Source organism: Myripristis murdjan, chromosome 4 (genome assembly GCF_902150065.1).
Source record: "Myripristis murdjan chromosome 4, fMyrMur1.1, whole genome shotgun sequence".
NCBI lineage: Eukaryota > Metazoa > Chordata > Actinopteri > Holocentriformes > Holocentridae > Myripristis > Myripristis murdjan.
Window position 1 is genome coordinate 20,141,286 of NC_043983.1, and position 72,089 is coordinate 20,213,374.

The 72,089-nt window shown below is 40.4% G+C and overlaps 3 protein-coding genes across 7 annotated transcripts; 2 read left to right on the forward strand and 1 right to left on the reverse strand.

Moving 5' to 3' along the window:
* Nucleotides 1-2,988: 2,988 nt before the first annotated feature.
* On the reverse strand, nucleotides 2,989-12,117 carry LOC115358319 (kynurenine--oxoglutarate transaminase 3). Of its 5 annotated transcripts, none has more exons than XM_030050240.1 (14): nucleotides 11,963-12,116; nucleotides 10,444-10,534; nucleotides 10,004-10,065; nucleotides 9,551-9,695; nucleotides 9,077-9,226; nucleotides 8,844-8,930; nucleotides 8,570-8,695; nucleotides 8,300-8,420; nucleotides 6,694-6,770; nucleotides 6,525-6,614; nucleotides 6,198-6,384; nucleotides 5,641-5,714; nucleotides 5,388-5,474; nucleotides 2,989-5,297 (listed from the first exon to the last, which is right to left on the reverse strand). In XM_030050240.1, exons 2-14 carry the CDS (start codon nucleotides 10,531-10,533, stop codon nucleotides 5,241-5,243), a joined length of 1,353 nt encoding a protein of 450 aa, XP_029906100.1. In that variant the 5' UTR covers nucleotide 10,534; nucleotides 11,963-12,116; the 3' UTR covers nucleotides 2,989-5,240. The 5 variants fall into 5 exon arrangements, with proteins under 5 accessions (XP_029906100.1, XP_029906101.1, XP_029906099.1 ...); XM_030050241.1 differs by having other exon boundaries at nucleotides 12,011-12,081; XM_030050239.1 differs by lacking the exon at nucleotides 11,963-12,116 and adding an exon at nucleotides 10,851-10,931.
* A 4,726-nt stretch (nucleotides 12,118-16,843) lies between these two features.
* On the forward strand, nucleotides 16,844-24,929 carry lrrc8c (leucine rich repeat containing 8 VRAC subunit C). The gene is made up of 3 exons (XM_030050527.1): nucleotides 16,844-16,956; nucleotides 20,183-20,325; nucleotides 21,970-24,929. The coding sequence occupies exons 2-3, from the start codon at nucleotides 20,188-20,190 to the stop codon at nucleotides 24,232-24,234; spliced, it is 2,403 nt and encodes an 800-aa protein (XP_029906387.1). The 5' UTR covers nucleotides 16,844-16,956; nucleotides 20,183-20,187; the 3' UTR covers nucleotides 24,235-24,929.
* Nucleotides 24,930-25,603: 674 nt separating this feature from the next.
* Nucleotides 25,604-32,094, forward strand: lrrc8db (leucine rich repeat containing 8 VRAC subunit Db). The gene is made up of 2 exons (XM_030050360.1): nucleotides 25,604-25,865; nucleotides 27,677-32,094. Exon 2 carries the CDS (start codon nucleotides 27,679-27,681, stop codon nucleotides 30,208-30,210), a length of 2,532 nt encoding a protein of 843 aa, XP_029906220.1. The 5' UTR covers nucleotides 25,604-25,865; nucleotides 27,677-27,678; the 3' UTR covers nucleotides 30,211-32,094.
* Nucleotides 32,095-72,089: the final 39,995 nt, after the last annotated feature.

Sequence of the window (72,089 nt, forward strand, 5' to 3'; positions counted from 1 at the left end):
GGCTGCAGCAGCGCAACGGACAATGACACAGACGACATGGTTGATTATTGACTGTGCAATGCTGCCATTCGCCGGTAATCGCGGCATCAGGCAAGCCTAACTACAGCACATGTGTATTTGCTTAGACCATTAGACGAGGGCTTTTTTTCAGGGCATTTTCAATGGAAAAAATGTCTTATGTTCAGATGAATACGTAACTTGATAGCTATACAAAAATACTACCGTGTGTAGGCTACAATTCATGTCTGGTGTTGCCATCTAGTGGTTGAACAGGAAAACCACATTAAACAATGCAATGTAACACTGTAAAGTAGGCTATCAGACTATTATTATTATTATTGTTAGCAGTCATCACAATAGTTGCCACCCCCCACCCCCCACCCCCACCGAGAAATTTGTCAGGAGCCGCCACTGATTTTCACCCATAACAAAGGTCCTGCATGCCTCATCCTACATATTATGCTCAATTGACAGTAAATTGTGCTCATAAATACACTTATGCTGTGGTAACCTTCCTGAATCTGGCTGTAACTTTTCTTGCTCATATTCCATACGATTCGCCCACAAATGGCTTGCAACGCTTACCTGAGGTGCTAGTTTCATACATTTTCCCATTTATGGTCTTGTCCTATTAGTCCAGTCTTTTTATGAAAAAACCTAGGACAAATTGCAAGAGAAACAAACTCAACTGATTTTGTATCCTCAGTATGTCCTGAGTGAGGGGAAAAAAGTCCCAAGAAATCCCATTGGTGGAAAGTTTTGAAAATCACCAGAAAAAAGCCAATTACAAGTTCTTTGAATTATTCTGTTTACACATGCATATCACACATTATCTGATTTGATATGCGCTAATAAGGAATATAAGGAATAAATGCTAGAACAGATATTTAAACAGTGAATTAAAAGGTTACTATATATATAGTAACCTTTTAATTCACTGTTATATAGTAACCTTTTAATTCAAGGTTACTTTATATATAGTAACTTTTTCATGGTTTTTATAGTTATTGTTGCTGGACTTTGTGTATTTATCTTAAACCCCGGCTGCAAACCAAATTTCCCCTCATGGGACAAAGAAGATTTGAACTGAACTTGGAACAAGGTGGTCTGTTTGCCAAAAGAGTGCAAGTCTTTCTGTTCCAACTTTCAAAGTCGGAGAGGTTGTCAGTGACTGTGATGAGGAACACCCACCCTGAGTCCTCCTCACATCCCCAGGGCCCCGGTATCAAGTGAGCAGGAAATGTGTGCCAGCTTCAACAAAACAGAGCATCGTCTGCTGAATTAGTCTGCTGTCCACAACAGTGGCTCTCATGACTGTGTGAACTATAAAAGCAAAATTATGTCAGTCTTTAGCCGTACTTTGTTGCTCTCTGTGCCATGTCAGGGATTTTAAAACTGCCTTACATGTTCAGCTTTAAACAGATCAACCAAAACTTTTCAGATCAGTGGGACAAATTTACCAGTGCATTCATTGGCCGTTTTAAACAGAATAATGGGATTTGTGCCTATTGCTGTAACATAGGAACTTTATTCCAGTCAATAAACTTATTGACATGGGTCAACAGTTTTTCACAGGCTACAGAAAAAAAAATGCTATCAATCAAAACCCACCTATCCCACTGACAATTATTCAGACAACTAGAGAAATGCAACTGACAGGGACAGATATCCCATCTCCTATATGTTTTTATAAGGTAGTGCCTGCAGTTTACAGAGAAATTTTATTTACAAATTAGTTTTATTGCTCCAAACCTTTATCTTTGTATCATTATATAGTTTCACCTACTTTTGCACATACTGAAACTGGGTGCTCATATATTGCTGCTACTGTGGATATTCTCAAAATTGTAGTTAGAACAGGAATATTACAAAATTATAACTTTTTCTGGTTTGAACAAGAAAGCTACACTTCTGCAATAACACCATGGTATATAACAATATAATAACAATCACTAAGACAAAATGTAGCCCAGTCTTCAGAGGTAAGGTGCAACACCACAGTGACAGTATCAGACTCATGCCACAGCTGAAGGGGAGGAAGGGTGTGTGTTACTGTTTCTGACAGGAGTGTCTGATGGGCCAAGAATAAAACACTCTGAATATAACTGTGATACGGAGCACTTCACACTACAGTTCAATCAAAGTACAGGAAAAAAATAAGCTGACTAAAGTATTTCAGGCATATTTTTGAACACTAGTATACTGGCCCATGAAAGTTTTTTCTCTTGTTTCTTCCTTCCAATTATTTTTACATAAAAAAAAGAGACAAACGAGAGTGCAACATAAAAAAAGGGCCACCTATTGACTATATCTAGAATTGTGCCAAATGTAAATTACAAAGAGGGATAATACAAAGCATCTAGGTGTTTTACCTTGTATTAGACTCTGATTTTTTTGTATTGGAATAGGTCCAGGAATTTGGCAAAGAAGTTTTTCCTCCAGGAGCAAATCCTTTTCATGTTTGTAGTGAAGCCCGTCTCAGACACTCATCTACAGTTCATGAGTCTCTTGACAGTTATCATCTCAAACATCAGGGAGCATTATTCAGCTGTGGTGAAGTGCGCAGTGGACTTTAGCTGCCAACAAGAGCAAGCCCGGGGTCAGGGTTGATGTTTTGCTCACATATTGTAGGATTCTCATCAGATGTTTCAGGCCACTAATCATAACAGCAAAGCTAGAGGACTTGGGTCTGAGGGCTCTCTAAGGCTTTGCATCTGTTGCACAATGGGGAACAGAGGTTAATTTTGTGTAATTTACTATTCAGGTAATAAAGTCTTTGCATAATCTTAAATTTTATTGGCTCTGGAAGGATACCAGGAGTGCTGTATGGCAGTGGCCTGGTGTTGGCAGCCCACTGATGGTGCTTTAAGACTTAACAAGACGAAATCCACCTTCTGCTTTTGGCTGTTGCATGTGCCTATGATATTCTTTAAATTAATGCTAAAAAATCAAATATCAACAATATTTTAAATAATGAATCTGAACACAGCCTCTGCTGCATCTGTTTCCACTGCTTCCCTCTCACCATTTTTGAATTTGAGTTGTTTTAAAAATAGTTGCTCTTGATTTTTATCATTTGTTCAAATACTACGCACAATGCCCTGTCAAAACTGAGTTTACTGCCTTCTCTGAACATACATTATTTTCAGGTGCAGAAAGAACAACTTCATTACTGACAGACTTGATAGATGTCACACAACACCCCTTGATAAAGTAAACACTGCAAATAAGAAATGGTTTTATTCGGTAAATATTCTAAAATTTTATTGTTTAGAATGACATTTCAATAACATGGACTTTGTGTACACTGATTTGTATATACAGGGGATCAAGGCTTTGTAGGATAGATACACTCTCTAGGGCTATATAGAAAAATGAACTTGAACTTACACAGACCTGCATTACTTGTGTGTTTAAAGTACAGCTTGTTGTTCCAACAGCAGACACCAAAGTCCTGATTTTGGAAGTCGCTACTCAATATGTAGGATAAAACGCATTTTTATTGTTATTGGCAATAATGGAGTATAAATTTGTGATACCAAAGTGAGGGTAACCCTTCCCCAAAACATTATTATTCATTTGTACTTCTGCATTTCAAAAAGGTTCAATAAAATATCACAGTACTTTGTAGAGTAAAAATTTAAAGAATAACTTAACACTTGTCACAAAGCAGCTCAGCACCAGATCTGTCTACTCCACTGGTTTATGGTAACTCAAAGTTGGCACACTTTAACCAGAGTGGCAAGTCATTCCAATACTAACATTCATTAGTCAGAGAACCTACAAATGTTAACACCACACCCCTAATGTGAAACCCATACATTTACAATGTTTTGTATCTACTGAGTCAGTAAATAATGCAATCAATAATGCATGAATCTGAATAAGCAGACATGAAAATGAATGCAAACAGAAAATAGTGAGACTATTGATACACAGTATGAGATGACAGATGTGAAAGATCATAGCACCACAGGTAATGTTACCCAGACTTTAAAAAGTAAAAGAAAACTAGGAGCAGTGGTGCATTCCAAGAAGCGGGTTGAATGAAAAGAAGTTTGTTAACCCTGAGATGAGAGAAACTCTGGGTTTTCAGTTCCAGAGAGGTAACTTAAACTTGGGGTCAGTAACCACGGTAACTTACTCTGTGAGTCTACCTGTCCTGTCAATGGCAGGTTTTCTTTAACGAACCCTGAGTTTCTCTCTGTCTCCTCCCTCAAACAGGACCAGACAGGCTGTTTCATGTCCTCACTGATTTAGTCCAAATAAAACTGCCTGTCAAAGGTTTACTGTCTGTCAGAATCAAAATCCTGGTTGGATAATACTTTATGTTCTATTAGTTCTATTAGTCATGTCTTTGAACACTGGTTATTGCCCTTACATTCAGATATTACAAATATTGCATTTATGGCCTAATACACAGTCTGATTCCATCACTTAATCACCCGCTAAAGAAATGTAAGTCTGGTAAATGATGACTTGATGGACAATACTGAATAAAACTTCATTGTGTTCACATATTGACACTTTGCCCACTCTGAATCAGTTTTTTTTTAAATGTGCATTGTCCACATACACACACATCTACATCCACTGGATTAAAATGGAGGCTCTACCTTTTGTCTATATGTTGCTATGGTGAATCATAGTATCGAAGCTTCATTGATGATTTTTTTCCATTCAATCTGCATGAGCTTAATTCAGAGTGAACATACTCAGAGTTGACTGACTCTGATCAGTCAAATATGACTGTTTACAGTCTCAAAAGGCTTTACATGCCCATAATTTTACAACAAACACGATGACACATCCTGACTTAATCTGCATAGTGGGCGAGAAAAAAACTCCCCAAAAAAACCTAGCTGGGGTTTTCTGTAGGGTTTTTGAAGGGTCAGAGTTTGGTAAATATGCTTTCTGGAATACCACGCAGGCCCACTGGTGATCCATTACAAACAAAATATGGGGAACGAGTTTGATTGTAATGAGTTATGGTTATTAGAAAGACTTTGTTGGGTGAGGAAAGTATAAAGGTAGTACAAATACCAGAAAAAAAAGAAAGAAGAAAAAAATGCATATAGCCAGTGAACACATAATACAATTTAACTAAAAACTGTTAGTTACCTTACCCATTTCCCATTTGTGCAGCATGTTGCAGCCATAGTGAACAAATTCGTTCGGTGTTTCACAATTGCCCCAAGCCCTTCAAACTGTACCAAGACCTCTGCTGACATTGCATCACATTATATCTTATTCCACTTTTTCAGGATTTTCTCTGCTGCATCAAGAGTACTATCTTGCTGTTAAGAAAAAGACAGAGAAGTTACATACATAGAACCTGTTCTCCCAAAGTAAATATAATTGAACACTTTCACTGTGTAGCTATTTACCTTGATGAAGCACAAACGAATATATTTCTCAAACTGCTTGCTGGATGCTTCTCCACAGAATGCTGTGACTGGAATGGCTGCCAGTTTCTATACCAAATGCATGTTATGATCAGGTAACAGCAGAAAACAAAACAAAACAAACAAAAAAACATAATGGCTACAAAGTCACTATAATATATAAGCTTTAAGTGGGATCTTCTATGGAACAAAACAGTAGTATTTAAAATAACATACAGACCTAAAATTGTTTTACCTTTTCCTTGATCATCCACTTCACAAACTTGTAGTCATAGGCCTCATTGTCATTCATATGTGACAGATCCTGATCTACAATCAAAACAAAGAGGTGTTCAACTTTGTGTACTTAATTATGCACAATTAAGAAACATTATTTGGGCCACTGAAAGACTAAATAACAGTAGATTAAAAATCTCTTTCTACATAAAGTCCAATCTACATGTGTTCTGTGGATCTGATAAGGCTTATGACCATCTTCCTCAGGGTGTCCTGTGCCGGGATTTCAGGGCACAGTCAGGCTGAGGCATCTCTGTTTTTGTTTTTTGTTTTTTTTTGGGTCTGGGAACGCCTTAGGATCCTCCAGGAGGAGGTGGTAAATGTGGCATTGGAAAGGACCATCTGAGCAGACTTCAACCTGCTATAACTGTGGCCCGGTACCAGATAAGTATCAGAAAATGGATGGATGGATGGATGAAATTATCACCAGAAAATGAGGTTAATTTATAGTAAAGCACATTAGAACATCAACAACAGAAAAACAACAAATAAAGCACCACATGCAAATTTACTCACTGAGAGCTGTGACATCCACGAGCATAAAGTAGCCTCCTTCTGGGATGACAGGAGACATACCAGCCTCCTGAATAATGGTAGCCATGCGGTCTCTCTTGCCTTCCAGTTCTTCTGCGAGTGAGGAGAAGTAGCACTCTGGCTGACCCATCAGCTGATAGTCCCGCTGCAAACCTTGTGCCACAGCCTCCTGCAGTTACACACAACACACACTGACTATGACAAGTCCACAGCCTTTCCAGAAACTTAAATGAATCTAAGTGAAACAGATGTCAGTTTAGCTTCTTTTATGGATTGCCACAAGAATATGCAAGAACCATGTAGACTTGCCTGTAAAGGTGTCGGGCATGTGTACAGAGTATTCTGCATGACGGTCTGAAGGTGTTTTATCAAATGCTCAGGCCCTATAGACCAACCAAGCTAAAAGAAAAAAAACTTTAATGATTAACTATGACTTATAACAGCAACAATATCAATTTTATACCCACAGATTTCTTACCTTCCAGCCAGTGACACTATATGTTTTCCCTGCACTTCCAATAGTGATTGTTCTGTCCCACATTCCAGGCAGAGTGGCTACAGAGAAGGAAAGATGAAAAATGATAGAAAATACAAGGGCATGAAAATATCCTTGAGAACAGTGTAATACTGTTATGATTAGGCCAAACAAAATAATACCCTGGGTTCCGGTTCCTTGTCATTTAAGGGCATGAGTAGGTAGGGAATTTATTTTATTTAATTTTTTTATTTTATTTAGCATTTTAAGGATGGGTAGGGGGGATTTATTTATTTTATTTATTTGTGGGAAGGATGGGTAGGTAGGGATTTTATTTTATTTTATTATTTTTTTATTTTCGGAAACAATGCATGGGTTGCTTTTTAAATATAATTAATTCAATATTTGCATAAGTTACCACCTTTTTAAGAAGTCAAATGGTTACGTTAACGTTATCTAACGCAAGCAACCTAACATATCACATTAACGTTAACTTTAGCATGCCAACTTACCATCAATAGGTAGGTTCCATGTTTACTGCTCTCAGCCAGAGAGAATCCCACCTTTCCTGTACCAAGACTTTTAAGTATGGCGTTACTCAGTTCATCTTTTTTGTTTTGGACACTTCTTGGTGGGGGCAGATGGGTGTATTGTTGGGCTACTATGAGCTTGTCGAATGCGGACGGAGCAGCGTTATTACTAGCAGAGGGAGGTGTCTCTGGCTTGCATCGAAACGCTAGGTACCTGAAGTCGAATACACCCATCACGCCCACCGCCATAGAGCCAAGCTCCACGGTGGGGTTGGAGAGGATGTCCAATGCCATGTCCGTCCACAGATCCCCCCAGTCATGTTTGCCTGCTGCACTTGCAGATCTAGAATCTTTCACTACCTCTGCGAAGGTTTTCTCTTGTAGTCGGATTATTTTCACTGGTGGTTTGCGAGGACAAATCACACACACCGTGCAGAAGTCCATTCTTTCCAGCCAGTGCTGTCGATGGCGCGTGATTCCATGAAGTTATTTTCCGAGTTATGCGGGAACATCACAAATAAGGCGAGTGCAACACAGACCAAAATAAAAGCCCTGCTTAACTTTTGACCAATGCCAAAAAGGTCACACTCGGTCGCATAGTGCCTTTATTTTATTTATTTATTTTATTTTTACACAGAGGCCAATAAAATAACCTGTCTCAGGGGGTAAATGGGACACTCGATCGGGAACTGGAACCCAGAAAAAAATTTTGTCTGACCTTATCTGAAGGTCAGTCCAAGTGTAATGAATTTGCCCAATGTGACCATTTTCATGCCAAACAAAGTTCAGCCCAATTGGTTCCCATAGATTTTTACTCAGGTCAGGTTGGAAAACTTTTGAAATAGCATGAACACCATCAAGTGATACTGATACTCTAGATAGAAACACCACACAAATTATTCAGGCGGCTTGGCAAATCCTTGGGTTGAGACTGCAACGCAACCACTACAGCAACTAAGTGAAACAAGGGAGGAACCTCCATCATATGGATGACACTGATTGGCTAATATCATATTTTTATAGTATGCTAGTATCAGCTGAACTCTGCTTGAGAAACAAAAACATTATTGGCAACGTACCTATTTTGATATGTTGGTGGCCCTTGTAGATGAGCCACTCATACACCTCATCGCTGAAGCACAGAGTGTCATACTTTATGCAGAGATCAGCTATCATTTGCAGCTCATCTCTGTTGAATATCTGGAGAAAGATGACAATTATTAAAGCACTTACTCAAAACCTTCAGTAAAGGTAATGAGACACAAACTTTCAACCTTCAATCAAGCCAAGCCAGCAATTATTTAGATTCATGCACTTAATGAGGACTTTGATGTACACCATGTTCATACCTTCCCAATTGGGTTGTTGGGGGTGTTGATGATGATGGCTTTTGTCTTAGAGCTGAATTTGCTGGCAAGCTCATCTGGGTCAAGCATCCAGTCGGCACTTGTGATGTTTTTCTTCTTTTCAGACTTCTGCAATGTTGCAAAAAAATTATTTTGGGACATATTTTCTGTCACAGTCCATAACAACTGTTAATATGTCAGTGCTGCAAAAAAATGGACAATATATAAGGAATACCATTCACAAATAAACAAATAAATAAAATTGCATAAAACTTACAAGGCGCAGTGGTATCAGCACAGGTTTGGCCCCTGCCATTCGTACCATTGGTACATAGCAATCGAAAAAAGGTTCAATTATGATGACCTTGAGAAAGGAATTGACAGTACACATGAATAAGCTTGTTTATGTGCGTAACCAAGTCCTGAATAATGTAATGAACTCAACTATAAACACTGCAGTTACATGAACAAATGCAAATTAACACTTGTAAGTAAAGGAAATCTCCTTACTTCATCTCCCTCTTCCACCAGTGCTTGCATGGTGCTGAATAGGGAGCCATAGCCCCCGACAGTGACCAGTATTTCTTTGAAGGGATCAATCTGGTGTCCACAGACCTTCCCATAAACCTGAGAAAGGGCCTTCACCAAAGATGGATGACCCTTTTTAAATGAAAAGGATAGATAAGTTGCAATCTATGAGACACTGTACATAATTGACTTCTTCTGTAGTAAATGAACAATAATGTGATTTATTTATTGTGTTCTCTTATTGGTGGAGCCCATCCAGACTGCAGGTCAACCAAAAAGGAGCTGCAAGGATTTGTCTTCCTCAAGGACACTGAGGCAGTGCATTGCTTGGGTTGTTCTTTGGAGGGACAGTAGTTCTAACCTCTAGGCCACCCTACAGCCTATTTCATCACTGAATTATTTTAAGATGATTACGGCTATCATAAAGTTACAGATAGTACATTGTGTGAATCTTACAAAGCCTCTTGTGTACTGATTCATCCTGTCCACTGATGCAGCCTTCGCCAGTGCCTCTGTGACATAAGAAGGTGGAGGAATGTCTGGATAGCCTTGGCCCAGGTTGACAATGGTTGGGTCTGCTGCCACTGAAGTGAACGCCACCCTGAAATGAAATAAATCATTGTTTGTGGACTGCACAAAACTAATTTTCAATTAACCGTCAATAGAGTTTTTATCTTACACAGGAGCGGGCAAAATCTTATCAGAAGGACCACATCTGGTTTTGAGAAGATTACACTGTGGCCTTTATACTATACAATAATTAGGACTATAGAACAGTAAGATGATAAGAAATAAAGAAGAAAGGAAGGCAAACTACTTCATCCTCGTCACCTCCCAACTTAGCCAACAGAAAGAGAGAAAGAAAGCTTTTAAATACAGGCAAACAGTTTAATTTATCCTTACGCTTACCAGACATTCTTATCCAGGCCCTCAATTCTTTTGGAGTGTTTATGTCGTGATGCCATTGTACACTGCAAAAACAAAAACAAAGAAACATTACAACTAAGTGAACATTTTAGTAGGTGCATGGAAAGAGTGCTGATAAAAAAAAAAAAAAACTGCACCTGGGCTGCAGAATATATTGTTTCACAACAACATCACTAATGTGCACATACTCAATAGTCACATTTCGGAACATGCGATTTCACACGAGGCAAATTAACACAAACACGCCAGGCTACAACTTTTTTGCTGCTTGACAAAAAAGGAAAACACACAAGAAAACTACGAGAAAAGTCTGTCTGATAAAATCACAATTTTATCCAATTTAAGAATCACCATATGTATCATCACCAAAGTGTTAAGAAGAATGCCGGCACTGAACTCATACGTCTGTTAAGTAATCTTACCTGTGAAGTACAAAACCTTCTTGTACAGTTTTCCCGAAAGGAATGACATACAAACTTGTAGGAATTAAGGATTTGCCGTGATATGTTCATGCTGCATAGAAACAGACAGACCAGGAGCAGAATAAAAATTATTACGTTTATAATGATCAGCTATGCTAATTGGTGGTGCACTACATGTGGAACTGGTAAGAATGGTGATTGGTGGTGAAAAAGCTATCCTAATCCTAATTCTCAGCCTATGCACTCCAAAACAACAATAGCCAATTAATTGACTTAACAGTCACAGAATGTATTAGGATGACTATTTTATTAATAGGTTTCATATGAACCACTACTGCGGTACAAAAAATTAAACAACTCAAACAGCAAGTCTCTGGACTTATGTATATCTAATTTAGGGTCCTTGCCATGAAGTTTGGGAGCCCCTTGCCATGACACTGGCTGTATGTCTGATGAGGACAATCCTTTGGAGTGCTGTCCTAGCCCCTCAGCCATAGGTAGGAGCCCTTTGCCTGACACAAGCACAGAGACACCAACCTTGTACAAGACCTTGACATTTTGGAAATTTGCCAAGTAGGTCAAGTTTCATTGTGTTATGTACATCAGCCTTTGTGATAGACTCACTGCATTGCCTTCTTGTTCAAAACAGGTAGAACATTTACATGGAAATACACATTTTGATACACTTTTGATACAAACTATGTAAAGAGGGCGACTGAAATGTTAGTCTGTACATGTATTCTCAACTATTTGGTCGAAAATGCTAGTTCAGTGCAAGTGTTTTTACTGCAGCAAATTATTAAAGCAAAGTTGAATTTACAGTTTATAGCTGCATGCTATAATTTAATGACCAGTATAGTGTAGAATAGTGTAAATTATATTCAGCAAAAACTTTCTAGCTTCTGGAAATACTTCTGCCACACTGACTGAACACTCAGCTATGTGGTGTGAAAATGCATTAGCTCTCTCTCAATATATATATATAGATAGATAGATATAGATATTATGTGAGTATAATTTTTTTTTATTATTATTCACATTTCTACTCGAGGTTTAAATTAAATCCCATTAGCACTGCACCCCGGACACAAATGTCACATCAATGACTGTGGTGTTAACAGCTTACAACGGTAGATGGCGGTAGTGAGCTATCATTAGAGTCTGGTGGACAGTTAAACTACAACCATGAGACATTTTGGGGACATGAACAGTCACTGAATTTACCCTGTACGTATTGGAAAACCACAGAGTGCCGGTTAGCTACATTTTGACATCTTGTTATTCACCCTCGGAAGATTTGACAGCACCACGAGGAGTCAGCAAACCCAGTTCATGCTCTTTCCCACGAAACACATTAGCATTTTCTAGCTAGCTATCGTTAGCCAGTAGCAACATGTCAACTGTGGCCGGTTATGGTGTTTCGACGTCGCCACATTCATTGCGGTGGCTGCCTGTTTAGCTTTCATTTGCCATGGACAACAATGATAACAGCCGCCACCGACTCATTACGACCACGTACCATGCAGTGACAGAGGTTAAGGCACCCGGGTCTGCACACTGAATTTACTTCTTGCGGGATGGAGAGACGGCGACGAAAGGCAGGAGGAGGAGACAACGGCGACGGGGGAATGCGATGCTGCCTTTGGGTGCTGTCGGAAATGTTGCTATTACAGATGACTGACCCAACTGGAATTTTCTGGGTCTTTACTTGGGTGACCGAGACGTGCTTGTTTTTAGGGAAAATGAAGCAAAGGCATTGAATTGAACAGAAAGATATATGATGTCAAGAAAAAGCTCAAAATGTAAAATAACCCCCCCAGCTGTTTCATACAAAATTTGTCAGTTTTTTTTTTATGAGCATTTGCACGTTATCATTTTAGCACCACTGTGTCACAATATCCTAAAACAACCATCATAATCTTCTTTATAAATAGCCTAATGAGTCACAGATTTGTTTTGATAAATCAATTTGAACTTAAAGCATGTGGCTGCTGTCTTCTTTTTGTTATGCTGCCGCAGCACACATAAGCAACAACCACGCCGAAACTAGGCCATTTTCGCTCCACAGCCCTTGACTGAGGCTTTCAAACTGGGCACGAGAAAATTACGAGGAGCCCATGAAGGCACCGTTGACCCCAGCTGTATCATTTGGATCAAATGAGTTTTATCCCCACCTCCAGCCCTGGCCAACCAGCATGGGCATGGGCTGGGGCACGCTGTTTCTGCCCCTGCTGCATGATGTTGTTTGCCACAGTAAATCGTAGCTTAATAAAATGGCAAACATTAGGAAGTAACCGGCCCCATACGTTTTTCCCGTCTATGAAATGTGTATAAGGCAATAAACAACACTGGCACATGCCGTGTAATAATCACTGCCGGTGACACCACATTGGCTCATATGCTGACCAAATTATTGCTATGAAATGGCATTTCTCACATTTCTTTGGCTATGAGAAAGAGCATTTGTAAGGAGACTGTAGACAGTATCTGTGTCAATTGTAAGTTTTGATTACATTTCACACATTTGAGTTTTTCATACTTGTAAATTTTTAAATATATTTGTTATAAGGGAGTGACCTATTTATTGACATCAAATGACCCAAAAGACATTCAATTTGCAATAGAGGTAACATATATAAAAAAAAATTTAAATAAAAATATAAATCCCCCAAAACTCTGGCAAGTAAAGCTGCAAAGTTGTCCCATGCTGTATTTAAGAGAGCAGAGCCCACTGGAGGGCAATATTGGTTTTGGTTCTTGAATGACTAAAGGCATGAATGAAAGTGAACAGGTATTATTTTGCGCTCAACATCTGTTAATGAGATTGATTTAGTCTGTCAAGCTCTGTTGGAAGGCTTGTACCAAAGGGAATACAGTAAATGGTTACTGAGACATTAATTTCTCTGCCAGGTCTGTGGCCATTGCATGGATATAATAGGTCTACTGAATCAGCAAAAACAAAACATTTACAAAACTAGGTCAAGGAGCAGATTTTTTTTTTTTTTTTTTTAGCTGTACTTATGTCTCTTTCCATTAAATATCTGCGTGATTCACTGCATGGAGAACACACACACACTGACCAAACATTAGACTATGGTAAATTATCACCTTTGATGGGTCATCCTTGTTTCTAAGGTTCATACTGCAATATTTTGGACATCTATCGACTTATCTAGGTAAAATATAAGGTAAATATAAAGATAAGAGACTATCTAGAGTTTTGAAAAGTATGGACTAAGTGAACTTAGAAAGAGGTCAAAAGCAATAACCTGCTGGACTTGTGTGTGTCTCTGTGTGTGTTTTGTTTTGTCATTTCAGTGGCTATCTTTCTGGCTGTCAAATTTCAGTGCTGCCTCTCTAGCAGTGAAATTTTCCAGGTTAGTTAACATTATATTTATCTATATACAGCTAAACTGGCAAGTGCAATACTCTTTATACATTATATAAACTGCAAATATTAAGCAAATAAAATATATTATTTTGTACATGCATTGTCATTAGATAAGTGAGCTATATTTGGCCAGTGGCATACTTCCCCTCTTTGTTGTAAGCATCCTTGTTTCCTTCACTGTAGTGGTATTGTTATTGAAAAGCAAAGCACACGCAGCTGTATGAGATTTTCCCTCCTCTGACTTCCATCTAACTGAAATGTATTGGCTTTATATCTGACAAAACAACACTTATGCACAATTACGGCTCCTCAGATAGTTGTAAAGCTGTAACAAGCAACCTCAAATTCATTATCACCTTCCTTTTTGTAAAAAGTCAGCTTCTCTGGTGATGGTGCAAAGTTGAGGGGCTGTAGTCTGGTGTTAGTACAATCTGCCATTTCCTCCTAACAATAATAAAAACTTTATTTGGACAGATCAGTGATCTTTGAGGCTGTTTGTGGTTTAGGCTGTTTGAGGAGTTTGTTCCTGCTGATCACTGTGAGCATGGAAACACATCAGATGGAGCAGGAGAGGACCAGCTGTATGAAAACAACTGCTCTTAAAAAAAAAAAAAAAAAAAAAAAAAGTTTACACAGGACTTCACAAGCAAGATAAACCAAAGACACAGAAACAAGGTTACCAAGGAAAAGAGAGAAAAACAACAGAATCCAAACAGAATAAATAATCAAAATGTAAACACATAAAAGGTTAAAAAATTTTTTTAAGGCAGTAGAATCTGATCATTGATAAATAATCAAGCCAGACCCACTCAACAGATGACTGTGAAAATTAATTAAAAAGAAATGTAGATACAGTTTAGTATTAATCTATAATTTTGAAAAAAGCTACAGCTCACTAGAAAGAATATTTAATTTCCACAAACTGATGAAGCCGTGAATTTCAGGCCAAGCCATGAATTTGTATTGTTGTAAGTGAAATCCTGCCAGCGGATAAGTAAATGATTTTATCCAATGTGATGATTGTGATGGTGCTCATAACTGTGGACCCTTTTAGAAACTTTGCAGATGCATCACAAGATTGTTTCTGTCTCATGTCAAACATTTTCAAATAATTCCTCTGGTCACATGGTTTCATGTCTAACTGAACGGTGCTGAGTTGAAATACCTCTACATGCTGATCCACAAACTGGATGTACAAAAATATGTATATGCATGCTCTATCATATGAACAACACCTCCGGTTGCCATGTTCTTACCTTAAGCTGCAGACTACTTCCAGACTATTTCTTCCCTTATACTATCAACTCCTTAGCAATCTTGATATTCTCAAACTGAGACTGACTTCTAATGTAATTCCTTAAAAGAAGCTCACAGCTTGGAAATGTGAAGTCTCCTGTCAGTGAGGGCTGTGTGGCAATCTAGAAGACAAATTTTACACATTAACCAGACCTCAGACTGGTGGATCTTCAGTTTGTTTAACTGGAGTGAAGTTTATTTATATGTACGTATATTTTGTCAGGATATTACCAGCTTTAATTAGGGCATATTCTGTTCAGAATATGAAAGCAAAGCATTCAAGCACAAACCAAAGCGATTTCAACCTGCCTGTTCTCCCTACAGAAACATTACCTAGACAATAAAGACATAAAATGCAGGAAACAAACTCAACACCATTGAAATTACATTAGTCATGCTTTGAGGTTGAAAAACAAAAGCACTGTAGTACTGAAAACACTGAAGTTTGAAGAACTTCATTTAGTGACACATTTGCTGGATACCCAGACAGCTTTTGCACAGTGTGCTATGATCCGGACCTTGGTCACATCTTCTATCACCAGTGAAATTAAAACCATGACGAGGCTCCAGATCTTGAAAGCGGCCCGCACTGCTTGTAAGATCTTTATTTCTTTTCCTCCCTTATAGTTGCTGGCACCAGTCCCAAAGGAGCTAACTATGCTTGTAATTAAAAAGAGAACATTTGAAATCTTGCCAGCAGTTTGGTCAATATATAGGGGCTGCAGGCAGAAGGCTGCGGAGTGAACTGAGTGGTGAGACTGACTCTCAAGCAGCAGGATCATGGCTGAAGACACTGTGTCAGCAAACATCTGCTCTGCTGAACTGTCCCTGAGCAGGACACTGATCCCTGCCAGCCACAGTGGTGACGCCATGGTATCATTTCCTTATGGAAGGCACACACAAAAGACAATTTCCCTCAGTCAGTCAGCAGCATTGTACATTCATTTTGCAATACATTTCATCCCACGTAAGAGTCTCTTGACTTAACTTTGAGCAGCTGTTAGAGAAAATGTTTAAAATGAAAGAAATTCCTGTCTCCTAAGTCATAACAGTTTGCTACTGGTGCCGCACACTGTGTCAACCAGTCTGAAAATCCTCCTGTCTAATGGAGCACTGGTTCCCCCCAAAACTTAAAGAGGGATATTTCAGAGGGAAGAGGATGACACGGGCAAATTGGACGGCGAGGGAGCCAGCAACTACTTGAGTTTTACCCCAAATTATTTATAACACTGCAGAGGATAGAAACTGCAGCCTTCCTTATGGTATAAAAAGTATGGTACAAACAAACCACCATAAAGGTGACTGATCATTAGCATTACCAAAAAAAAAAAAAAAAAAAAAAAGCAACACCAAAAGGCCCATAGGACAATTTGATGATGGTGATGATGATTCTAATTCTAATTATTATATTAAAACAATAACTAAAAACAACAACAACAATAATGCATTTAATATGAATCTATACTCACTTTATTTGTGCTGTCAGATCTCGTTTTTTTAATTGTTTATTTATTTCTTTGTTTGTTTACCCGCTCACTCACTCAGTCACTCACTTTTGCTCAGTATGGGTAAGTACGGGTATGTAAGACCCCTCATTAACAACTTTCTATCATCACTAACAGGAAAAAAAAAAAAAGTTTCTGTGGTCCAGAGCTGAAGTCCACGCCCTTCTGGCGTACATGCCAGCATTAGTCCGATCAAGGATCCAGGAAGGCTGACGGACATAACGGAAAACAAGGGAGCGCACAAAGACATCATGATCCAAAATCCCATCGCCTGAAAACCGACCGGTCAGATTCACAGCTCGGGCTGCTGTCCAGCGCAAGGTAAATCATTAGTATGTCAGTATTGAGATGTTGACCTTCTTGTTGAAAGCGCTGTTATGCTCAGTGCTCCGACAATAGATAGGTTGCCCTACACTCGGCGGAGCTGAAATGTGCAACTACTCGCTTCTGTGGCTTAAAAAGATAAATCACGGTAGTCTGATGGTTACAAGAGGCGTCATAATCTATAAACCGCAGTCTACAGTCATTGTGAATAGGAATGTATTTGCCCAGGAGTTGTTCACAGACCCGGAGTGCATCTTAAATTTATCCTCACCGCTTAAAGGGGAAACTCGAGCCTACTGGGTAGCCAAGTGATAGGATAGCCAATATTAAGTAGGGTATAATAATCATGGAATAAAACAGTTTTAAGTTGTTCTAAAGTTTCTGTTTAACAAAAAAAAAATCTACAATATGAACACCATTGATTGTAGACATTTTATCTTACAGTGTGTGTGTGTGTGTGTTTGTTGCTTCCTCGTAACCCTAATGAGACAGGATTTTAGACAGGATTTTCCATCCCTGGGGTTGGGTGTGTTCCAAACATGAATAGTCTGCTTTTGGATATCTGAGATTCACAAAATTTCCTGTCAGGAAGTGACATGGGGTATGGCCTGCTCAGCTCAGTGGTGGCTGACTCATCCAGTGGAAAGAAGTAATTTTCTTCAATACCAAAGACAGTTCAGATTGCCAACAGTGTACAATAGCCCCATTTTACCTGCATAACTGCTCAATTGTTTAGGTTGCATAGCATAAACTAATGCTCAGTTATTTGAAATGTTTACTTGAGCCATTAATAGACGGTTTGTGTAAACATCCCCTGAATAACAGTCCTTCGCTCTTCCTGTTTGAGTTAGTGTAATGACTTTGATCATTACAGATTTTTTAGTGACAAACTTAAAGGGGCTGAGAAAATTTCAGTCCTCGCCCCTGCTGCACTCCGATGCTGCATCACTATAACAGACTCATGAATGGAGTGACCAAAATTCATAATGTTAACAGCCAAAATTGTGTGTGTGGATGCATCCATGGTAAGCTATTGACAATGCAGCCTTCTTTTTGGCACTGTGGAGCTGCAGATGATACAACTCTTGAGTATTGTAAAGATAATATTAAGAGTATCAACATGGTATTGCACAAATAATCTACCATAATGGTTTTAATGAAGTCTTGCACAGTAGCATATATATTATTAAAGAGATATCATTAATGCAAATAAAACATTTTTCATTTAGGTGGCCCCTTGAGTTTGAATGATAATGCAATCAACCTCCTGCTTGGTTCGCTTACAGATGTCGGAAACACGATACCTGCAGCACCAGTGAGCAAACTGTGAAAGGTGACCATGAGGACAGAGCGAACAGGGCAGCATCAGTGAATTTAAGTGATGAGTCACTGTACATGACAGAGCTATCATGGCGGTGATGTTGGCAAGGGCAGGTTTTTCACTGTTAGCTTTTTAATTTAAGGGATCAATAGTAGTTATCTATACTGTATGTAAGTAATGGAAAGAGTTGGAACCCAGCTTCAGCCACAGTTTCGCTGATTTTTTTTTCTCTTGTCAGTCAATATGCAGCTCCATTACTAAAGAGTGAGCAGTTTTTGAGGTGACATGGAGACTCAGTATATTTGCTGGCTCCTGTTTTCCACTGAGCCAGTGCCAGGAGGACCTCCAGAGGGAGCTGGAATGAGGACCTTGTGTATTTTTGAGTCTTGATTTAAGAGTGCGTTTTACAGAGAAAACCATTCATAATAAAATTGCTGTAGAGCACACCTTTTTTTGTAAAATGAATTGAAATTGGGACTGGTGAATAGCATCCAATGGGCCTGTACGTGTATGTTGCTATTGGTGTAATCTGTCCTATGTGATGCGAATAGGCTACTTTGAAGTTAAGGTGTTATTATATGACATGCTAATACAGGGATCAGATATTGAATGAGTAGTCATACTGGACAGTGATAACACATTGGTGGCTATGACTACCTAATCAACATCAGGTCACAAAGTGAAGAATACAAGAGCAAAGGAAAGGACAAAGTAAAGAAAATAGGTTGACTGAGCATGGAGAAAGGCATAGGGCCATATTTAGAGTTAATGTGCATGAATTTAGATAAAAGATAACTATGAAATGATGAAAAAGGAATCTATAGCTGCCATGCAGATATTATAGGTTAGGAAGGGAAACATGTTTGATTGTCCAGATTAATAGTCGTAGAACAGTGTTTTGTCTGGATAGGCGTGGTATTCTGTCGGATATCTTCTGCAGCCAGCATATTTAATGATAAGAATAATTCACCAACCATGTAACACCTTAGCTCTTTCTTTGCAGCTGCTATAGGTTTATATTCACCATCATTTATCGCACTGTAAATTGTTGTCTGTTGCATAATAAACCATAACAAGGCTTTACTATTTAGGCCATATGCATTGTAGATTTGATATGAGCCCTTATTTTGTTGAGGTTTGCAGGATCAAGGTTAACACTTGAGGGTAAGGACAAGAAAAAGTTATTTTGTTTGTTTGACCTTAGGTTTGACTTTTGGGAGGCTGTCAACAAAGGGGATTGATGGTGTAAGTGTTACTTGAGTCTGAATTTAAAGGCACAATCAATCCTTTCATTTCTCTGATATTCTAAATTATAATCTTTGTTATTGTGCGGACTTTTTTCCCCAAATGGGCTTTGCAAAATTATGAACAGCCTCTGTAGTGACAGCAGCATGACCTGTAATGTTGAAAACCTGATATACAAACAATGCAGGTGATCCAAAGGAAAGACAGGCCAACATTTTCAACTGATTGATTTATTTTTGTTTGTTTTAATGATAGCGGTAGTAATAACAGTAGTACTTAATCTTCCACAACTACTACTAATAATGATCATATTAACCCTAATAAGGAAACTCTTTGTACTTGCATTTGTTAAATAAAAGCTGAGGTGCAAACTAAACCTACCCAGGCGTTGGCAGGGATTTAGCATCTTGGTCAGTGACACTTCGTAAGGACGGATGGCTATATTGTAGTGGAGTTTAAATCCAGGTGCTGCCGTTTAAGAATGTTCTTACCAGTAGTACACTCTAATTGTCTTCGTTGTTACTTGCACTGAAAACATAAGTCAGACCAATTTCTTTTGAAAAGGTGAATTTAATGGTAATGCTAGTGTTTCACCTCTCGATGGACAAGCCATGTTCCCATCTTGTTGGCACGATTTTGAAATTTTTCTCCCAACAGGCATCATGATCCCTGTGACGGAGTTCCGGCAGTTCTCTGAGCAGCAGCCGGCGCTGCGAGTACTGAAGCCGTGGTGGGATGTGTTCACCGACTATCTCTCTGTTGTCATGCTCATGATTGGTGTCTTTGGATGCACCCTCCAGGTCAGTAGCACTGCTCCATCCATGCTGCCTCTATTTTGGAGCATACATCAAGTGAATTGGCTGTTCTAGGTTTCTAGATAAGTACCCCACTCTCCACCAATGAAAGAGTGTCAAGACATCCTTTGCCTGATCCTGGCATCAGGTTCGGTATTAGTTTTTAAATGAAAATTAAAATATATTTTACTCTTGCTCCTGATGTAAAGAGCAATAACTATATGTATCATAACTTTTTGTAATGGTTTCTAATATAAATAATTCACCGATTACTTTTTCCTTTTTCACTCCAAAGACCTCATATGAAGAGAAACAGAAATGTCATTATGCTGATTAATATGCCTATATACTAATGGAAAAGGAATTTAAACTGTTAACATGCCTCTGGGATAAAGGGGGTAAAGCTGTTATTTTCTCCAGTATCCAAAATCAATTTGTTTCTCTCGACTTAGTTTAAGTTCATTGATGGATCATCAGATTTGTTATTGCAATTACTGCTCTGTCCCCTGTAGACACCCGCTCAGACACACTTGCAGCCTTAGTCCTTGCACACAGGCAGGCCTATGTGGAGAAAGGGAAGCATTCAGTGCAGCAAGAGTTTACCAGTGGAAACTTTAAGCCACCAGCCCCTTTTAGTAAACATCAGATTCCAAACACGAGTGGCAGGTCAATTCACTTCCTTGACTGTGTGCAAAAGGAACGTTTTTGGCCGCTGTAGAGCTCTGTTGTGTAAACCCTGGAAGTCATACCAAAAGATTTTAGAAAAAAAAAGGATAAGAGAGAAAAACAGGATATTTTATCATGGTGCAAATATCCTTTGTTTTCCCTGCGGGTTTAGTATCAACATCACAGTGTTTGGAAATGATTTAATAGTTAGTAAATAGAATGGGTAAGTAGTTTTGCCAGCCATCAGATAATTATGACAAGTTTACTTTATGAGTTGCATGGAGCATCATCAACACACTGTGTAGTTCAATTTCTGCATGGGTTGGAATTAAAAGAGCTGCTGTGTACTGGTGTAAATGCAGCATTTTTTGTACCAGCAGAAGTTTTTCCAGCAGTTTGACATTAACATTCCTGCATTTAGAGTTAACAGGAGAGACACAAAGAGAGTCATAGTTTGTAAAAATTCTGCTGATCTGCTCTTTAGAGACCTCAGCAGTCCTGACTTTGCATTTTCAATCTGTGATGTGCTGCAGCCCAACTGCGTTACACCTCCCTCAGTTAATGCCACTTGTCAGGAAAAAAAGGATTTTACACTTTGATATTGGAAGAATGACTCAAAGTAACTTAATAAATTTTATTTTAAGTAAAATACTCTATATTTGAGTTGCTGATTTATTTATTTTTTTTTTTTTAATGTCAGATCAATGCATACTATAATGTGCCAAGTTGAGCAAACTATAGCTAAGTACACAAAATGGCTCTTTCTCAAGCCTGCCACAGTTAAACTGGCTGTTTTCTATAAAAAAAATTAAAAAAAATAGCTTTTCACAATGAATCATCTGTTTAGCTTTGTTGTTTACATTATCACACATTGCACACATAGCACAGAAGACATTTGTTGATTAATGATGCCACCTTGTGGCTGACACTATATCCTCCCAGTATTTGTCGTTTTGTTTTAAGGATGTTTTTATCTCATTTTAGGTCATGCAAGACAAAATCATCTGCCTTCCTCAAAGAATGTCATCACCGGACCAGAACATCTCTGTAGAAGACAGAAGTAAACCTGAACCGGAGTCAGTGCTAAACTTGCAGTCCCATTACTCAGCTCTGCCAAAAGAAATGAAGGGCCTGAAAACTGATCTGGATCTTCAGCAGTACAGTTTCATCAATCAAATGTGTTATGAGAAGGCTCTCCATTGGTATGCTAAGTATTTTCCCTATCTGGTTCTTATACACACTCTAATTTTCATGGTGTGTAGCAATTTCTGGTTCAAATTCCCTGGCTCTAGTTCTAAAATAGAGCATTTTATTTCCATCCTGGGCAAGTGCTTTGACTCTCCATGGACCACGCGAGCCTTGTCTGAGGTTTCTGGAGAAAATCCTGAAGAAAAAGACCATAAAAAGAACACCACCAACCGGTCCAACATTAATGTCCCTCCTGGGGAAGGCAATCTGGAGAAGACACAGTCCCTCCGGTCTATCCCAGAAAGGATTGTAGTTGACAAGCCAACAGCAAGTGCTCTTGATAAAAAAGAGGGAGAACAAGCCAAAGCTCTTTTTGAAAAGGTAAAGAAGTTCCGTTTGCATGTTGAGGAAGGGGACATCCTCTATATCATGTATGTTCGCCAGACTGTCTTCAAGGTGCTCAAATTTCTTCTGATCATCGCGTATAACAGCGTTCTAGTGTCTAAAGTGCAGATTACAGTAACTTGCAATGTTGACATCCAGGACATGACAGGCTATAAAAATTTCTCATGTAATCACACCATGGCTCATCTGTTCTCTAAGCTCTCGTACTGTTATTTGTGCTTTGTGGTTGTCTATGGATTAACAAGCCTGTACACCTCCTACTGGCTGTTTTACCGCTCACTGAAAGAGTACTCCTTTGAGTATGTGCGACAGGAAACAGGCATCAACGACATACCGGATGTCAAGAATGACTTTGCTTTCATGCTACACATGATTGATCAATATGACCCTTTGTACTCAAAAAGATTTGCAGTTTTTCTGTCAGAGGTCAGTGAAAACAAATTAAAGCAGCTCAACCTCAACCACGAGTGGACTGCAGAGAAACTGCGGCAGAGACTGCAGACTAATGCCAACAACAGACTTGAGCTTCAGCTTTTTATGCTATCTGGGCTTCCAGACACCATCTTTGAAGTGACAGAGCTCCAGTCACTCAAGTTGGAGATCATCAACAATGTCACTATTCCTGCCTCCATCTCTCAGCTTGAAGACCTTCAGGAGCTGTCTCTTTACCAGTGCTCTTTAAAGTTGCACACGACAGCTACCTCCTTCCTCAAAGAGAACCTGAAAGTCCTTCGTGTGAAGTTTGATGATAGCAGGGAGCTTCCAAACTGGCTGTATGGCCTGCGGAACTTAGAAGAGCTCTATCTCACCGGATCACTGAGCCCCGATGCCTCCAAGAATGTAGTTCTTGAATCACTGCGTGAGCTGAAGTGTTTGAAAACTCTCTCCCTTAAGAGTAATTTGACCAAGATCCTACAGTCTATTGTGGATGTTTCAAGCCATTTGCAGCGGTTGTACATATATAATGATGGCACTAAACTGGTTATGCTCAACAACCTGAAAAAGATGACCAATCTGACAGAACTGGAGCTTGTGCGTTGTGATCTGGAGCGCATTCCACATGCAGTCTTCAGCCTCACAAACCTGCAGGAGCTTGACCTGAAAGAAAATAACCTTCGCTCCATAGAGGAAATTGTCAGCTTCCAGCATCTGAGGAAACTCACCTGCCTCAAACTGTGGTACAACAGCATCATGTATATTCCAGAGCATATCAAAAAGCTTGGCAGTCTTGAGCGTCTCTACTTCAGCCACAACAAGATTGAGATATTGCCCTCACACCTATTCTTATGCAACAAGCTGCGCTACCTGGACCTGTCCAACAATGACATCCGATTCATTCCCCCAGAAATTGGAGTCCTTCAGAGTCTTCAGTATTTCTCTGTCACGTGCAACAAAATTGAAAATCTTCCAGATGAGCTCTTTTTTTGCAAAAAGCTCAAAACGCTAAAACTTGGAAAGAACACCCTGTCCATACTCTCACCAAAAATTTCCTACCTGCTTCTACTGACACACTTTGAGCTCAAAGGCAACCATTTTGAGGTCCTGCCACCAGAGCTTGGTTGCTGTCGGGCCTTGAAACGCAGTGGCCTTATTGTAGAAGATGCACTGTTTGAAACATTGCCTTCAGATGTCAGGGACCAAATGAAGGCTGAGTGAGATGCCTTATTGTAGCCAAAGTGCCAACTGTTCACTTTGTCTAGTAAATCATAGCTTATGCTTTATATTATCATATTATCATACTGAAGTATTACACCAAGCTATTGTTTTTGGACGACTGTTAAGACAAAGTTATGACTTTGTTCAAGTTTACTTAATGGAGGAGAAATTCCTTATTCATTTAGTTGTCACATCCACTATGGCTGTTTTCCATCTTGGGGACGTCATCAACAGTGGAGTTTGCTCTTGTTCAGCCACTGTTATTAATTTTATCACACTGTTAAGACACAAGTTGTTAAAGCACAATTATTGTCACTGTCATTTATGTGTGAATGATTTTTGAATGAAAATATAAAATGAGAACCTCAATGAAGTGTTGGGCACTCGCCCAGTGCTATATGGGACAGATTGTATTACCTTTAGAGAACCTCTTGTTTTGCTTAGAGATAATAGAGACACTATAGTTGCAGTTCACATTCATCAAGAACAGCAGCAGAGGGAACGCAACAATATAACAGGATACCTAAGTACATACAGTATCTTGTTAAAGAAGTCTATGTTATAGATAGATTGTATTTATGGAACAGTATATTAAAATCTTAATTCATGCTGGTATTCATCAGTTCTTGAAATGTATATAAGAAGTATTACAAATACGTATTTTTATAAACCCTTTTTCATGTTGACAAGCAATAAAAAAACACACAAGCATCTGATTTATTTTTAGTTCAAATGTCTCTGTATGAGTGTCTTATTGTTGGTTTTGTGTATGTTTGTGTGTTTCCCAGTAGGTAATTTTTAGGGATTACCTAAAGCCCCCCTAACAATATAAGGAAAAACGTATTAGTAAAATGCCCATTTGACCTGCATCTGGAAAATTATACCTGGATTTAGTGACTTCGTCATACTGGATTATGAAGACACTACTCCTGCTCTCTAAAAGGACGGGGAAAGATAAAATTCATATCAGTGTAAGGTATTTTTTGTAAAAAGCTTTCATGCCTATGTTCCCTTTTCTACAAAGGCTACCCCCTTGCTCTGAAGCAAAGCAATCAGGAGCCTCAGATGTTTCTCAATTGTTAAAAGCACTTTTGCAAAAATTAAGCTCCTTTTTATGTACAGCACATCCACAGCAATATGTTATTAACGTCAGTTGATGTTACATGGGTTTATTAATCACTTAAATCAGTCAGAGGGGGTTGATGATGGTGAAGATAGCGCCTATTACTATTGCTGTTGGAAGGATGATAATATTTTAATTATGTGAGGTCTGTTATCATGTTAATTGTGTTTGACGCCTTATGAAATCATGGCCCTCGGTGCAACTGAGTGCCATGTCGAAGAAGCAGACTATGACGCCTAAATGAGTGCAGACTTGCTCCAAGTGTCTGCCACAGCTCAGTATGTAGAGCAGCTGGTGCAGCCGCTGTGTCGCCAGTCAGAGGCAGAGGACCCGACCATCTGAAGGGGAGTGGGGGAAGTCGGCTAAGCAGCTTACCAGCCTGGCCATTAGGCCCACGCGTGAGCTGATGCGGAGAAACAGTGGCTTTGTTACGGCACCGAAACATGCGATGTGAGCGGACGCGCTGTTTGGTACCGGTATCAACATAACTGGATCAAACCATCAGAAGGTGCGTATGGCGCATTAGTGTGCGGGGTCGTCAGCTAGGCTAGTCAAGGTCTACCAACCCTGACTGCAACACACTCTCCGGCCCGAAAACTGTTCTTGTGCGCTAGCGAGCTACACGGCGGGGCAAAAACCTCTTGTCAGACGGTGGGGATACGGAAGGCACAGCGTTAAATGTACCGGGAGGGTGAATAAACCGCTCCGGTGAAATGTGAATCGGTCATTGTGAACGGAGCCCAGGTTTCAGTGTGTTGCGTTAAAAGGCTGCATGGAGAAAACCACCTCCTGTTGTCTGTCCGTGGATGTGTTTTGTTGCTGCAGCCGGTTTCAACCTGCTTTGTAGCCCTATTGAGAATGTAGTGATGTTCATTCTCCTAACACTTAAATTCCCGTTAGTCTGTACATGTAGATTACTATTGCTACAGTCACAGAGAGAAAATTTATTATTTTTTTTTATTTTACTTTATTTCTTATCAAACGGTATTTAATCTTTATTTGGTACTCGTAAAGCACAGTGAGGTATGGGGCTACGAATGAGTGAGTTTTAGGAGGAACACAAGCAATATATTACAGTCAAGCAGTATTTTTATTTTTATTTTTATTTTTTTTTTTATTCATCAATGCAATTGTCCGGCTGTCAGTTACTTGTATTTGATAAGTCAAACTGAGGATGAGGCAGCCAGCACATATGCAAAATCAAGCCCAATAACCATAACTTGTAGTCATATTTAAAAAAAAAAAAAAAAAAAAAAAACATGATGATGTTACATTGTTGCCTCTAAATCTATGCAGCTGTGGTGTTTTGGTCTTAAAGTGTGTTTTTGTCCCATCTCTTCTGTTGTTTTGATCAAAGTTACAGCCTGTTTCACAGTGAGGTTATAGTGGTAAACAGTTTTTTAATCATTTAGTTTTAAGCATAAGCATTACTTCTAAAACATTACAACTGCACTGATTTTGATTTTAGTTTAGTTTTAGGTAGATAATATTTTGAATAAACCAAACGTTTTCTTTTGCAGTGATAGTAGTTTCCTTTCAGACCCATTGTCAGTCAGCCATTACACTATTGCTACTAGTCAAGATATAGATAGAGATCCGGATATATAGACATTTAGATCCAGATATAGTTGTAACATTGTGTGTTAAGCAGGTCCTATGTCAGGATCAGTGGGATGAGAGAAATGAATTGTTCCAGCCAGATTTTAAAACAAGCTCAAAAGCACCGACTGCTTATCAAAATTTCTTTAGATGCTTTCATGAAAAAAAAAAAAAGCCCAAAGTTTCTCCAAGACATATCCAGTGATGCAAGACAAGCCCACCTTCATGATCAGATGATGATTTGCCCTAAAACAAAACAAAGAGGCCAGGCAATTTTGACAGCCGGAAATCTCAACAGTCTTCACTGTATTGTGGATTGATTGGTACTGCTTGACAACACTAGTGAAAAAAAATCACATGTACCTTTGAGGTGGGGATGTCAGCTAGTCAGTCTGTATAAAAAAGCAAAAGGCCCTGCTTACGTGTTGCTTGGTACTGTCTTTGACTGTACATAATGCCAAATGTGTAATGTAGCAGTATACATTGTGACTGATTGTTGATGGTTATCGATAATGATAGATAGTAATAAAGGGGTGGCCAGTTGTGGTGCTAAAGTCCAAACAAATGATATAGTTACAACATCAACATTCTCTTTCAGTGGCCGTCATACACTGATTAATAATACAGGAAAACAATTAATTTGGTCAGTAAACCCCATGCAAATCAGACCTGAAGCCCTACAATTTGTTATGTCAGATTTTCATTTTTTTTCTGTTGCAGGAATGTTCACTCTCACGGAAGTAGCCTCCCTGAACGATATCCAGCCAACTTATCGAATACTGAAACCATGGTGGGATGTCTTCATGGATTATCTTGGTGTTGTTATGCTGATGCTGGCCATATTTGCTGGAACAATGCAGTTAACTAAAGACCAAGTGGTTTGTCTTCCCATCCTGGAGCAGCCGGAGGAGCAAGGGGGCTTCTCAGGACACCGTCCAGCAGACGCAGCTGCTGGCTCGTGGGATGAAGAAGGCAGCATCAGACTTGATGCTGCTCCCCTAATGGCTCAAGGGCTTCCTGATAGCATTACGCATAAAATTCATTTCCCACAATCAGGTACGGTTGGTCAGCCTTACCCAACAGGTGTGAGGACCAAGTTGGATTTTCAGCAGTATGTTTTTGTCAACCAGATGTGCTACCATGTTGCCCTTCCTTGGTACTCCAAATATTTTCCATACCTTGCTCTAATTCACACTATTGTATTAATGGTTAGTAGTAATTTCTGGTTCAAATACCCAAAGACAAGCTCCAAAATAGAACATTTTGTTTCAATACTTGGAAAGTGTTTTGAATCACCATGGACTACAAAAGCATTGTCTGAAACTGCATGTGAGGACTCAGAGGAGAACAAGCAGAGGCTGGCTGGTGCCTCCTCCCTCCCAAAACATTTTTCAACAAGCAGCGAAGAGGGAAGCCCGAACCAGTCCGCTCCAGTGCTTGGAAAATCTGCCGTCAAGTTTTCAGCTGAAAAGCTGGTGATTGAAGTTCCATCCATGACCATATTGGACAAAAAAGACGGTGAGCAAGCGAAGGCCTTGTTTGAGAAAGTAAGGAAATTCCGAGCTCATGTGGAAGACAGTGACTTGATTTACAAGCTCTATGTTGTTCAAACAGTCATCAAAACAGTGAAATTCATTTTGATCCTGTGCTACACAATGACATTTGTTGCTGCCATAGATTTTGACCATGTGTGTGTGCCTGAAATAAAACATTTGACAGGCTATGCTAAGTTCCATTGTACTCATAACATGGCATTCATGTTAAAGAAACTCCTTGTCAGCTACATTGCTATAATTTGTGTTTATGGAATAGTCTGTATATATACATTGTTCTGGCTTTTCCGGAGACCTCTTAAAGAGTATTCTTTTGAAAAAGTCAGGGAGGAGAGCAGCTTCAGCGATATCCCTGATGTTAAGAATGACTTTGCTTTCCTTCTACACATGGTTGATCAGTATGACCAGCTGTATTCAAAGCGTTTTGGTGTTTTTCTCTCTGAGGTCAGTGAAAACAAACTACGGGAGATCAGTCTGAACCATGAGTGGACCTTTGAGAAGCTGCGTCAGCATGTAACTCGCAATTCTCAAGATAAGTTGGAGCTTCATCTTTTCATGCTGTCTGGAGTGCCGGATGCTGTATTCGACCTGACCGATTTGGAAATCCTTAAACTAGAATTGATTCCCGAAGCGAGGATAACAGCTAAGATTTCACAAATGATAAACCTCCAAGAGCTGCACTTCTATCACTGTCCGGCCAAAGTTGAGCAGACTGCTTTCATTTTTCTTCGTGACCACCTGCGGTGCCTTCATGTTAAATTCACTGATGTTGCTGAGATTCCGACCTGGGTTTACTTGTTGAAAAACTTAAGGGAACTCTATTTAGTTGGTAATCTGAACTCTGAAAATAACAAAATGATCGGACTTGAGTCTCTCAGAGACCTCAGGCACTTAAATATTTTGCATCTCAAAAGCAACTTAACAAAGATCCCTACAAACATAACTGATCTCTCGCCACATCTGCTCAAGTTGGTTGTACATAATGATGGTACAAAACTCTTGGTACTGAACAGTTTGAAGAAAATGATGAATCTTGCAGAGCTGGAGCTTCATAATTGTGAACTCGAGCGAATCCCTCATGCCATCTTCAGTTTGACCAACCTGCAGGAGCTCGACCTAAAATCCAATAACATTCGCACCATTGAAGAGGTCATTAGCTTTCAGCATCTCAAGAGACTGACTTGCCTCAAACTTTGGCACAATAAGATAATCTCCATTCCATTGTCAATAAGCCATGTCAAAAACCTTGAGTCACTTTATCTTTCACACAACAAGCTTGAGTCTCTGCCCTCATCGTTATTCACCCTTCTCAAGTTGAGGTACCTTGATGTTAGCCATAACTCAATAGTGATAATACCACTGGAGGTGGGTTTTCTGCAGAACCTGCAACATTTTGCTATTACAGGTAACAAAGTTGAGATGGTTCCCAAGCAACTGTTCAAGTGCACCAAACTGAGGACATTATGTCTCGGCCACAACTGTATCACTTCTCTTCCCGAGAAAATTGGCCAACTACTGCAGCTGACACATCTCGAACTGAAAGGAAATTGTCTGGATCGCCTCCCAGCTCAGCTCGGTCAGTGTTCCCTCCTCCGCAGAAACTGCCTGATTGTGGAAGACCACCTCTTTGACTCACTCCCCTTGGAGGTCAAAGAGAGCATCAATCAGGAATCCAGTGTTCCTTTTGCAAACGGGGTGTAAGTTTGTCTCACATAGTCTCACATTGCATCAAAGGTTGAACATTTCATATATCCAGGAAGTCTTTTTTGAATCATACCATGAGATAGAACGGTTTTGCTCAGGGTAGTTCCTTCTCGACTCCATTGGTATACTTCAGGATGGCATACCATGGTATAAAGTGAACATAGCACGGTGCACCGGTGAAATATTCAACAAACCCCAGCAACGATACACATTGCTATATTCATGTAATGGCTTCTTTAATATCTGTGTTTTCTTGTTTTAATTCTGTAATTAATTCCTAAATGTGAGTTCTGAGTTAATGGTTAAATAACTCCCCTTTTAGTTTCTATGTTTTGTATGCAATCTTCATGCCATATCTGTAGTGAATTGCTGTAAATCTCAATTATATTGAAGCAATTCTCTTGTTCCTTAATCCCTGTGGTTAATTTAGGCTTTCTTCAGGTTTACTACTGTAGATATAGATTATTGTGGTATATATATTATGTTTAAGAACCAAACCTCTTGGTGTCCTCCCAGCCAACCCCATGGTCTCCGCAGCAAACTAGAGCAAGTCAGAAATGAATGTTGCCATTGTGGTGTTTTGCATTTTGGGAGAGTTTTTTTTTTTTTTTTTTTTTTTTTTTTTCGGCCCATTGTTCCAACTGGTCCATTACATAAGTTATGTAAGCAGTCACTACGCTAAAGAGCATGAATGGCATTTGCTGCCCTTAATGTACTGCAACACCTTCTCATACAATGCACCAAAATAATGATATGACCTTTTTCTCTATTTTTTAAAATGCCATAGTTTTACATTGTGTCTTTACTTACTATTGCCATTAAAGTACATAGTCAGTAAATGATTTGTCCATAGTTGCATTTAGACAGACTGCACAGTTGAGGGGTGAACATGTTAGTGTATGGCAAACTAAATGAATATGGGCCTGTGTTCATTTAGTTAAAGCTAGAGATCAAAAATGCTGTTTTTGCACAGCAAGTCGAATGTTTTGAACAACTATATAGATGTGCAGTGGAACTCTGAAGCCCTGAAATACCTTAAATACCTGGCTATTAGAAACCCCATGAAATGAAAATTGATGCTACCGTTACTTTACTGCAAGCATGATCTATTGGCAGTACACACCACCACACTTGGACTTGGACCCCTAGCATAAATTTAGCTAAAATTTCCATTTCATGGGGTCTTGGAATATAAACGAGGATGTTGACCAATGTATATGCACTACACTCACAGATGTAATTTAGTCAGTGGACAGCAATACATTTTTGTAAGTCAGTAATACCATGTATAGCCGATGTTATGATCTAGACCTCTTTTCAAACTGCAGCTGATATGGTTATGTGGGATATTATAACAGCCTAATGTATTTCCCTTCATGTTTTGTTTGGTTAGCATCAAAGTTTTAAAAGTCTGAATAATTCTTTTGCTACGGAATAACTTTTATTTTTTAAGAGAAACATGTTTTTTTTGTGTGTGTGTTTAAAATGCTACAAGCACAACAAAAGCACTTTTATACAATACACCCACCACTTCTGTCCTCCGTCCACTAACATTCACACTTCAATAATAATAATAATAATAAAAAAAAGAAATTTCTTTTTGTAAGTAAAGTTTATATTTTGTGATTTCAGAGGCTGTTCCTGTCATTGATTTTTTTTTTTTTTTTTTGGAATTTATTGAACCTGCTGAACACAATAGTGTCTTGCTGCTTATTCTCTGAAAAATATTATATATAACACCTGAAAAATCTCCATTGTTCCAAAACTACCTTGAGTCACTGGATTGATGTGTTGATAAAGCATGAATGCCTCTGGGTGACTGATTTTCCAGAAATATAAAAACCTCATGCTCAATAAAGTGGTACAAAGCTATCAACAATACACAGGTGCTGTGTTGAATTACACTGGCTGTATTACATTCAGTTTCTGACAAGTCACAACTGAGTGTGTGTGTGTGTGTGTGTGTGTGTGTGTGTGTGTGTGTGTGTGTGTGCGCGCGCGCGCGCGTGCGTGCGTGCGTGTGTGTGTGTTTATGTGTAGAGGGAGATTAAACTAATTTCCCTGAAACAAATATTGATCATCACCAGTAAATATTGAATTTAAACAAGTACTGATTGTTGCAACATTTTTCAGATTTTTGATCTTGACTTGAAATATTTGTAACAGCTGGTACACATTTGTACCAGCTGTGGTACCACCTGAGTGGTACCACAGTACCACTCAGGTGAGAAACCTGAGTGGTACTGTGGTGTCACAGGTTACAGGTTACATGGCAATTAATATTCAGTAAAAATAACCAGTGATATATTTATTAAGAAATAGATATCTTGGGAACATCCATTTTTGTTGTGGCGATATTTTTTGATCATCCACAGCATGTCCTTGAAACAGTTTAAAGGAATATTTCACCAAAAACAGAATATTTCATTTAAAAAAAAAACAACAAAAAAAAAACCTTTTAATCACATGCCTCACGGACAACAAAGGTTTGAAATGACTGGGGCATGACTGTGAGCAGGGGCGCCGCCAGGAATTTTTGGCCCCATGAAAAAAAAAAAACAAAATTAATAATAATAGTAATAATTATATATATATATATATATATATATATATATGTGTGTGTGTGTGTGTGTGTATTTACTTGATGATGGTTTAATAATTTTATATTAGTTTTTACCTATTTTTTGGGGCCCCTGTCAGTCAAGGGCCCTTGGAATTGTCCTAACTTTTCCCCATATACGGCGCCCCTGACTCTGAGTACGGTCACACACAGCCGCTCCTGCATGAAGCACTTTCAGGAAGTCTTTTTGTCAGACACTCAAGACAACTTGGAGTGAATAATTTATCCAAAAAGTGTGGTTTTGGGTGATGCATTCCTCTGATGCTGCAACAAGGTGACACAGTAGGTCAGTGGCTAGTGCTGTTGCCTCTAAGAAAGAGTCTGAATATCCCAGAGCTATGGCTCTACAAGCTCTACAGGTATATCAGCACCTAAAGATATCTATGAATTTGTTACTCCAAAGTCTATGATGTCGGACATTTCAGTCTACTTTTGTGCCTCTGAAGTTGTCTTTCCCAAAGCTTGAGCATAAGATCCAAAAATCTTGATGATGTCATGAAGAAAAAAAAAAAAATATGGACATGCTCCACAGACTTTGCAGAATGAGCAGAAGCGGGCCTTGACAGATTGTCCATGTGAACAGTATCCAATTCCTCACTGGCAGTCCATGTTTTCTGACTCCAGATTTTCTCAGTGAAATCATCAGCTATTGGTTTATGCTGATATGAGTAATGCGATTTTCTAAGATCAGGCTTTATTTTTACATTGAAGATACTTTTGCAGTCTCTTTCTTCAAATCTTTAATTTGTCTTCTATATGTTTTTACTTATATATATCTTTAGTGTGAGAGACCCTGAGAGTGTAAAACTGCATGGGCAATGAGCCAAAGAAACAAACAACCAAAAAAAAAAAAAAAAGTGCTGCCTCATAACAGTGCAAATTTTAGTAATCAAACTGTTAATTTCATTCACAACTATAAAAGTAATAAATTATAAGAATAAAGCCTTTTCAAATATAAGTTCTATGAAATTTTACTTTAGAAAGATGGAAGATATATAGCATGTGCATCATGATGACCAGAGTATAATATGGACAGTCTTTGGCTGTTTTACAATAATATCTATATGCATTCATGCATGCTTTCAACACAGAAGAGAAGAACAAACCAAGATGCTATATTCCAACTGAAAACCACTGTATATTTAAGCCTTCATACTGAACCACAACACAATGAAGTAACTGTGGTTTAAAATGTTTTGTTACCAGCATCTTAAGGGCTACACACATCTTCAGTCATCAAGGAGGATAAATGCAGGAACACATCATGTCTGTGTTTCTCCACACATCCTGCAGACTGTGGTGGAGCAGCTTGGTGTCAAGTTGAATTATTTTCTTGGATGGTATTGCCCTCATGTGGAAGTATATTGTTATGGCACTAAATCTGCAGTATCACTTTGTCTGTACCTGTGCAGCATGTTGAACTTTGAAACCAGGCTGATGCACAAATGATGGCCCATGTCAGACACTGAACTATGCATTATTTGGGCTGATTATTGCTTGCAGCCACTTCTCAGATGATAATTTACTCCTTGTAGATGTTAACAATTACTTGACCCTTTATTGTATATAAGTGCATATAATAATTTCCATCATACCATAAGATCTTAATCTGTCCTAATTGTTTCATCATGCCACTGTTTAAATGTTCACTTGTCTTTTTTGCCACTTAAATTCTGACCAACAGGCTTAAGTGCTTAACAAGTTAGCTTTGTGGGCATTTTCACCTGTGCACAGTTGTGCATGGCAAAAATAAAATAAAATAAAATAAAATAACATGAAATAAAATAAAATTAAATTAAATTAAATTACAGTTAATTAAAAGGCCAACCATGCAGGCCTATTTATATAAAGCATAATGCTCATAAGGATACATAAAAAGACAAGAAGTTGTTCAAAAACAGTGATATGTTCATTAGATTTATTTTTAAAAAAATCAATGATCCTTACAAATATTCATCTATCAAACATTTTTAACATCTTCCCTTAGCATGTTTATGTAGTTTGAACCATTTCAGATGAAGTGGCCCCTGTGACCAGCAGAGGGCCCTGATAATTGCCAGCTGCAGGAAGATGCCTGTGATTGTTTACAGTACATGGTGCAGTAAGGTGATATTTGCAGGTATTTGTTCATTAGTTTGTTTGTTTGGCTGGACTGACTTTATTACTTAAATGTTTGGGGACAAATGAAGCTTTGAAAAATATTTCTAAGGGTTATAAATGTAACCAAGTCAGTTTTTTTTTTTTTTTTTAAATTTTAATTTTTAATTGCATGTTTTTGGACAAGAGTTGCCATTTATCATATCATTTAGCGCAAAAGAATAATCAGTTGATCCAATATCAGTTGTCTGCAAAATATCAGACTGTGAGTTTTATTTAGAACAACTGTATAATCACAGACAAATCAAGCACAACACCATCAAAAAGAACCGGGTTCAAATTTTGCCTCAAAAGATGTTTTTAAATGTTAAGATGGAGCATCTTGCACTGATAGATAGCACAACATAGAAAAACAGGTGACATAGGACATAACTGAGGCACAGGACAATACACAGGGAGTGAAGGTATGCACGCATGCAGGAGACAAAACACAGTTCATACGTCTCATTGTAAATCCCAGACTCAGGATGAATTGATAATTTTATAATTCAATCCTGACAAATGATTTTGTGAAAAAATGTGATCAATACGATTTGGAATTGGGACTCTCTGAGGGTGTGAAAGCTACACTTTTTCCAAGATATTAAAGTAATTGGGACAATTCAATTAGTTTAACTACACGTTCAAGTTCAAGTTCAAGTTCAAGTTCAAGTTTATTTTGAGCCCCAAATCACTGTTTATGATCTTAAAGGGCTATAGCGCAATGAAGATTTGCTATTGTCAGTTGCTACATGCCTACAAAGATGTGACATGAGACTATAGCCACTTTATGATACAAGTTGCAAAAAATTACCCAGGACAGGACATAAATTTATCTAATCCTCTTACTGACTTACATTAATGGCAACAACAACAATAACAACAACTTGTGGCCTGTGATATGGAAAGTGTAGACATCAGCGTAAGAGTTACATCAATCTTTAGCATGATATTTATTTGCCATCCTTGCTTACTTTGTTTCTAATAGGGATTTATGAGCTGAGGTTCAGCTATCATGTGTGCACAAAAATAAACACACTCTCAACTCACAACAGCACCAAAATTCTGTGGCTATAAAAGGTGAACGCATGTCATGAAATCCCAGACAACTTCAGAGGCACAGCGGAGAGAGGATGCATGACTTTAAGCTGGCCTGACACGGCGGTTGTTAGAGCCCTGCCATCAGGTGGATCAGGAAAACACACCGCCTTGAGTCCAGCCTCTGCTGGATGAACATCATTACTTCCTTGGGATCAAGGAATGGCCTTAGCACTCGTCACAAACACTTAGTTTGCACTTTCCCCCTTGTAGGACCACTGCCAGCCATATTTGTATGAAATGGTCATCACAGTACCACTGGCCATCAACCTACATTGTAACCTGGGGATAGGGGCAGCATGATGTCAATTTCGAAGGTTGACTGGCTTCTCAATCTGTGGATCTCTATTTTACAGACTATAGAATCTGACACATCAGCCGAGGAGACAAGTTATTGCTCTAACGATCTGCTATGCATATAAAATCTCCTGACAGCATTCCGCGGTATCTGGTTTGATGAGCACTGTCTGGTTGTTAACCTGTTTGTCCTTGGCAGACAACACGTTTTCAACATATGTAGGTGTTTATGAAGACTAACGAGTGCTAATACAATATGCAATAAGAGGAATTATTGAATAAGGCTGGGGTGAGGTTATATACATAGCTATATTTTTTTCTGGTAGATCTTGTAATTAGAGATAAGCTTTTATTTAGTGGAAGTGTGTGAAGCCTGCTCGTGAGAAGTTTAGATGGGTATACGGCCTGTTACTCCACTGATGCCCTGAGGACAGCGGCAGATCTTCAGCGACAGCACTTTGTGAGCACTTGCACAGCTGATGAGCTGTAATTATGTTTTAATTATTTCTGTAGGGCATCATTCTCTCCCAATGTGAAACCCGCTGCCCCCCCTCCCTCCGCCTTTCAAATGATGACATTCAGTATTTTGAAAACATTTGGTGATGAAACTCTGTTGTATGAAGTCCACTAATTACTGCAGAGCCTCATGTCAGCACCCATAGTAGGCAGCTTTGATGTCTACTGCCCAGGATGATAATCAAGGGCACAGATCGCAAGTGATTGGCTGTAATTGGGACAAGTTGTTTAAAAAAGGGCACCACATGACTTTGACGGCTGCTTTGCACAGCCACTGCTCCAAGACACTAACCCCTCCCCCATCCTGTGCCCACGGGTGAGGAAGCCTTGTCACTTATTAAGGAGACTGTTGCCATGAAGTGACAGATGTCCTGATGTGATCTGTCTGCATCTTTGGCCTCCATCTGTCTTGTTAGTACACATAGTTAAGGATGGTGTGAGGAGAGAACTGTTCTTTCATATATGTTAAATGTATTGGAACCCCTATTCTGAGGCGATGCGAGCTGCAACTAGCTCCCCTGGCGATCCCACAACAACAATCTCTGAGCTGCTCATTTCTACCTCTATTTTTCCAGATTTCTCCACCTCCTCTCCCACGTCTGTAGGCTCTGATGTTTAGGGTTCAGTGCCATTGAACCATCTCTAAATCTCCATTTTTGCTCTGCTTTGCTCCCTGCTTGGCAGAGAAAGATTAGGGCTCGGGTCCTGGGGTGTGCATCCCACCCTCTCTCGTCCTCACACCCTCCCTATTCACCCATCCTCTGAGATTCAAATCCTTTTAGCTTCTTCCTCAGGTAAAATTGCCAAGGACCTTGTGAGCCCTAGGTTCCCCTGGAGGTAAAATCTATAATGGAGTTTTGATTTGAGCAGGAGCGGCCTTGAAAATGGACTTCTTTAACTAGGCAGCTGCCTTGCAGAAGGTCAACAGTACTCCAGGTGGACACAACATGCCACAACAGTGTTAGAAAAAGACAGAACAAAGAGACAGTTTTACTCAAAAGACGGTGACCTGTAGACACTGATATAAATAAAAAAAATAATAATAATAATCTGAGGTAATGGATTGCCTCTTACATTTTTAAATATTCAACCTGAACGATTAACAGCTGTTAAAATCACAATATCATGTTAGAAATAAGGGTGTTTGTGTTAGCTGAAAAGTCTCATGTTTGTTCTGCTGCCCGTTTAAATATGTGGTATATATATGTGGCCTCAAAGAAATTAAAAATGATCAGAAAATGAAACTGTTAATTGGATCCACTTGAAATTGTCAAGACACATCTGGCTTGGCTTTTTGCTGCTCAGACTCACAGATAGAGGGCACCATAACCTTAGTTTTGGAGAGTCTTCTGTTAAAACATTAACACAGAGGATTTAAAGCATTTAACATTTTGCAGTTCTGCAGTAAATGGATATTCTGTTTTGCTCAGAATTGTTATATGATGTGCATTAGTTTTAATATAACAACAACAACAACAGCAATAATAGCCTAATATAAATACTACTACTACTACTAATAATAATGGTAATGATGATGATGGTGAAAAGTAATGGTGAGAGTGTTTGCACTGATAGTAATTTAATTTAATCCTGTTTTGTTCTTAATTATTTTGTTTGATTGGATGCCTATGAAGTTCATCATCGTCTCTGGCTTTTTACATTTTGCCATCATGTTTAGCTAATAAGAAGCATTTGACACACAGTGAGTTTCGTCGCAGCACCAGATGTACTAGACTGTTTGAAGAGTGACAGAGTTTCAAAATTACACATTTCACACGAATATGATTCATTACCACTTTATTGATGTATCCTCTGCTGACTTTCAATTATTCATCAGCCACTCGAAAAACTGTTTGCTCTGCTTCAATTTATGCTTATATCAAAACAGAAATCATATTCCTGCTGCAGCTATAATCTTAGTTAATCAGCATCATTTAATGCACTTAGCATCAGTGTTTTAAATTCAAATGAAACACTTGTGTAAAAGCAATTGCCGTCTGCCCTAGTTCTCATCGATGGTGGGTTTGTCAAAATGATGCAATTGGTCATTACCTCACATCAGAGGCCTCTGAGACATAATTCTGCCTGACAGTTGGATTCTAGCTTTGACAGCCTCAAACTTGTTGAGTTTTCTCTAAATACTTGCCATTGCAATGAGTTAAACATCCCCCGGAGGCACCACAGAGTTTTCCTTTTGAACAAACACCCGAGGGACACCAAGCTGGGACTGCACAAGGAACTGGAGGTCTTATGGAGAGGGCTGTTTGGGTTTATCTAGTGGTACAATGGGTAATTTCTTCTGCCACTGCAGAGAGAGAAAAAAGAGGGGAAAAAAGAGAGAAGGGAGTATGTTTAAGAGAGAATCTTTATCTGGGCTTAATTTCCCATGCTCAAGCAGAGTGGAGGATTTTTTTGCTGTACAGATCTCTTTGTCAGATCCTACCTACCCATGGAAGACCCAGGGGCACTCTAAGAACATACGCATCACCTAGATTTGCCTTCCAGCCCACTTCTCTCCAGCGATTGCACCCTCTCCCCGCTGGCTTCTTTGTGTAGAAAAGACGAGTGAGCATTTTAGAAATCAAATCTCAGTTTGTCGGAGTAAAACTGGAGCAGACTTCAATTTGAATAGATTTATTTCTACATAATTGTTCTGAGCACATACATGCGCGAAACCCTCTTCTTCTTCATTTTCCCTACTTGTGATGCAAAATAGCAGTGAATGGGAACAACTGTGTGAACAATTGTATATTTCTCTGAATGCCCCTCCCTGACTGTACCACTGAGAGTGCTGCCAGAATGGAAAACGGAAAGCCTCACTAAAAGCTTCAAAGCTTAAATCTACTGGATGTAAAAACAATAGCCTAAGCATTGGATCGCTCGCCACAAAGATTCTCATCAGAAATCTGCAATCTCCAGCTGTCTGTGGAGGTAGTTACCGAGTACAGTTTAATTAGTTTTCACACTGTAATCTGCTGTTCAAGTCTCGCGTAGCCCAGAGAGGCCCGAGCCCTCGAACGCATTGTGCCTGGTCTCTGATGGCCAAGCCACTTTGCAAGGGAGAATTCAGGCAGGTACAGCAGTCATCATTGTCAAAAAGGAGTGCACAACACTGCTGGGACAAAGGAAGGTGCTGGTGAAAACATGAGGTGAGTAGAACAGGCTGAGGTGGAAATAGGGGGGAGGGGATAGGAGGTTGAAAAGAGTCCCCCAGCTCCCTGCCAGTGATGACCAGAGTGTCCATCAGCAAGGTCTCACGGGTGCCCACTGAAACAGCAGTGCTGGCAGAACTAAAAAACACCCACCCTGGGAAAGTGCTTTTTCTCCCGCCAGACGTGGAGTGATGGATTGGGCCGGCCAGTGCACACAATGCATTTGTGAAGAGAGGGAGAAAAAAAAAAAAGAAAACAAGGTCTGTCAGAAAAACACTTCCACTTTACTCCTAGATGGCACTAAAATATTAAACAGTTCGATATTTATTTCATTATTCCAGGCATTGGATGTGAGAATGGACATACACACAGATGGAAGGATACAAACAAAAGATTTAAAGTCACATACATTGCATGGTTTGAAGTAGACAAAGAAATGCCCGGATTAATATTTCAACATGGCTGCCATATTTTTTCTTGGCAAAATACTATGTGAACTTATTTAAGCTCCTCGAGTGACCACAGAGGTCCACGGAAACTCGGCAGCAGTTTTTCCACAGGTTTTCAGAGAGGCCGGGTTCCGCTTTTCTTCCTGAATGATGGAAACACTTCTACTTAGAGATGTGTACTGTACCCACTCGCCTCAAGAGTCAACAGCACTGACGAAAATCACTGCATCCTCTCAAATCCGTCCCCATTTCCTCTGAAGGCGAAAACGATCCTTGATATCTGCCAACAGCTTACTTACTTGGGGATTTCTTCCTTTCCATCTAGGTTGTATTAATTAATGCATACTTTTCTTAAATTAGCCCTCTGAGGAGCTATAACTCAAATTCCTGTATTTATGGAAGTAATAGGTTGGAAAAAAATGCTAAACTGAAATAATTATGCAGTCCAACACTTTGCTTTGAGAATAAACTGCAAGAAACCTGATGAAATATGAATGTGCATTGGGTGCAAAGATAGTTAAATATTTACAATCCTGTGTTAGTCTACAACCCCAGTAAAGATGCTAGTCAACTGCAATAATTGCTTTACTGCAAAACTTTGCACTTGATTCATGGATTCATTGTGTGCTGCACAAGTTCAGAGCACTTTTCTATTTTTAATGTAGACAATGGAAATTAATTTCTTTAAAAATTGCTGGTATGCTCACTACAGGCCTGCATACATTCCATTTTTCTATTTAATACAATCAGGCAGGTATTTGCATCTTAAACAGCAACTCGTATTGCAGATACAAAAGGGCACACTGTAGTACAGCCCATAAAGAAGATGGTGAGGGAGCCCCCTTAGGGACTGATCTTATATCAGGAGACTGCATATTTCTACGCTAAAGAGGCTATTCAAACCCACGAAAGCTTGAATTATTAAAGACACTGTATGTTTTTCAAAGCCTTGATTTAGCTTTTTTAGGGGGTGGGGTGTGTGCGGTGTTGGTAGTGGTGTGGCAAGGGTAGGGGATAGTAAGGGGGGGGAGTTGTAGTCGAAGGCTGGATTGCTTCTGTTTTCACCCCTCCCACCATTCGCCTCGTCTGCTAAAATGGCCTTTTACTTTCTAAGCATGCTTTTACTCCCTTTGAAGAGTTATTTTTGTTGATGAAAAGGATATGCCGCCTTGGTAAAGTGAACCCCGGCTATTCGCAAGGTTGTTTAATACTTTCCCCTCAGTTTGGCTTATAAATTTATCATCAGTAAAGTATACCAGTGGTCTCATGCCTTAGTACAGGCTTCAAGCTAAGTGGCAATGTTGAGTGAGTGAGTGAGTGAGTGAGTGAGTGAGCCAGCCAGCCAACAAGGGAAAGAGAGATACAGAAAACAGATGGAGATAAAAAGAGAAAGAAAGAGAGCAGTTTAACAGTGGTTGATCCCATTCTGGAGTGGAGGAGTGTGTGCTCAAGGTTTTAAGACATTAAAAGTCTTAAATTGGCTTTATCGATGACTCTCTTGATTCCTAGATACAGTACAGAGGCCTCACTTGTTAACAACTTGTATGTTAATGACTTGTATTAGAACTGATCAATCTACTTTGGATGCAAGCGTTTCCCATCGCTTTGAAGTGAATGCATTGATTGGTGAGAATATAAGAGAATTAAACAATTGGTCCTCCTAAGTGCTGAGTGGAGCTGTCTGTTATAGTAAGCTGCCTTTCATTCAATCGATACATCGCAAAAACAACATGACTACCTCCACCACCTGCACAACAAAGACCGCTCTATTGCCAGGGTGAATTGCAGCAGTGCTACAAATGCTGAGCTTTATTTACAACGTGTGGCTTTTACTGGCAGTCACTCTGTTCAGCTCGCTAGACTTTCCACATTTAATGTCACAAATACTCTTCAAACGCTGGTTCAGACGCTCTGAAAGATAGATGATCGCCACAATTATTCAGCTGCTTGTTATTTGGAACCTGGTATAAGTGGTGTTAACAACATCAGACCCCATGTATTTGAAATTATTATTTTTGCCCCCTCACCTACACACACAAAACACACACGCACACACGCACACCCCACACTCTTGCACTCGCTTCTCCATGTTTTAGTTGGAGTTGAAAAAATTGGGAGGCTGTTTATGGATGCTATTCCAGGTGGAATATTGTTGGTATATTGCCCACACAGCAGATGTCTCTGCTGAATTAGTTACCTCAGTATCCTCACTGAATACAAAATAAGGGAAATATAGAAGTTGTGCAAAATTCTGATTTATACATGTAGTCTTTACTGTTGGTTTAGACAATGGCATGCAACCCAATGGCATTTTTTGCATTTCTTAGTTTGTGCTATGAATGTTGAAGTTAGATGTTTTTTTGTTTTTTTTTTTGTTTTTTTTTGATTTATTGGCTAAGGGTGATGTGATCATAGATAAAGAATACATGGTAATAGAAAAACGGCTGCTTCTGCTGATGCCATCAAGCTCAGGCCTTGCTTCCTAAGCCATATACAGGATGGCATCACCAGCGTTGTGAGTTGTTTGCTGTGGCAACAACGAGGAGTTGGTGTTATTATTATAGACTTGTTCTCTGTTCGATCACCATTACATCATTTCCCCTCTAAAAGTGGGAGGACATGAAAACAAGTCAAACGCATGAGATCCCCCCTTAGCCAACCACATGGCCCAGTTGTTTTCATTTGCACGGCCCTATTGATAGTGGGATGCTTGACAAAGCAGGGTAATTAAAGCAATAGTGCCGGTCGGGTTTCATTGATAAAGATTGGAGCCGATGCACCTCTCTGTGGTGTGTCAGCAGCAGAGAGCGCCCGTCCCCTGGATCCCTCATTCTCCTTTCATCTCCCCCACTCAGCCATGAAAAATTCATCCAAGACCTCCAGAAATATTTATTGTAAAATCTTAGGGAGAAGTGGTAGCACTGAAAAATTCATGGCCTTATTCGCCTCCAACAGCTGTGGACCCCTTAATTAATTTGATTGCTCACATTACACAATAAATTCATTTATACAATATTTATTTGTCCTTTTTTTCAACTTGGTCTAATCAAATAGACATACATACATGGCTAGTATTTTATTTCCTTTTTCTTTTTTACATACCAAGTAGTGTGTGTGTGTGTGTGTGTGTATGTATGTGTGTATTTATATACACACACACACACACACACACACACACACACACACAAACATACACACATTCTCTATTTATTGATAGATAGCTAGATAGCTTGATAGATAGCTAGATAGATACATAAATAGATAAAAATGTATACATATATACGTACATATATACATATATCCCTTTCATTAGGGAAAATCCCATTTGTTTCGCCTACACGGGGCTTTACAATACATTTGAGGGTAATCACTTTGGTTCCTCCTTTTTTGTGTGCTGAGACAAAATGTTATATTGTTAGGATTTAATTTAATAATTTTAACATCATAATATCATAATTTATGGTTTTGGTGCTTTTAATAGAAAACAGTGATACCACAAGAAAATAAGCTTCATATTGGACCAGAAGAAAGGATGACAGAAATCAGGGGGCGCACTTTTCATAATGGTGACTGGTGACAGTCATGTTTTCATATCAATAAAATCACAGCTAATTTAATGCTGACATATAGCATTTTTAATCACTTGGATCCCCCCACTCCTCTTTCAGTTCCTAGCAGTAACTTCACAGGTCCCACTAAACAGTTTAGCTCTATCTCTTCTTGCATAAATTATTAGAAAAAATATTCACCTTGTAACTCACAAAGCCTCCAAAGTAAATCTAAATCCCTTTTTTGAGTCTATTATTTTTATGACAATTTTTATCTGGAGTTTGGGCACAAGCAGAAATACTTATGTTCCTAAATGCTTATCCAGTATACTGTACAGTCCAGTTTGTCATTTCTACACATATACATGAGTAGAGAGGAATTTCAAGGAAGCCATGACAGTGAACAGGTCCACCTCTAAGTGTCTTCTTTATAAAATGGCCATAGTGTGAGGAACCATGCTGTGCATACAGAAAACAGTTTTAATACTGATGGAAAATGTTGAAAATGTTTTTGCATGCACTTTTGATTTGGAGTGGAAGCCAAAGGGAGCAATGCGATAAAGACACTCTGATACTGATATAGTGATTTCAAACGGGGTTGAATTTGCAGTTATTGTAATATAAGGAGTTACCAATCTGTAGTATAAAAGAGGTAACAGGGCCTATCCGACAATTCATTACCCATGTACTCAGGTATTCAGTCTTGCTGCCCACTGAGATTTGGTACCGGTCCAGTCCTGCACCAGATGTAAGCCTGAGGGGAGTGCTGGGTCAGGGTTAATGGCTATAGCATGGTACCATGTTCAGCTCTGTTGAAGTCCACCCTCTCACCCTGCCAACAGGGCTACGGGGTCAGTGGGGACATTAGTCTCAGCTCTATTCTTCATTAGCCTTGCTAATTACAGGGCTCCTCTACAGGGATGGCAGCTCATGCCTAGACTGTGCCTTGTGCTCTTCTGCCTCCTGTCTTTACTTTACGCCACCACGGGCCTCACCATATGTTGAGTTCGGGTTGGCTCTGTTCCTAAAAGACAGATTTATTCTTGAATCTTATCTTATTGCATTTCTTTGCAGGTTTTTGAATTTTCTCAAGTCAGGATGCAGTATATCCACATACTGAGGATCATGTATTGGACTGCGTAGTCTGACATTAAGACTGACATGCAGCCCTCGCACCTAGCACATTGACAGGCCCTATTTTCTGCTATGAAGAAAGACTCTTACGGGTCCTTTGCACCGTTATCGATAGAAGGGTGGCCTGTGACATTGCCTTTGGCCCCTGTCTTCCATTGTTGTTGTGTAAGACACCTCTTCCAGTGCTAGCGTTGTAGTGAGGAGCAGTGCTACCTGCTGGGCGAGGTGTCAGAATGATGATTGCTTCCTGACCTCAGCCGACTCTCCCTTACATCCATAATGAAACCTCCGCTTCCTCTACAGCTGCCTCTAAATGGTGAAAGGTGCCTCGCTGTATGTCTTTCCCTTTGATTTCACTTGGTCACTGGCATTTGATCCTTAACATGTTTCTTCTTCCCTGACCGTGCACCATGCACCTCCGGGACCTGCCATCATGGTATAGTAGCCTTGGTCCTTCTACATTCATCTTTGGCCTTTTCTGCAGCTCTTTGATTAAGCTCTGCGAACAAGTCGGAGGGACCTTTAAGTCAACCTCATCTCTCATGACTTAAGCCTGGGACTTTGATGCAGAAAACCAACATAACTACTATAATTCAAAGATTTTCTTCTCTCATTTTACAAAGAGTATGACTACAGGCGACTTTATCAAAATGTCACTTAATGACATCTTTTATCAAGCAACAAATGAATTAAGGTTTTTATATAACCTCCACAAAGGGAACAGCATTGTAGCTGTCATAAAATACAACTAATGTTAGGTGTGTTTAGTCAGTTCTCGAACAAAGCGAAATAATTAGACAGCAGGTCAGTTTCACATGTAGGTGTGTGTGCTGTTATCCTGCGCTTTTGGAGATGGAAGGAAAAGAGAGGAGTGCTTAAAATGAATGAGAAAGTGGAAAGGGGAGCTTTTGAGCAGCACAGAGGTACCATCCCATAACTTCTCTGCACATAGGCCTGTCTGAGAGGTCCCATTGATCAGCACCAAGTCTCTTGTTCAGCACTAACCGCTATCCCTCATCCCAACTGTCACAAAGCCATCAAGATCAAATCCCGCTCCTCGATGGCAGGCCTGAGAGTGCGTTTCCCTCTGATACCCTACAACCCCAACAGACAAGGGAGCAATAGAAGGAGCCCAGTAGAAAACTAGAACTGCTGCCACATCTTTGGCAACCATTACTGCCTTTTTTGTGACATGGTTTTTGATATGTCACCTTCTGATCTGATGCCGGTTTCTGCTGGTCTTGCCTCAAGGGGTCGGGGGTAGGCTGTGCTTGCAGAAAAGTCAGAGAGAAAACGAGCACTTTGCATTCAATTGCTCCCCATTTGGTACTTCTTCCTTTCCGCATCTGAAGAAGAGAGCAGACAAACAGATATCCAGAGGAGCTTTCTCTCCTTTTTCATCCCCATTGTCAAGTTAATTTACAGCAGAATCTTCCTGGATGCAGGATGCCATGTGAGTTATTGATTATTTTCCTCCCTCTCTTGCAGCCATCATTCTGAGCCTTGATGGAACAATAAGGGAGGGCTCGGCCCCAAAGGAGTGGTATGTACAACTCTGTACACGCCACTTTACACTTGCAGTCACTGTCGGAAACATACAGCAGAATTCAATTTACACCGCTTTTAGACAAATGTAAACATGCTGCACGCAACACACAAGTGTAAATCTCAGCGGTGTGGGGTCATCAAACGCAAGCAGCCAAGAATGTGATTTGACTTCCTCTAAAGGACGTGTAAATTAAAAAGGAAAAGATATATATTTCCAAAAAATAAATTCGGAGCAATTGTTGTGAAAACACTTTTTTATTGGTGTAACATTTTTTTTTTTTACTCTAAAAAAAAAAATGTATGTGGGAAAACCTAATTTAATAATGCCAATATGACTGGAACAAAATTGGAATGCATTATTAGACGATCAGCATGTTGATGTGAGCGCTGGAAGCATCGCAGCTTTTCCTTTGAATTGTTTTTAATTTGAGGATAAGTAAATGAATTCCTTCCCTGGAGAGAGAGAGAGAGAGAGAGAGAGAGAGAGAGAGAGAGAGAGAGAGAGAGAGAGAGAGAGAGAGAGAGTCCAGGGCAGATTGAAGCAGAGTTTCTGAAGGAAAGTGAGGAGGAGTGATCCCTGTGGAACACTGTCAGAATGTCAAAAAGCCTTCCTGACTCAACTAATCCCTCCGCCTATGAAGAAGTCCCTCCTGTGATTAACTTTCTAATGAACATGCACAAAGGCAGCAGTGAAATAGGTCAGAATAACGCTTCTTAGGCAGTTTGATAGACTTTTGTCCTCTGATGTTATGTAGATTAAAAATTCTTTGGCATCTCCCCAGAGCCAAACATTTAACTAAAAGATTAGGGCAAGTAAAACACTTGGCCCTCTATCCTTAACCAGTTTAGTCACTCATCTGCATGTTGTTGCCTCTTAACTTGAGCTTTTGCCTCAAACAAGCTGGAAGTGTATGGAGTGGAGTTTTGTAAATTAAAAAATGAAACATCAGGCGAAACAAAAGCAAACTGTCTCAGACATTTTAAAAACATAAAACTTATTTGATTTATAAAGGATGAAGGAGTCTTATTTTTCCTCATGTGCTTGTGAGCAGGTACTTCATCCCCGTATAGCGCTTCTCAATCCCGCGGTTTGCATCAGTGTTTGCTAACAATTGGCTCAATCGTTTTTTATACCGTGTCGTCAAAAGAAAATCAAACAGAGGGATTGTTGCTTTTGATGTGAACAGATTAAACCATCAAAGATTTTAATTGTTTCTAAAACGCTTTCAGATCTTTAGTATTCCCTTTGCTGAGACTGTCTTCCATCTGTCTCCCAAACGCTGTACCATGAAAGGGATGCAACACACACACACAGACACACACACACACACACGCATGCACGCACACACACACACACACACACACACACACACACATACAGCCATAAAGTGCTGACAAAATTAGTTGGTAGCATCCATTCATCCATCAGTTTCTGAACTCTAAAAACTGACTCACTGTTAATGAATTTGATATTGATCCAAAGATAAATTTCTCACCTTTCCTGAATTCCTAAGCACAACAGATCAGATCAGATAAGCACAACAGTCTCCGAGGCTCTTGAACGTACCCGTCCACTAATTACATTAACTATAAATGCCTAAACCACACATTCCACTTCAGCTTATTGAAGCTATGAAACGTTAAGCTTTTTTTATAATCCCTTCCCAACTTGCTGAAATTTTCACCATTGTTATCTTGTCACACGGTGTGACATACCAACCAAAATATAAATAAATTCAAACAGAGTGATGTAATCAAATTGGAATGCCCAGCTTCAACGCTGAATCACAGGTAGGCGTGTGTAGCATGTATCTACACACATACGTATGCATGTAAACACAATAATACTAAAGACAGATAAGACTGGACTGTGACTATATGTTGATAATGACTAGGAGAAGCAGCTGGGCTGATTGAACCCTCTGATGATCATTTATCCAATATAAAACAAAAATAAAGCCTGACAGAGAAACATACCTCACTAGTGAGGATGATGACAACCCCAGGGATAACAGCCACCCTGCCTACCTCTAGAAATAAAAGCCAAATTGGGGCATTTACGAACGCAAAAGTTGCTGGAGTGGTAGAAGTGCCAAAACTTTGTACTGCCAGTAATCTCTGCCTCACAGTGGGTCTTGGCCCCGGCCTCAACCTCTGTCTTTTATCTTCCCTTTGTTGGCATGGCTGCGTTGAGACAGAGGTTCAACGCATCTCCCCCCTCCCCTGGTGTGGCTTCCAAAAAGATGATTGCCTTCTAGAAACAAGCCCCTGCCCCACATCACCGCTACCATCACCACCCCTAACGCCCCCCACCCCCCATCACACACACTCTATCCTTCTCTCTCCCTCCGTCTTTCTCCCTTGTTCCCTGGCTCTATGCTTAGCAAACATCAAAGGGACCTATCATACCCCAATGGTTTAAATCTTTTAACAGGGAATAACAGCCGGAGTACATCCAGACCCCTCGCGTCCCACAGTCATGTCACCGTGTGTTCCCGCGATGATCGCCAGGGGAGAGGCTCTGGCCGGGTGGAGATCTTTCTGGTGGTGCGTGTTCTCTCTGCAGGACCGTGAGGGGGCCCGCGCACTGTGATCAGGGGCCAGGCCAAATTCTGTTTGAAATGTGAATGGGCTAATTTTCATCAGCCTCCCTCATGCTGGGGGAGGTCCCAGGTGCCACAGCATGCCAAGGGTCATCATTAGAAGACGGCTGCCTTCAAAAAAAAAAAAAAAAAAAAAAAAAAAAAAAGGATAAAAAAAGAAGAGGCAGGCACGCCACAGCATCTTGTGGCAATGTTTCTTTTTTATTATTTCACTCCTCTCTGTTAAATTTATAAACATTAATGAACAAAATGTATACAACCCACATGCTCCTTCTCCAAGGCTCCCACATCTTCATTTTTGCATCTGATTTCTTTCTTTTTCTTTCTTTCTTTCTCTTTCTTTCTTCCTTCCTTTCTTTCTTTCTTTTTCATTTTTTTTTCTTCCCCAACCCCCTTTTTCCTTGGCTGGTGTGTAAACAAACAAAATAGTCACTGAAAATGTGGAGACGACCTAGCTTGAGATATGGGGGGAGGTTCATATCTGATTTGAAATTCAGACGGATTCCATGATCAAAGGCGGCTCAATATCTCTCAGCTGTTCAAAGGGACTTGTATAAAACAAATGTGATGTGACCGAGTGTAGAGGAGCACTCATTAAGAGCTAAAGCAGATAATGACAGGTAAGATGAGGAGATGCGCCATGCTCTAATTCTCTCCCCCCACTGAACAGGCATTTGTTTGCTTTTGCGTGTGTTTTTGTGTGTCTTCCTCACGCCTGCATTTTTGTTGCTTTTGATATTGATTAGGGAGGGAATAGGAGAAGAGGTACACGAGGGTTTCAGACACCGCTATCCTGCTCCCTTTTGTCAGAGACAGCCCTTGAGTTCTTGCTGTTGTTCTCTGCCATGTGCCAGCACAGGGAGTTTGGGTTGCTTTGCACACAAAGTCACAAGGAGCTAAACGCCTCCCTTTAGGGTCTGCAGGGTATAAACCATCCGATTGTTTTTTCTTTTGTGTTGTTAGAAGAATTGTAATAGAGTGAATGTGAATTTAACACCCCCTCATCAAGGCTCTATATAATGAAGCGCAACTTCATCCTTTCAAAACTAGCAGAATAATACATCAATCTAATTAACCAACTGTATCTGCTCTGGAGAGAGCACGTAATGGGAATCTCAAGCGGTGCACTGCACAAATATAAAATAAAATGCTAGATCTGCTAAGCTTAAAGTGTAATAAGAGCACGTTAAACCAATAGAGCAATCACAATATTTAAAAAGCACATTTGAACCCTGTCTACGTCATTATGAGCTCTAGTATGTGTGATGTTTGATGTATCACGTTTGACTTTCTCTCATGCAAGCCTTTTGCCCCTGTCTCTCTGTTTTGGGTTCTGACCTTCACTGAGCACACCGCTCCAATTGAGCTGGTCCAGTTTTGTAGTCTTTTTGTGCTTGGAGGAGTCATGAAATATTCAGGCTCAGTGTTTCCCTGAGACCAGGCTGGTGGCTGTGGCTTTGTTAGCATGGCTACCCTCGCTGGCGTTTCACTACATGCAGCCATACACTCGCTGTCCGGTGTCCACTCCACACCTTGAACCGTGGACTTAAGGGGGTGAACTCTGAGTTCACTCCCTGCACGCATAATGTCCCATTTTCTGCTCATCCTCCCTGAATGTTTTTGTGCTCCTCAATAGAATTCTCTATCCAGTCACACAATTCCTTCTTGTTGCTTGATAGTACAATATCTTGTTTATATGGTTATTTCCAGCAGGTGAGGGTCTGGGATATAGCTCTATGTGGACTTTGTCAATTCATGACCAATGGCGAGGTCCTGCATTATACACTAAGCTGAGCAGGAGAACAGGCTTGTTTTATTCACAACCTTGTGGATTCAAACAGATTGCTCAGACTGGGGAATTGAAGCAGATACTATCATACAGGTCCAAGACATGGAGAGAGAACAGGTAGGAATAAACTATGTATAAAAGCACTGGTAAGCTTCAGCCCCAGGCAAAGCTACATAGGCTACAATGTTACCCTCCCCAAAGCCACAATCAATTCTTGGCTTCACAGTATCCAAATGTTTATTTTTGCTCAACAGAAATATAATGACACGTCGTTCTGAGATACAATTGTACCCTTTGCTCTCATTGGTATTACAGAACACATCGGTTAGATTTACCTTGGTTGAGGATAAGTTGAGAGCTGATCAAATCTCCTCTAAAAAAACAGATGACGCAAGTATAATTCACTCGTGAGCGTTCATTGCAAATTGAGAAAGGGGAATCACATATTTTATTTTATCAGCTACTGAACTAGATGTTGCTGGATAACAAATTTCAAAAGACACAGATTCAATATCACTTGAGATTTCAAATCTTGCATGTCAGAACTAACGGCTGTAACATATTACTCCTCTCTCCCCTCTCTATAAAATAATGCTACATCACATCCAAATATCACCATCCCATTCACATTCATAACACTGATGGCTTTCAAGCATCATCTATATAATCCTGAAATTATTTTTCCTTGCGTCTGTGCCTATCTGGAGTCGTAAAGCACTGTTCCATGACTAAATCCTTTGTAAAAGGGCAGAGTGTATGTGCCAGTGTGGTGCAGTGTGTCCATCCTGTGTGATATATATATATACCCAGCGCTCTCCACTGTCTAGCCTGACATGCACTTAATCCCGCATGACGAAGGGATGCGCTCTGTCGGTTAGCAGGGGCTTCACCAAGGCGGCAGGCGGCACCACAACCCCCAAATCCTACCTCCACCCCAATCTTTCCCTCAGCCTCAGCCATACTACATCCATAAGTATTACATTAACCCCAGTCATACGTGTCTGAGATGAGTAAATCATGAGTACTAACATGAGTAAATCAATGAGTATGTGTGTGTGTGTCTGCCTGTATGAGCTTTGGCTGTTTGCGTCTTTGCGTGATTGCAGGTGTGCACACATTTGTGTGTCTATACACTGATGTAAGTGAGAGTGTATGTGTGCGCATTTGTGTATGAATCCGTGTGTGTGTGTGACTATGTGTATGTGTGACTGTATCTCCACATGGCTATTTGCCCATCACTTTTTGCATTATTTCAGCAGGCTTCTTATCTGCATGGAGATCCTGGTGGTAAACAAGGTCTGAGTTGCTTATTAAAGTGCTTGGCTGCTGTGTGTACGCCCCTCTGTCTTCACCCCTTTACCTCGGGCTCCAACAGGCCTGTGCATGCTGCTGTCCCCAACAAAACAGCAAGGGGTCTGGGGAGGTGGAGGGGCGTGTGTGTGTGTGTATGAGTGTGAGTGTGTGTGTGTGTGTGTGTTGGAAGGGTGGGGGGGTTCACCTGCTTGGATCCAGTATTACCTTAGGGGTTTGAGGAAAAAGGAATATATCGCATACACAACTGTACACACACAAATATCCCCCAATATGTACATGACATACACACAGAGGTACACCGAAAAAAACATGGACACACACACACACACACACACACACACAGTATCAGAACAATTTCTAACTGATTATTACCCTTTTCATTAGGTCTATCCATTGCAGTCTTCCTACGATGCATCTCTAAGTACAGCAGAAGCTCCCACAGGAGCAGGCTGCCAGGCAGGCAGATGCACTGATTTATAGCTGCAATACTTGACACTAACACCTGGGGGCAGTATGTGACTAAAAACATGCACTGGTGCAGTGAATGCCTTTGTAAGGCCCTGTGCACATGACAAAAATTAATGAAAATTTAAAATAAAATTGATGTTCTCCTCCATAAAAGCAATTCTCACAGCAGACGCCAGCAACATTCCTACAAACCATGTATATGTAGTGTGAATTTAAGAGCCTCTAAATAATAATATATTGTGTGATATGGCTACATAGGTCTTCCACACTGCAGCCTAGCACATAGTATCTTGGCAGGATTAGTGGGTAGTCTCTTGTTTTCACAGCATAGTTTTACAGCTGCTCATGCACACTTGCATTATGAGATCCACGGCTCAAAAAGTTACCACTCCTCAGGGATCTTGCATATAATAAAATTGTGTTACAATAAGAAAAGAGTCAACTGTATTTAGAATTTGCAGAACCTAAACAATATGCATATATTATTACATTAATGTGCGTTTTTAGGTTTCACTTCTGATCAACATACAATTAGGCTAATGTCCCAGGTTCCTGGAAGTGAAGGAAAAAAATGTTCGCATTATAAGTCTCTCATGCCTACGCATTTAAATTTTAAATATATTTTACAACCACTTTTGCATAGACCCACCCAATGTATCCATTTGCCACAAATGCTTTCTACTTCATGTGATGTGGTAACCTGGATTTCAGTGGAATGGCTTCAGTTTGAGGAGTTTGATATTACACCTCTGTGTCGTGATGCGTGAGATTCAGATAACTCGCATGGTAAAATCATGCACATTTTTTTTCTCGCTTGGATTGTTTTAAAAACAAATTATCAATGGCACAAAACATCTACTTATGTTTGTGTTTAAAATGCAGGTGGGCATGACCACAGAGCTGACACATGCACTGGTCTATGAACAGAGTCAATTAGGAGCGGCTGCAGATTATTTGTTAATTAAATAGGGGCTACCTTAGCCACAAAGGTACAGAAGCTCACACCTCACAGTGCAACACTAACAGCTGCCAGGCCTTGTTCTGCCTAGAGAGAAGGGGCTGTTCATTAAGCAGCGCTATCTCTCTTGGGCTTGTCCACCTGCCTTGATCACGTTTACATTAATAATGCATCGCCGAGTGCAGTAATACAACCATTACATTCACTCCTCTTCCCAGCCTCTCACTGGCAGCTCTGCCACCACAACATGGGGGGAAAAATTGTAATCTTTTTCTCCTTTATCCAGGGCTCCTCTTATATTGCCACCCCAAAGAACACATTTCTGGTGTATACACACACCAAAATGGCTTTACCCTTTCCTTTTTGGGTTCACTACACTTTCAAAACAATACACTAGACGTGGCTTCTGCCAGATGAAAGTTGACCATTTGCAGTCACAAACTGAAGAATGTTCATTCCTCTGCAATTTCTTATCTGATACAATATATTGTAGCAACTAAAGAACAAGAGGGTTTGTTTCACAGAGTGACAAGGGTAGACAGAGAGAGGTGCAGACAGAGATATGATTCTCAGACACAGACACGTCTTTCAAGATGGTTGAAATTCTGCAGGTGACCATGAATTTTAATGGTAGCAGAAACTGTTTGGGGAGATTCCCTTAAATTATTGGACTTGTCTGATAAGAATAGATTGAGGAGATTTGCATAGATTTAAAACACCTGTAATGAAATCTAAACGTGGCACGGCCTCTCTCAAACAGTGGGCTTTACATGCAAGAGGAACAAAACTGGCAAAAAGACACAATTTCCAGGGATCACATTCTTGTTAAAATTCACAGAATAATTTTCTTTGTATAGGAGTACAGTATATCCAAACAGTCAATAGGAGAAAGCAGTGGCAAAGCAGGCATGACTGCTTGCTAGTTGGGTAAATATTACTTATTATTTTCTAATGTAACACTCCTAAGCCTGAGCTCAGATTTCCATTTGGAAGCAAACATTAAGGAGATTCAGGAGCCATCCAAATGGCCAAGTAATTAATGTTACCACGCATGCCCAAGACATTAGAATGTTAACAGTGTTGGAGCCATGTGATTCCGAATACAGAGTGAGGGCTTTATTACTACGGCCCAGACAGGGGGTGACATCCCTCCTAATTGGGGACATCAGAGTTCCTGCTGCCGCGTCTTATCCTCAGTTCAGATCGCTCCTTTTTTAATTTATTCACTTTTCCTTCTCCCCCTCTCTCCCTTTCTCTCTCTCCCTCCTTATCACTGGGATCTGCTCTCATTAGCAGTCGGCTGTGGCCCCCCTAGTTTGCATTTCAAGTGGCGGCGCTGTGCAGGAGCAGCCCCGCATTACCGTCAGGCAGGGAGAGAGAAAAAGAGAGAAAGCAAGAAGGCGAGAGTAAGAACCATCGTACACAGTCGATGCTTCATCACGGCAGTGCATCCCGACATCTGGGGCCGTCTTTTTTCCCATGAGCACCAGCGTGTCATTAACAGGATTAATCTGGGCCCTAATTTCCTAATGATCGCTGTTTTAATGTATGTGAACGAGTGCAGTCTCTTGACTCATTACCGCCAATTTGCCTGAGACACACATAATCAGACTCTCTAACAACCCACCGACATTTATTTTTGCTAATATGATTTTTTTTCCCACTGTGGATAGAGCAAACACAGTTTAGTTCTGGCTGAGTGGATTCCCAATCAGTGCTTAGGATATGCTTTACAACACTGAATGACTTGCAAATGAGCAAAATCCCATTTGTCACTGAATGTATAGCCTTATTGCGTCAATGCAGACAGACTAAGGTCAGTGTGTTTGCTTACATAATGAAGTACATTATCACCCTGTCATATTCACCGTGCAACTTTCCCGAAGAAATCAGGATATGACCTCCTCTAGCAAAGGTATAGTGTGGAAAATGTCAACAAAACTGTGAAGGACTGAGCGCGTTAACAGCAATAGCATGACTTCGAAAGCATACTGTGTGGAGGAAAACCAGCTAACATCAACACTAAGTGTACCACAAGGCATGTTGACTGGTGAAATGGTAGGGATTTTGTGGCTAGTGGTACCACACCATCCTATAAACACATAGATGCATTCAAGCCCCAGGGCAGCTGTAGGGCAGGCCTGTGAAACCTGGCCATGGTGTCTCAGTTAAGGGAAAAATCTCAAGGATCTTCACCCAGGAGGATCCTCTGTGGCTTCTGTGACAGTTGACCTTTCACCTCCAGCACCCGCAGCAGCTGAAAAAGTGGTTCAAGAACCATCTTTGCAGGTCAGCCGCCCCTCTGTGATTTCATAAACCCGAACCTCAACAGCAAATGAGGATTATAGAGTTTGCTGCTATTCGTCTGGGGGAAAATAGTAGTGTTGGGATGCTGATGGCTAAAACGAAGGCATCTGACGCTGTCTGCATCGCTTTCTGCGGAACATTTGCATACAGAGGTATTCAAAAGTTAACTTTGTGGTTAGCCAACAAATACATACTGTTTCTTAATAATGCAGTTAACAGTTAACAGGCTACAAATCAATAAATCATTTTCCAACAAGCATTACCGAACCATCTGCTACGAGAGGAACATCATGCAAAACTGTAAAGCAAGCATCAATATTCATTTGGGTCATTCAATACTTAACTTACTGTATGCAAATTGAGCAGTGACAATGCCCATGCGAAATCCTTAAAGTGGTATTGCATTCACTATTGATATAACGTATGCGTATGTTTTTCCACAGAAACAGATTGTACCGTTAGAGCTATAGCACATGATAAAATTCAGTATCACGAACCACCAAACTAACTAAACTAAAAAACAAACATGAATGAGAACATGGGACATGGAATGTATAAATAATCAAATTGATAAATTCTACCCATTGCAATAAGGAAATCAAAAATCACATGTACTTTTGACCTTACTGGCCTTACCTGATTGCCGAAGATTTTTGCGTCAGTGTATGGCACAGAAGGACTTGCAGCAATATATCAGTTCTATAATGTGATGGTAGCTTAGATGAAAAATGTGCGACCAGGGCACTGATATAGTGTGAACTGCAATTAATTTCAGGCATTTGTATGTACATTCACATAATCCCCCAGGCCTCTACATTACAGCTCTGACATTATAGGACTTTGCCACAGTAACTCTGTGCAGCTGAACACAGCACATGTACACTGTGTCTGAATGTGAACTGTCGACAGGGGGAGGCTAAATCTTTGTTCCCCAACCACTAACACCCAGCTGCCGATGCAACATGCAGAACTCAATATTTGATTATTCGCGTGAAAGGCATTTAAACATAAATGATATCTGATTTCATCTGTGACGAAATATTAATTAAAGTCCTCTAAATGCCAGCTTGCTAATTGGTTTGCACCTGCATGCGAGGAGCAGATTTCATGATTAATATTACCCCCAACTCACCCCTCTATCCCCTGTAAAAACTCCTGATACAAGTAGAGGAGTGCAGGGTAAATATTGAATCTGGGACTAAACTCCTGGTGTACATGGAAGAGCAGGGAAAGATGTGTGAGAGTTGAGAAGCTGGCCTAATTAAGAAGCCGTAATCAGGCTTGGAGCTAGGGGGTCACTCCCTGGGTGTCATTTGTGATATTAAACCATGCTGTCCTCCTCCTTCTGTTTGTTGTGCTTTGCTGGCTAGAGCTAATCCCTTTTAATATAGCTGCAAATATGCAAATGGCCGTTTCAATATACCAAACCTTCGATGGCTATCCTCTTTTAATTCAACAAAAGGCGAGAGCAGGACCTTGTCATTCAAACTCCCTTCCCCCTCATAACAATTCTAATGTTTTTCCATTATACACGTCCAACTAATTAAGGGGAAGTTTGTGTGGAGAAGGATTTGCCGCTCCCCAGAGGCTGCAGGACATGGCTTTTCTGCTTCCTAGGCTGGCCCGAGGCACATCTAGGGCTGTGCTAAGGGGATATAAAAGCGCCAAAAAGTTGTTTACTTGCACGCTTTATATCTTCATAAAATAATGTAAAAGTGAAAATGCACATTACAAATGACTCAGGCCCTTTGTGGACCAGCTCCCAAGGCAGATGCCATATTCTCTACATGAGCAGTCATGGAATGAAAGCTCAGCATCACTATCTGTGAATAGATTGCACAGTTTGTGAGTGGGGTTCGAAAGGCCAAGTACCCCACAATGAGATAGCAGCATTTATATCCTTGCGACACAATTCATAAATAATGGATGAATCTGTAGATCTCTAGCACCCTGTGCATCTACATGTCACAAGTGACTCAATGATGATACCATAAAGGAGAGCTGAAGTGGTTTAAGGTCTATTCTGCAGAAGTCTCAGGATAAAGAGGGCTAAGAGAACCAAGGGACAGATTTCTGCCTGTGGGGAATACTAGAGGAAGAAAAACTCTGCTCTCAGCTGCTTAACCTCCCAACTAAAAGCATCCCAAGAACTCTGTTACTGCCAGCTGATGGTGGGAGTATCACAAGCGCAAGCTGAGTCGCTGTTAAATTCATGCCTCATTTCAATAACAGCGTCACGATAAATAGGCGGACAAAATTCATACTAACTTCCTAATACATTTCAAAGCCGACCAGTCAATGCTGTTTAGAGCTACAGGCACAGCGTTGTTTAGGAAGTAGCTGGCTTATCTGTGTTGCTGTAGGGTGTGCGCTGTGCCTTCAGCAGTTATTTGACATAATCTAACCATAGCCACGATGCTGATGTGGGATTTCATCTGGTAACAAGATAAATACCTCTAAAATTGAGCTCTGTCTTTAATTACTTGTACATAGCTCCACTTAAACGAGGCCCGACTGAATTCAGTATTAGCCTCAGTCTTCATGAGACTTTAATAGGCACCGTGTCTGATTTGACAGTTGCTTGAGGGTGTTACCGATAGTCGTGTGCAGGGCTGGGCTATGACCTGTTGTTAATAGTAGTCAGATGCATCCCTAGGCGTGAATGAGGTGAAAATGAGGAATGGATAGAAACGGCTGAGGCCACATTTTCACTGTGTGCATATACGCGCACGCCTGCATGTGTGTTGCTCAAAACAGACTTGGTGGATTAGGCTCATGCTGTTGTCATCCTAAAGTACATGGGTTCCATTTTCATTCGCTTCCAAATCCATTACAACAAAAACTGTATCCAACCTAGCAAAGCTTTTTCAAATGTGCACTTTTACTTGCTGGGTAAACTCAGCAACCCTTGTGCCCCTTCAAATAGCTGCGGAAAAAGCTCCTTCAGTGGCTGTTCAATTATTGATTGACGGTTAAAAGCTTGTGGGTTCATTAAGATCATAGATGTGCTGGGGGTAATGCTCTAAAACTGGGGTAACTGCACAGCACTTAGTCACAGATGGCCCAGTAACAGTGCTCAATAGCTGGGAGGAAGGTATACCCATGTTAGAAGCACAGACAGGAGCCTCCATATTACACTGAACCTTGTATTGGTGTACCATTAAACACTGAGCCAGACTGTTTCTGCTAAGGATCTGTGTATCTGCTTCAGGGGAGCTCAAAGCAACAGCTATAGACAACCTCCTCAAGGATGCCACATAAATGTCACCTCTTACTCTTGTTAGAAGGAACACTCTATCCTGCAATACTGAATGTGAATTAAGCCTGTCATCTACTAAAGCACATGAATATCCATATGGGTAATAAAATCAAAGCACAGCTGTACTCTTTCTGGGAATGTAGAATGGGAATGTGCCATACCCAACACACTAGTACCCATCCAGTGCATGGCGAAGGTTTGTGTGTGACAGTGAAGCCAGGTAATGGGCCTCTCATGTCTGTGAAGCAGAATATGAAACAAGAGACTACTTCATTAGGAAAAAAAAAAGAAAAAGAAAAAGAAAAACTGGTATGCAGACACAGCTATCTAGGTCACTTGAACTAATTGCATAAAGATCACTGAATTATTAACCATTAATGGGATACCTACTTGCAAAAAGATTGAATCAAATGAAAGACCCTTTAAAAATGAGTGAATTCTTGATACACACCTTTTGAGAACTGAATCGAAATGGAGAGTTGCCATGGCAATTATTCCACCAATTACTTTATCAAAAACAAATAAATGCAATATATCAAGCCTAAGAAAGCGATTCAGCTCATTTCTACAATGCGAGTTTCTGTAAGAAATCACAACTTAACCAATCTGATTATTTGATACTACACAGCATAATAATGACTGTTTTCGACAAGCAAAAATCAAAATGTTAATATGGAATTATTTGTTGACTTCCAATACTGTATGTTCATAATTAAGTTAGAGAGAGGACTATTCCATTCCCCCTTGAGGTGGGCCAGGTTAAATTGAGTTGAAAATGAGATTTTAGCATCTCCTGCAATAATAGCAGGGAGCTGAACTTGGGTATGATCTCTGTTAATAGAGTGAGAGCACTGGAGAATTTGGTGTTACGTTGTGAATAGAGGCGGAGCAGGTGGAAACCAGGATCCTTTTCATGAACAGGCATGAAGTCAATTAGAGAGGGGAAAGGGAGTGTGAAGAGAGGAGAGAAGCACATGTGCTTATAGGCAGGAGGTATCTGCATCCATTTTATCTGAAGGATACATTTACGTAAAAGTCAAGTGAGAGGAAGCAAACTTGCCCCACAACAATGAATATATGTAAAAACTAACTGAGCCCCAAAAGTAATACTTCAGTTTTTTATTACTCATTGTAAGACTATCCTCAGAGTACAAATTTGTCATATAGAGGCCTTTTTCTTGGTACCGTACCAATTAGGGTTTCATGATGAGTAAACACTCCAGTAAAAACAGGTGGCATACAGTTTGCTATATGCCTCTCAACGCTGGCTTCTGCAACAGTCTGCATGCATCGAAGGTGCATCTAATACATAAATAAAACAGAACTGCTGTCATTTGTTGTTAGCTCGCTAGCAAGTTAGCTTTGCTGGTATAATGTAACAAAACTTATAACAGTAACAGAAAGAATATACAGCACCATGGTTGAGCAGAATGGATGAATTTTCTTTGTAGTTTTGACAACCGAAAATATACTTGGGGACATAATTTACTCAAGGGTTGGGAATCATACAATGCATAAATACAAAAACTGCATATAAATGGACATTAGTGGAAAATGCACTTTTACTAATAATGTAAACACCCTTATAAAATAACTGCATTTTAAATAATGCTGTGTGTATGTGCTGTAAAGGGATGGAAGGCTTTCAGCTCATAGTAATTAATTTTTTTTTTTTTTTTTTTTTTTTCAGTCCTGGTGCACATTTGTGTGAATATGCTAAATCTTGCACGAGCACCAATCACTTTCACAGTTTTCCTTTCACAGCTAGTTAGGCATTATTTCTCATGACTGCAGAAATAATATGATGCTTGTTGTCTCTGATGGAGTGCCACACGCGGGGAGACAAGACTGTTTACGACACAGGCGCATCACTGCGAGGGAGGAGTGGGGTTGAGAACAGCTTTCAATTAAGCCCTGTTGTCTTTAACATTCCAAATATGCAATTAAGCTAATTGCTAAGAAGACCTTTTGTAATTCATTGTGGAAATGATGAGGGCAAGCATCATCAGTCCCCTTTCTGCCCAGTTCATTGGCCCTTTGCTGTAATCTGCTTCACTAGGCGCACTCTTGCCCTCCCCATTAGGACTATCCCCAGTGGAGAGCCTTTTTCCTGCATTACACTGTAACAGGCTTGTTAATAATACATTAATGAAGAGCTGCTCCTCCAGATTAGGTGGTGGCCCCTCTGATAATGGGGACTTGGAAGAGGGCCAGGCAATCACCTCACTGTTGTAATCTAACCTTGGGTTAAATAAGCTTTTGTAAGTGAGGGAGAGGGAGAGAGAGAGAGAGAGAGAGAGAGAGAAAGAGAGAGAGAGAGAGAGAGAAAGAGAGAGAGAGAGAGAGAGAGAGAGAGAGAGAGAGAGAGAGAGCAAGAGAGAGAGAGAGAAAGAGAGAAAGAGAGAGAGGGGGGTGGGGGTGAGACAGCAAGCACTTGCCTAAGGAAATGTAAATTACTCTTTTGTCTCAGACGCGGGTGAAAATATGAAATTGTGAGGAAGCAAAGCTGAAGCTTGCTGTTTTTTGTGGGCTCACACTACATCATTGTATGGTGGAAACACAATTACCAGATACTTAGGAGATGACAGGCCGGTGCAGGTGATTGTTGCCTCTGCCTCTGAAGTGCTGCAGACAGGGCGAAATGCAGCTCTGTCAGCAAGTGCGTGGCAGGGGTGTTCCTTGTATGTCACATTCCCCTGTTCTCCGAGAGTGACGGTCCACGGTTTCAAACAAGATGTATTGCTTGGGGTTTGGCATCCCCGCTTGCAAATGCATTCTGATGCAAACTGTGCTAGCAATCAACAAACAATAAACAACAGAAAAATGCCAAACAGTTTGGCTTAAATATTTTAAATACCCTCCACTCTTTTGAATGGTATTTCACAGGAAGGATGTATATACTTGTCTTGTCTGCATGCTGTTTTGGCAGCCTCTTTCCCCTGTCTGTCTCTTAATAGAAATCTTGATAGAAATATCAGAAGGAGATTTTAATCACAGGGGTGTTGTGCACGCTTACTTATCTGAACCACAAAGGAAGAAAGAATTTCCAGCCGACGCTGTCACCCTCTCATACACCAGCCTCTGTCAGGCAGAAATGTGCCTTAAGACACATCTCCCATTCAGGCTATGTAACACTTGCCAAACTGCAGCAAACTTAACAGCAGCTGAGAACAAACGGAATGAGGAAGCGATAGGAAAATAAGATGGAATGAAATGTTTCCTAGAGTCAAATACAGTATGTTAAAGGAGGCCTTGAGAGAAAACATTCAGGGGGAGAAGGTAAACAGAACCATTAAGTTTCTAACTGAGACAGAGTGCACAGGGAATTTGGATTATGCTTTTGTCTCCAGATTTCCCCCTCCTCCTCCCAACCCATTCTTTGTTTTGTTTTGTTCCTTAGGGTGTTTTGATGAGGACAAATTTTAAAATCCACCACTCAAGTGTTTAATTTGAACTTCTGAGCTGAGAGGAGATGAAACACCACCACTAGTTTGACAGGGTGAGACCCAATCAAGTAAACACATTCAGCAGCTACAGTACGCTCACTCACCTACTGCACCTCGGTAGACAAACTCACCATGGTGTTGTACTGAGCGTGCATCCACGCCAACTGTAACTCACTGCATCGAAACCCAACTAAATCTGAGACATGCCTTTTACTTTTGTCTGTAATAAATAAATAACAGCACAAATAAAAGTTTGGGGTGGATAGAAAATAAAGACGGCTGCTGGAGTAAAGTCAGTCGTGTTCAATTAAGCCCTAATAACCAACGTTCTTTCTAAAGTTGGGGTAATTTGAAGCTCCCTGATGTTTTCATACAGGCCTTTTCTACTCATCTCCACATAAAAGGGGCAGTTCAGAAATTGTTGTCCCAAAGTAAGTTCTAAAAGACCTTCAAATCATTAAGTATGAGTTTTCAAAGCGCTGCCGATTGAAAGCCAATGGGAAAGTCCTTACACTTTTATCTAGGATGTTAAAGAAAAAGATGAGGATCTTGAGCCTGGGCCTTTCAGATAAGTGAATATATTTAATTTTTGAAAGAATCACAGAGTTGGTGTCTTTGGTCCTCAAGTCTGCTGGGACCAAGGCGTGAAGAAGTCAAAGTTGTTTTTTTTTCTTCCCTCCCCTCTCTCACTCTCTCTCTCTCTCTCGCTCTCTCTCACTCACTCACTCTCTCTCTCTCACCCTGCTGTACTCATAAAGAGGAATAGGCCCTGAAACCTCAGCAGGCCTCTAAGTTGATTTATTTATCAGGTCTATCTCTGCTCCCGAGTGATAGCTGCGTGTGATGGATACCCAGGGGTGGGTCCTGGTAACTCATCCCCCCTCACTCGTTCACTGTAGCATCAGAGATCATGCCTGACACTGGGCTTTCATCGGGGGGCGCGGTGAAGGACCCCCACTCTAATGATGGCTGAACGGGCTGCATTTGCAAGAATGTGACTGACCAGGTCATTAAACACAGACAGGTGAGATTTCACTGCATAAGATTATGTCTGCACGGTGACCTTATTTTTTTTTAATGAAAGCAAAGATAGTGGATATAAGCAAAGATGGTGGACTGTGCCTGCCTCATGAACTGCCTACATCATTGTAATCATCAGGCAGGAATGGGGCAGGAAACCAGAGCTGCAATCTAATGCATCCAAAATGGAAACTTTGGATGCAAACAGTCCAGAGCAGAGCAGACAAAGCAGACAACTGGAAAAAAAAGAAGATATTTACAGCTGAGAACAATGTAATACTGGCTAATGTTATTTTGCAGTGAGGGGTCTGCTACAACAAACAAGTAATTGAGTACATGGGTCGCATGGGATTGGAAACTGAAGTCAGGTGGATGTTGCCAGCCTCTCACAATTAAATCCACAATCTCTGTTTTTGTCCTCCATCTTTGTCCAAACCCTTTCTTTCTGTTTTGGCTCTGTCCACAGGAGAACAGTATTTTTTTTTTTTTTTTTTTAAGCTGTGTTCTGTTTTAATAGAGGACAGAAAATGGCAAAACGGATGTTATTTTTATAAATCCGTATTCATCTGACACTTTAAGAATCTCATGGTCTGTCCATATGATCAGCTGACCTTGTATTTGTCATCCAACTTTGTTTTTCAAAAGCTCAGTGATGTCAACAAACTGCACCAGTCACCCTTCAGCCTCTTTGTGCACGCTCATATAGCGGAGACATGGCTGCTTCTGTGCTCTTGTGTGCACAGAGATATCTTCGAAAACGCTCCCATGTGGATGGATTTATTTTAAAATGGAGAAATAAATTTTCATTTTCCAAAATAGCCATATCCATGTACATGTGGCCTAAGTTTCCACATTCCCTGGGCTCCGTCATTCCTCTCCTGTGTGTCTCAGATATGGCGGCACACGGTGCGTCCCACCCATATGCCACACCTGTTTGTTTTGCCCCGGGAGAGCTCTCTGTCACACTGCCAACGCTTCTGTCTTCAAGAGTCTTGGAAACTCTACTCGCTTACAACAAAATTAAACTCTAATTATGGGCGTGAATTTTTGCTTTAACATCGACTCAAGTCAAATCACTATTCACTAGTTGGCAAATCATTTTAAGAACATTTTTTTTTTCTTTTTCGGAACCGTTCAATTTGATTCAGGTTTGTAAACTGCAATTCAAATCAAGAAATCGTGCCTTCATCTAAAATTTTGTTTATACTATCCTTTTCTTTCTAAAATGTTGGGGGGAAACAGGATAATTCGTTCTTTTTACATCATTCTGATTGAGTTGAATCAGCAGAATTTATAATCAATGCATCAGTGTGATTAATGAATGGTTACACCCCTATCTCCCATTGACATGAAGTTGAGAGAAATAAAATAACATAAAGAGAGAGAGAGAGAGAGAGAGAGAGAGAGAGAGAGACAGACAGATAGAGCAGCAGGTCTAAACACAATCTCCCATACATCTGTGTCTACTGTACGGAGAAAAAAAAAAAAACTTGACACCCTTCGGAAGCACAATTTTTCAGGCCTTATGCTGTCGAGAGACCCAACAAGTCCTTTTGTTATTTGTTCCAAAATGGCTGCTGTTGGTAACAAAAAACACTCGTTTGTTGTTGTTTGGTTTTCACCCGCGTGTTCCAACATGTTAACGGCACAGGGACCCGCTGATAGAAAGAACATCTGGCTTTTGTGCATAGCTGAAAGAGCACACACATATATAATACATGACGTTCTGTACATCTGCCAAAGCCTCAGCCTGTGCATTCCTCAATCAGCACAACACAAGCACACACAATAACACTCCCTTTCACGGTTATTTACAACTAGTCAAGGAGCACGAGGAGAAATATACCACATGTGACTTTTCCATATCACTAGTAAATTCAGCTTATGGGGGAACTTTATTTTGACTCCCAGAATTCCTAGCTTGCTGCGCAGTTGCACTTAGGAGAAGGCAGAGTTAAATATTGAGTTTGCCAATTAGGCGAGTTCTCTGAGAAAGCAGATGGATTGCCAATGGTGTTAGAGGCAACACCTGAATTCTGTCAATAATTACACCAAGCACGGTTTGGGAGGTAAATTAGCTGAAAACCATTAACTCTCCTGACATAATAAGCACTTCTCCTATCTGCAGAATATCAATCAATGTGTTACACTGTACTGTAGTGTACTGTACTGTACGCATGCTTCTGTTACGTTCATTAAAAGATATGTGTGATAGCTAAAATTCTGCCGCTAAGGACTTGGAAAAGTTTGTTGCCAAACATTTGGCAACATTTAACATGCAAGCCTGTGCAGATTAGGGCTGGGCAACTTGGACTAAATGAAATATTATGTCTTTGAACAAATACCTAAGTATCGATATTGAGGGATGGTGTTTTCATAAGATGTGTAAACACAAGAGATTTTTGATAAACAATCATTAGCAATGTGGATATGATGAGCAAGCAGGTAGAGGCAAATAACAGAACTGCTAGGAGAGTTCAGAAAATTGCATCCTGTTACTGTAATGCAACATTTAAAACCAGAAAAAAGACAATACTTCCACTATAACACAGTATTATAATATCCAAAATTCCAGATGACATCCAGTCTTATATCACAAGATCAATATAATATCAATATGCAGCCCAGTCCGAGTGGTGATGCAGAATTGTTTACATGACTTCATATTCTGTTCAGGGATTCTCTATAGAAGAGTTGAACGGCAGTCGAAACACACACACACACACCCACACACACACACACACACACACATAAAGACGCACAACACAACACAAGCCCCCCTGAAAATTTCTTCTACTCTCCATGAAAGTGCTTCAGCTTGTCCAGTATTTCAATGTTCGTCAACCATCTGAACACTCAGCAGCAACTCCTCTGGGATCTGCGTTATCTGCTACAGACCAGTTACAGAAAATATTCTAAATCATGGAAGATGCTATTGCTGCTACGAATTGGTCCAAACTAATATTGACACTGAAATCCACAAACTGAAAAGGGAGCATAGACAGGCTTTACAGAACGATGCATTAAAAATTGTGTATAATGGATATCTGAAAGTGCATGAACTTGGGTAATGAAACACATTAAATTTGGTTTATTTTGCTCTCTTTTAGCTCATTGGCTAATCTTCCAGATTAGATCATCCACATTAAAACAGTTAAACATTCAGTAATTTCTAAAATAATTCAGCTCCTAATTTTACACCATACACTAACATATACATATATTCATACATATAAACCTGCATATATTGTCTCACAAATACATACATACATGAACATAAATACATACACATTAAGACTCATGAATATTTCTGTACTGTCCATCTATACAGTTGATAGAAATCCTAAATGGATATGGTAAATTCAACTCTCCATGTGACGTCTCTCACTGGTTGTGTAACCTTAATATAAATCAGCTCATAGGTCTCACCGTCTACATTGGCTTACACTCCAAAATATGTCATATTGTCTCCTGACATAACGCAGCACACCTCTCGCCTTATTTGTCATATCTATTTGCTGTCAGCTTGGGTGAGTGTGTGCTCAACATGTAGCATAATCCTCACTTCTGTTCTCACATGGAAGTTTCACTTTTTCATGCCATCACAAAACAAGAGTGATAATTGGATAATGAGCAGCTAAACAGCTGGAGCTGTTGTACTTTGGAGCTTAAACTAATATTGGTTAAATGCAAGAGTAGAGGTGTACACACGCATTCACACCCACACCCACCCACACACATATGTACACATACACACACACACACACACACACACGTACACACACGTACGCACACGTATACACACACACACACACACACACACACACACACACACGTACACACACGTACGCACACGTATACACACACACACACACACACACACACACACACACACACACACACACAGGCGTCTCCAACTCTCCTTCCAACAGTACTGAGGTAAACTTGTCACAGAGGGAGCAGCTATTTGGGGGCCATCTTGTTGTGTGTGTCTCCCTGGCTGAACTGCTGAGAACAATGACAGGAAGGAAGCAGGCTGGAGGTGAGTGAGGTGTGAGAGCCCTAAGAGTGTGTATCCAAGCCCTAATTAACTCTCTGCTGCTTCCTCTCTCCCTGGCATTCCTGCCTTCCTGGGGCACATGCCAGTTACACGGATGGTGTGTGTTTATGCATGTGCGTGTGTGTGTGTATGTGCGTGTGTGTACGTGTGTGTATTTGCACCATAATATCACTGTCACTACCGTTTGTTCCTGTGCTCATCCCCCCCCGCCTCCCCATTTGCCTGGCACGCCTGCCCTCCCATGTCAGGTTTTGTGAAGCATCCCGAAGCCACCGGATGGAGCATAATTACCCTCTGCTCACCGTGAACCCTTGTCCCCCAAACAAGAGCTTTCTTAGACTGCATCCATAAACAAACCATCGCAACCCCCCTCCTCCTGTGCCACCCACTCGTTATGGGTGTTCTGCTCACCGCAGACCTGGTCAGAGAGAGCCCTCGGTCTGACAGTAGCTTTTTAATGACATCCCAACATCATAAATGTTCTCTAACAATACTGTCTTGTATAGTAGGTCCTGACCCTCTTCTTTAACCAGGAAAGTCAGCTATAAGTGTGACCTACGACAGAGGGCTCCTGGTTACTAGAAATGTATAAGACTAATACAAAAATAAGTGATTTATTTATCCCAGAACGCGAAGGTGCACCAGCCACCCAGCCCCTCATTTTGCTAAGCCCATTGCTTTAAGCAGCCTTGTCAGAACTTGATGCTAGCCATTAAAGGCAGTGATGATGCACAACGGCACCCCCACTCTGACAGCCGCACTGTCCCCGCCAAGCTGCAAAGCTTTAATACATGACTAGGAAGGCGTCCAAAGACCAGAGTAAATAAAGGAGGGAAAAGATGAAATGCATGCGACAGTGAGGCAGACAGCTGAACAAACGCAATGACTTAGAAAATGGGCCTAACAGCTCACTCTTCCCCCACTCTTTACACAATCAACCGTGTAAATTATTGAAATATCATGAAAAATAAATAGTTCAATAAAAAAAGCGCTGCCAAGCCCCAATTATGCAGTTTAGCTGCATATATCAGTGTTTTTTCTCCTTCATAGTAATGAAAAAGATGACTGTTTATCTGAAAAACAGTGGAGATCCAACAGATAACTGGAATGTCTCAACTATGGAGTAAATCCAAAGCAGACCACCGCATAACACAGCTAGCTGCCAGTCTTTATCTCTACATCCAACAAGGTTATCTAAGAAATCAAATCAGGTGAACTTGACATGGCTCACTTCCAATCCAAGTCAGGATAGCTCCGTTGCCGCAGCGGCGCTATCTTTGAAGCCTTAGCTGAATGAGTCCTAGAGAAGGGAAAGTGCAAAGGCTGTGTTAAATGTCCATTGTTTTAACGGTTTGAGGCTTTATCCATGTATTCTCCAGTGGCACTTCCTCAAAGACTAATGCCCTGGGAGTCCAGGCGCTTTGAGCTGGGACTAGCCCTCTTCCTCTGGTCCTTACATGTGATCTCCTTGATTTTAATGAGGCCACATGGACCCCCTGTGATGTGCTTTGGAGGATGGGGAGATCCTGCGCTCGCTCTGGGGCCGTGATGGTGGTTGAACACCAGTGACCCCTTCTACCCCACCCCTCTTTTCAGCCAGGCCTCTCAGGCACTTCTAATGTTTTATTAACCAGGTTCACTGGTTCACACTCTTCTGAGGAAAGACAGCAGCCTGTCAATCATCCATCTGTATAAAGTGCACTGTGGCTTCACAATGGGGCCTGCATGTATCACATGCACTGGATCGATAAAAAAATCTTTCTGACTGTTTCATAGAGGATGTTGACAATACTGCCGCTCCTGAATATTAAAGAGACCTTGGGACGGCTCCATATATATTCACAATGCAGTGGCAGTAATTAAGCATCCCGCTAATTAGCCTTGTCACATAAGCATGATGAAACTGTCTAATTACTGTTATAGAAGATCACTGGGTACATTAGCACCAGCAAAGAGCTTTCTTCCTGTATAGGGTCAATATGCTGCCTGCTGAAGCAAAGTTTGGCTTAGTGTGGACTGGATGTTTTTTGTGCGTGTGTGTTGGTGTGTATTGTATGACTCTGACGTTGTCAGAGAAAGGGAGGAAGAAGGAGTGGTGTCTATGTCACAGTATTGTGTATTGTAACTATGTAAGTGTGTCTTTGTATTGTGTGTGTTCACACAAGCATTGGGAGATGGCACTGAGTCAGAGGTGACATTGTTGAAGGTGAGACAGGGAGACAGGGGTAAGACACGGGAGAGAGTGCACCCCTAGACAGGATCTGAGAAGGGCCTGTCATGTCACCAAGGGCTCTGCACCTCCATGGTGAGCTCTTACCCACCACTCCAAGAATCCTCTCACTGACTGTCAGAGATATTATACACACTAATTTTTTCAAAAAAAAAAAAAAAAAAAAATTGAGAAAGCACACAAGTAAATGGTCAACAATTAGGAATTAAGACAACAAACTTTGATATGCAGAGAAATATTCTTGTCTATAAGATTTAGACAAAGAGAAAAACAGTTTTATGAACTGTAAGGTGAAGTGAACGAATCACATAAAAATTTCTATGATGCAATTATTTTATCATCGTCACTGTCATCCCCCTTGTCCTGGCTGTTTCAGGGGCTCTGTGGCTGATCATCGTCCTGTGCTGCTGCAGCTTTGTGCCTGCCTCAGTCTCGGCCCCCTGCTGCTTTTGTTGTCTTTATTTTGTCTGCTGCTGTGTTTTCTTTTGCATTATGACTGTATTATTTGTGATATGCTCACTGGGTTGGCGCCTATTGTACACCTGTCTGGCCATGAAGGGGTCTCCTCTCTCTCTGGTCCTTCTCAAGATTTCTTCCATTTTTTCCCTGTTACAGCTGCTTTTTTTCTCGGGGGAGTTTTTTCTTGCCTGCTATGAGGATTAAGTCAGGAGGGTGCCATCCTGTGCTGTTTGTTCCAAAATTGTGGGCATGTAAAGCCTTTTGAGACTGTAATCAGTGATACTGGTCTTTAAATAAATGTGAACGTGGACTTAGATCAATCAATACAACAACCACACACAATTATTCATTTGTTATAATTACCATGCTTTCATTTTGAGGGATAATGCTGGCCATCATGTATGTCAAGCCCATCTTCCAGAGTTGCCACTCGGCTTTTGTTGTTTTTGTCTTTTGTGATAACCTGTAGCTGGAGCAGGTCAGTGCATTGGCTCAGTGCTTAGTGTTGTCGCCTCACAGCAAGAAGGTCCTGAGTTCAAATCTTGGCTCTGGTCCGTCTGAGTGGAGTTTGCATCCTCTGCCCCATTTGCGTGGGTTTCCTCCTGCAGGTCAGGTGAACTGAAGACATTAAATTGCCCATAGGAGTGAATGTGTGTGTGTGTGTGTGTTCGTCCGTCTGTCTGTGTTAGCCCTGTGATTGACTGTAGACCTGTCCAGCGAGTTTCTCTTTTGCTCAGTGCATGCTGGGATAGGCTCCAGACCTCCCATGACCCTGAACAGGATTAATCAAGTATGGAAGATGGAGCTAGAGCTCTGCATTACTAGATTTATAAATTCTGAAATGAATTTAGAAGTGGTGGAAAAGCAAACTTTTTTCATAACATTAGAATCAAATGAGTTGTGTGTCTACATGGGGAAGAATAACACTTGCTTACTTAGCATCTCATTTTAATACATTTCAGAGGAACTACTTTCATGGACTTTTTCATCCTCAGCTGCCAATATAATCTTTTTTTTCAGTAATCCAACATTTTTCAAATGACATAACCATGCTGCTATGGTGTTTTGCCTGCGTCCTTGTTCAAGTGTTTGGATTTGCATGAAAGTGAATGGCATCTTGAGACAAAGAAATAAGACAACTGATTTAAGATCTGTTCCTCTGATGACTGCACATAAAAGCCCACAAGAGTTTTTAGAGTGGAGAAAGGGAGGCTAGAAAATGAGCTTAACATTCCCTGTGGATGAGATGATTCTCTTGTTGCTGATTTGCATTATGGTTGCATTGTGGCTTGTGGAGGTGCCTGACACAGGTTGCTTACATCTTAAGACTAAGAAACAGCGGCTATGAACAACGTTAGGCACTGTATTTTTTGTGTAGGCATAACAGCGTGCAGAGTTGGGACACCCGGTGACTCACCTGGTGGAGCATGTGCCAGGTATCAGGATTGAGTTCTTATTGTGGTGG

Excerpts from the sequence above, each read along its gene's own strand:
- LOC115358319 (XM_030050239.1), bottom strand. The coding sequence starts at position 10,876 with ATGGCAAGGGGCTCCCAAACTTCATG. Across the intron at positions 8,421-8,569 it reads CCAACAACCCAATTGGGAAG|ATATTCAACAGAGATGAGCT; the intron begins GTATGAACATGG and ends ATCTTTCTCCAG. Across the intron at positions 5,298-5,387 it reads TTCGTTTGTGCTTCATCAAG|CAAGATAGTACTCTTGATGC; the intron begins GTAAATAGCTAC and ends TTTTCTTAACAG.
- lrrc8c (XM_030050527.1), top strand. The coding sequence starts at position 20,188 with ATGATCCCTGTGACGGAGTTCCGGCAGTTCTCTGAGCAGCAGCCGGCG. Across the intron at positions 20,326-21,969 it reads TCTTTGGATGCACCCTCCAG|GTCATGCAAGACAAAATCAT; the intron begins GTCAGTAGCACT and ends ATCTCATTTTAG.
- lrrc8db (XM_030050360.1), top strand. The coding sequence starts at position 27,679 with ATGTTCACTCTCACGGAAGTAGCCTCCCTGAACGATATCCAGCCAACT.